The sequence below is a fragment of the Poecilia formosa genome, unplaced genomic scaffold (assembly GCF_000485575.1).
Source record: "Poecilia formosa unplaced genomic scaffold, Poecilia_formosa-5.1.2 Scaffold215, whole genome shotgun sequence".
Taxonomy (NCBI): domain Eukaryota; kingdom Metazoa; phylum Chordata; class Actinopteri; order Cyprinodontiformes; family Poeciliidae; genus Poecilia; species Poecilia formosa.
The window spans coordinates 753,118-806,713 of record NW_006800154.1 but is presented as its reverse complement, the minus strand read 5'-3'; the positions used below and the strand labels follow the sequence as shown (position 1 = coordinate 806,713).

General features: G+C 39.7%; 3 protein-coding genes across 4 annotated transcripts; 2 read left to right on the top strand and 1 right to left on the bottom strand.

The window, feature by feature from the left end:
• Nucleotides 1–2,079: 2,079 nt before the first annotated feature.
• On the bottom strand, nucleotides 2,080–25,206 carry pax3a (paired box 3a). The gene is made up of 9 exons (XM_007567977.2): nucleotides 24,054–25,206; nucleotides 23,317–23,552; nucleotides 22,611–22,740; nucleotides 22,357–22,500; nucleotides 12,109–12,308; nucleotides 10,120–10,285; nucleotides 9,792–10,012; nucleotides 4,201–4,464; nucleotides 2,080–3,265 (listed from the first exon to the last, which is right to left on the bottom strand). The coding sequence occupies exons 1-9, from the start codon at nucleotides 24,136–24,138 to the stop codon at nucleotides 3,248–3,250; spliced, it is 1,464 nt and encodes a 487-aa protein (XP_007568039.1). The 5' UTR covers nucleotides 24,139–25,206; the 3' UTR covers nucleotides 2,080–3,247.
• A 4,726-nt stretch (nucleotides 25,207–29,932) lies between these two features.
• On the top strand, nucleotides 29,933–33,405 carry rnf228 (ring finger protein 228). Of its 2 annotated transcripts, none has more exons than XR_001664186.1 (2): nucleotides 29,933–32,956; nucleotides 33,101–33,405. XR_001664186.1 is itself a non-coding variant. In XM_016679555.1 (2 exons), the coding sequence occupies exon 2, from the start codon at nucleotides 32,001–32,003 to the stop codon at nucleotides 32,640–32,642; it is 642 nt and encodes a 213-aa protein (XP_016535041.1). In that variant the 5' UTR covers nucleotides 29,933–30,754; nucleotides 30,972–32,000; the 3' UTR covers nucleotides 32,643–33,405. The 2 variants fall into 2 exon arrangements, 1 of the variants encoding a protein (XP_016535041.1); XM_016679555.1 differs by having other exon boundaries at nucleotides 29,933–30,754; nucleotides 30,972–33,405.
• A 3,658-nt stretch (nucleotides 33,406–37,063) lies between these two features.
• acsl3b (acyl-CoA synthetase long chain family member 3b) lies at nucleotides 37,064–49,507 on the top strand. The gene is made up of 15 exons (XM_007567976.2): nucleotides 37,064–37,294; nucleotides 40,461–40,939; nucleotides 42,552–42,729; nucleotides 42,813–42,922; nucleotides 43,033–43,171; nucleotides 44,268–44,412; nucleotides 44,607–44,730; nucleotides 44,869–44,940; nucleotides 45,037–45,176; nucleotides 45,502–45,674; nucleotides 45,773–45,847; nucleotides 45,930–46,121; nucleotides 46,207–46,321; nucleotides 46,406–46,563; nucleotides 46,988–49,507. Exons 2-15 carry the CDS (start codon nucleotides 40,589–40,591, stop codon nucleotides 47,143–47,145), a joined length of 2,130 nt encoding a protein of 709 aa, XP_007568038.1. The 5' UTR covers nucleotides 37,064–37,294; nucleotides 40,461–40,588; the 3' UTR covers nucleotides 47,146–49,507.
• Nucleotides 49,508–53,596: the final 4,089 nt, after the last annotated feature.

Sequence of the window (53,596 nt, the reverse complement as noted above, 5' to 3'; positions counted from 1 at the left end):
CAAACAAAAAAAAAAACTAAAAGCTAACCACACAAACAAAAAAAAAACATAACAAACACCCAAACATCTAAACACACATTTATGCTCGTTTTAGGGCTGTATCATAAATGACACAGACAGCTGCACACCTGATTCCTGAAACTCAGAGGGAAAGCGAGAGAAAAAACAGCGGGGAATGATAAAAATGCGCTGGCAATTTGTTTAACCTTCTGGGGACTCTGCCCACTGGGTGAGCAGTGTTTTTCATCTCTGTTTGGCGGTCGGAGCCCAAAGCCGTCTGAGCTCTGTGCAGCCATGTCAGTGACTGATGTCCCAGTGTGTCTGAGGCCTGTCGGCCTTATATAATTTACAGCCGCTCTGCTTTAGTCATTACGGGGTGTGAAGGAGCCACCGGGGAGCGGGAATTTGTTCGAAAGGAGTGTTTATGAAAGAGGATATATTTATGATTTAGTGCTGGAGAGTGTGAGTGAGACAGAAAATCACACAAGACCAAAGTCCCTCCAAGGCACATAGAACCAATATGACGGGAAATCTAACAGGGGTCCCTCTGAGTATAGCTTAGATTGTCTTGTTTAATTTAATTAAAATGCAACAGATGATACAATTCTTAAAATTACATGTGGCTAACCTGAGGCAAATTCGGGCAAAAATCAAACAAATTCTAGACATTTTACCATGCAAAACTATAGGTGTATAAAATATCTTAAAGCTGTTAAATTATTTTTTGACAGATTTTATTTGCTGTAATGCCAACACTTATTTTTTTTTTTTTCTTTTTTGTTTAATATTTTTGAGTAGATTTTTTTAATAGACAAAAGAACTGTCAATACTTTTAAAAATACAATAAAAAGCTATATTAAATGTTCTAAGCACTTGTTATGAAGTATCTTGCATGTGTGAGTAAAAATAAATAAATAAATAAATAAATAAATAAATAAATAAATAAATAAATAAATAAATAGGTGCCCATTTGATAAAAATCTAATGTTTGCAGTTGGGAATATTAAATACTTGACGAAGAACATAAATAAACTTCTATCGCATAATATATTTTCTTGGTGTATTAATTGTGCTATTAATTGGTTAGTTCCAGTGAAATTATGTTTATCTGTAATCTATGTCAACCCATTAATGATGAATACAGAACATTTCCAAACTGAAGTAAAACAAACACATCAAACATAAAATATGTTTTTACCAAAGATGTATCTACATAATGTTATTTGACAAATGTTTTTTTTAAATAACAATACACAAAAAAATCTCACATTATAGATAAAATATATTTTTGGTTCATCCACATTTCTTAAGCTGTACATTTCCACTATTTTTCAGATTATTTCATTTATTTATTTATTTATTTATTTATTTTAATAAACAGACCGGTTTAGTGACTTAACAGAATAACATGAAAAATACTTTCAAGTCTTTTTCAGTTCTAATATCTCACACAGCTTGTACAATTTAACTGAGAAATTATAAGTTTGAGAAATTATAAGTTACGTAAAATTAAAAATAAAAATGCTGCACTTACCCGCACTGCACAAATGTTCAAACCTTCCATTTTTGCATTCAGTCCTCTCTGGTGTACAACAAAATGTAATTATTGGGAATATAAATCATCTAAAATACGGTTCAGCTGCTGGAGTAGAACTTTCCATTTGTCTATTTGCAATCTTTAGGCTACAGCCATCAAAATGTACAAAAGTGAGAAGAGCACAAACAAAATCACAGTTTTGTTTCTTTGTTATCATTTTTATGGATGTGTTTGTTTTCTAAGTGAATACTGGGACGCATGTCACATTATTTCTGAAAAAAATATTTTACAAAGGTGATTTATTCAAACCATATTTAAAAATTAAATTTATGGTGTAACGTTCACTTCTTGTGCTCTGTGAAATCCTGGTGTTTTATCGGGAACATCAACTTTTCAGTTCTTTTGTTTAATAAAGCTTTTATAGTATAGTTTTGTTGACAATTAGACAACACTATAAAAATACATTTTACAGAACTGCAGGTTTCTAATTTTAGAAACTATCTGTACATTTTTTTTTAAGTCCGACAAACAAATGAAAATGTTCCAAATGTAAAACTTCTGTATTTTGCACGTTGTTTATTATAAATAGAAATAGTGCTATGCTTTACACAAAACTTCTTACAACAACAACAACAACAAAAAATAAATCACACAATTGTAAATTAAAAAAAAAAAATCATACAAAAGAAAGGGAATAATGAACTGTATGTAAGACTTAAGCACAGTGGAGCAGTTGTAGGAGAATTACTGTAAAAACAAAACAAAAAAACAATAATAAATAAGGAGGGCACCTACAAATCGACAAGATCCTGAAAACAACTATAACATGCAAAGCGACAACAAAAATCAACAGTCAAGATGAAAGTTGTACTCACTGGTAGAGTCTCTTAATATACTTTTTGGCAAAAGACTGTATGACTACATTGACTTCTATCCATATATTGATAAGTTCCCCTGACTTGATAAATGCACTCACCCAAAATTTTATACCACCAAAAAAAAAAAAGAGAGATAGCTAATCGAGGATATAACTGGAGATCCTCGATCTGTGTTCATTTACAGCACATGAGGTATGAATGTATTGCACTTTCTTTGGGTTGCACCAACACCACTTGGCTTCAGTTCGTGCGTTCTTGCTGGATTTCCAAGCGCAGCCGCGTGTTCATGTCGAACTACATATGCATGAGTCTCGTCAATATACAGTAAGACTTTGTCATGAAGACATTCTGAGAGAAGTATTACAGCTGAGCACACTATCACCAACCTGTCTAACCTTCGAGCACAAAAAAAACCACAGAGGCACCTGGGGCTGGAAAAGTCCACATTACACCTCCGCCTTGCCGTAGGATCCAAATACAAAGTCCTGAACATTCAGTTCATACACAAAGCCCCACTTCCCTATTTTTTTCAGAAAAAAATAGAAAAAAACAATTTTCTTGGTCCTTTCAGCTTGGCATGGTGGGCGTGAGGTTGCCCACAGTCTTTAATCATTACAGTGAAACTTGTTCGTTTCCATCGCTGCTGCACAACCATCCAAAGTGTCTCTGCTTCTTGCTGAAGTCAAACCAAATAAACCCTATAACCTCCCACGCTGCTGGTCTCGCTGTCCCTAGAGCTGGAGAAGTTGGCAAAGACAGGGGGTGGCGGCTCTCTCCGGGTAGGAATGCCAGCGTATCCATGTGAGCTTCCTGCATAGGCCGTGTCGGGGCTTCATATAATGAAAGGCACCTATTAAGAACAGACAGAAACAGAAGAAAAAAGCTTTTCACCAATACATTTCCCATGTAATCAAAAAGTTTAAATGTATTTTACAGCAGGTGAGAATGAAACTTTTTCTCTGGTAAAAAAGACCAGAAATCAATCCAGAAGATAGAGAGGTTGACCAAATTTCAGCCTGGATCTCTGGCACTGCTTTTACTGATCAATAACAATTCCAAATCTGACCTCCGTAGGGACACATGGTTCTAATCCTCAGCTGCCAGGGGCTGTAATCGCCCCCCTGCTAAAGAGCCCTCTCACCGTGCCTTCATACACACATACCTGTGCTCACGTACAGACGTGTACACACTTCACGAGAACAACCCCTGTATGCCCCCCACCCTGCCCAAAACATGTGGTTTTCTCCCAGGTCCCTGACTAAATTAATGACATCAAGATGTTGGCACTGACGGGCCGGTCAACATGTGGTGGTGTACCTCACATCAGGCCTCTAACACACACAATCCACCCCTCCCTCCTGTCAAACATACTTTGGGAATGTGGCTTTTTTTATTTGGGCAGCTATCCTTGTTACACAGAGGTCATTACATGGCTAGGTGAGCTGCTCTGTGGATTTGATGGGCAAGCTCATCACACAGGGTCACGAAAGAACAGTTAGTAAAAACGAGTGTACCGAGACAGCGACTGGGCCACCGTAATGATGATAATATAAACTGAAGTAACCCGGCCACTAGCGATCCCCCAAACCCCAATGTAATTCCAGTGCAGCACATGGAGATTTGAGACGCTCCCTAATCAGAGGGGGTCTTTGCAATTAACTGCGAGTCCGAAAATCCTGGCTAAATCAACAGCCAACAGATGGCATTGCAGAACGATGTGTCCTCGCAATAACAACCAGCGTGAATGAAATTGTTTCTTCAATAAAAACAAAGGTGCACCACTACCTTGCTCTGTCCGTACTGTCCGTACTGGTAGCTGGGGTGGTGGTCGACGGCGTAGGCCGGGGAGGTGTAAGAAGGTGGGCAGTAAGACTGGGTACTTGGCAGGGTGGGCATGCTGCTCAGGCTCGGAAGGGCCTCCAAGCGCTGAGAGCCGTGGCAGCTAGCAGCCATGGCCCCGTTAGGCTCGAGGCCTCCTGTGAGAGGGGAGAGGGCAAAGTCACTCTGGGACTGATGCGGCACTCCACTCGGGTTCAGCAAGCCCATCACCTGCAAGGAGACACAGAGAGATCGAATCGTTAGAACGCATGTCGATTTAACTGAAAGCCACATGGCTGAGGTTTTCTAGTGTTCACCATTACGTATAAACAATGCTGACAATTTATGTTCAGTTTCCACTCTTGAAAACTTTCCTATCTTGGTGTTTTTTCTTCACTGTTAGCATTAGCAGCTCTGTTCAGACATGTTCTCTGTATTCTTTCCTTTTTATGATGTAAAGCACTTTGAACTGCCTCGTTGCTGAAATGTGTATAAACTTGATTGACTTGACTAAAACTAACACCAGTTGCACCTTTTTTTCCTCACTGATGTTCCGTCATGAAGTACACAAAAGAACAGTTGCATACAGTGCCTTGCAAAAAAACTATTCAAACCCATTGAACTTTTCAACATTATGTCACATTACAACCCCAAACCTCACTGTATTTTATGTGACACATCAGCACAAATCATTTGTTTCCAGTACAAGTCCAGGTTTTCTACGAAGCACTCAGAAATGTTGTGTGCCACGAAGACCAAGAAACCAAGCAGAGAGGTCAGGTGTTAGATTGTTCGGAAGTTAGTTTATAAAACATCACAAGTACTGAACACCAATTTGTGACAAAAGAAAAAAGTGTCACGCAACTGCAAAACTAGTCAAACATAGCCATCCGCCTAAACTGACAGCTTTCGAGTACTAGTTAAGAGACTGCAGAGCTCCCAGGGCAACTATTTGTTATGCACTCTGTAATTCTTCCTTTCATGAAAAGTAGCAAAGAGGACCACGTCATTTAAATAAACCCATAAAGCCATAAAAAGTCAAGCTTAAACATTGCTACACATCATTAATATCTGTTCAAGTTAGATGTCACTAAAATTAAACTTTTAGCTAAAAAAAAATGCTGAAGTTTGTAAGTTTGCACACCAACCTGAATACATCAACAGTTACACATGGTGGTGGCAGCATCATGCGGTGGGAATACTTTCTTTCAACTGATCTGATAAAGCTGGACTTTAGCAGCTCCAGAGAACCTGAGACTTGGGGTAAAGGTTCACCTTCCAGCAGCACAATGGCATTAAATTTACAACCTGAGCTATAATGGAAAGAGTTAGATTAAAGCATCTAAAATATTAAAATAGGCTAGTTAGTCCAAACCTAAATCTAACTGAGAATCTGTGGCAAGACTTGAGAAGTGCTGTTCACTCTGAATGAGCTTCAGCTACTTTGAAAATAATTAAATTATATTGACTCTGTGGGGTTGAATAGAAATGCCTGACATGTTGCGATTGTTTTTTTGTTTTGTTTTGTTTTTTTCTGATATATCTTTAAACCATTTGTCATTTTCCTCAATAAAATGCACTAAAATTTGTTGTTGTGACTTTATAAAATGGGAGCGAATACATATGTCGCCGTATATCATAAAATTTAAAGAAAATAAAAAAGATCCACTCTAAATTTCTCCCAAAGCCGCCATAAGAATTTAATAAACTGCATGAGTTGATATCTTTCAACCTGAACTTACAGGAAGCAAATCTCCTTTGTGCGCAAACATAAAAAAAATGCTTTTATCGCATTACTTTTTTTGCCTCTGTCTTCAAAATGACCTTGTCCTCATAAAGGAGACCAAAGGTTACATGAGAAGCAGAAGTAAGGTATGTTTTTATGTCGAAGCTACCTATATGTGGGGTCATGCCTAAACAGCGAGCCTGTGTATGTGCACATGCCTGTGGGGGATGTCGGGGTTTTTTTCTTTTTCTTTTTTTTTTTTTGTTCTGATGTCAGGTCTGCTGGGGTATCAGTGATCCATCGTGAACAGCTGCATAAGGGTTTGCGTGAGAAGCAAAGTTGTGAAAAAGTCCATCTTGGAGAAAACGCAGCAAAAGCCAAAACTAAAATCCAAGTGGCCTTTGCTGGACAGATGATAACGAATGAAGAGAAAACACGAGCTTCCCCAACTCACTTCCAGTTGATCAGAAAATGTACATGTCCACAGACAAAGGTTAACTTGTTCGGCTTTAATATATGTACTTCACAAGTAAAAAATAAAACATAGAACACAATTTATCTAATATGACAGAAATATTATACATTTTTTTTGGGCCTGCAGATTAATAATCAATCAATAACAAGGTTTCAAACTCATTTTCCAAACTTTAATACTTTTGTTTTTGGACTGCGTAATGTCAGTTGATGTCTAAGATGGTTTAAGGTACTAATTGTATCCTGTTGTGTGCATGCATGTGTCCAGAGTTTGAGCAACTGAAACAGCAGCATTTCCCCGATGGTCTGTCTGTTTCCAGGTTGTTCCGGGGATTAGGTCCCAGGGGGTGCAAATCCTGACTGTTTGCTTCCTTGGTGAGAAAGGATTGCTAAGGTATGCACCAGATCAGAGCTGCGACGCCAGAGATGGAGAAAGCCTTCACTCTGTCTGTTTGCTCAGTGTGCAGAGCTAACTGCTCAGATGAGAATATCTCCGATCTAAAGCAAACCGTCTCTAAAGCAGGACTGCGCGGTGCTGTGACCATATCTGGAGTTAGCGGAATCCTCTCATGTATACAGAATAATAGGCGGCTTTTAGAGACAAATCTGGAGTCCAGATAACACAAGAGATGTAATTTCTGCAAGGATTGGGCGTATAAATCCGTAAAGCTGAGGCGATCTCAGAAAAAAACGAAGTTGTAAACTTTTCTCCAAGTGCAAAGAGGTCCTTTGCTATCAATGTCAACGAACGTATTTCTCATTTCCTCTCTCTTATTAAGTTAAAATCTGAAAATTAATTAAATCATCATACCAAATAGAGAAAACTGATTTGCAATATACATTCAAACAGCTGCAATGAATACACGAATTAAAACAAATTAGCCAACAAAGTGATTCATTTGCATAAATTACACACTTTGTTACGAGTTGCTAGATTACTTCATTCCAATCAATTAGGACACTGGAACGCTACGTGATTGCATTCCCAGACTGAGAGAAACCTTAAAGGAGAGTGGTGCAATTTGACAGATGAGATTTCCATTCTATGCAAGCTGCCTGGAAAGGTTAATGCTGAAACCATGCGCAGAGACTGAGCACCTTTGGCCTTTTTGTTGGAGCTGATCTCACTCTTTGACCCTGCAAGTATTCGAACACCTACCAGCACAACCACTGACAGGAGAAAGCATCCACCTTGCAGACCAGCTCTGCTTCGACAAAATCATTATCTGAGGCGCAGTTTAAGAGTTCATTAAGACTGCCAGGTTACACGAATTTGCACCTGCGTTTTGCTTTGTGTCATTTTAACCCTCAGTTTTCATTAAAAACAGGTAATATTTTACCAGTTTATGCGGTTAGACAGTAAAGGGAAAAAGAAATATAACTGGAACTTACACACGAAAGCAGTTAATTATACGTTCAGCTTCAAAAGAGGCTTTCAGAGGCATCAATAACAAAAAGCAACAAACCTGCCTCCCTTTTTTTTTCATATTTTTTTTATCAGTGCATAACAGGAAATGGAGATCCTCTCTCATGGGAATTAGTACCCAACATGCAAAGCACAAGGGCTGGCCACCCTTTGTGCCAGCTAAAAGCTCGTTTTCCGCCTGTTAGTCCATCTCTTGGACTCACAGGGTGCCACTGATAGACACTGATGACTGTGTAATCAACCATAATTGTCTTTTCAGTTTTGATTTGTGTCATCGTCTGACATCCATGCATCCTTCCCCGTGTCTGCTGCCTTCCCGCCTCTCTGGTGATGGACGTTTGCCACATTTTAAATTCATCAAACTATTTGTCGAGATAAACAAAAAAATAAAAAAATTTTGAACAGCCACAGAGTTCCTCACCCTGACAAGGATCCATCATTGTCGTGACAGTGACACCTCCTGCATAGGTCACGCAGAGAAGTATGTGTTTGTGCGCTTTATTATTTTTACCATATGGTACACCTCATGAAGCCTTCCGTTTACTGACGTGCTAAATATGTGGCGACGTGTGAGAACTGCCAGATTGTGGAGAGCTTGCTCCACAGAAATATAAGTTTGCGAGCACACTTGTATTAGAGGAGGATCTATCGACTATTACATCTTCCAGGTAAGAGCTCTGCTATAAACAGAAAGCCACAAATCCCCACATCCCGTTATCCTTTCACGTCACACAACTAGGTCTGCTGAGATTGTGCGTTTTCAAAACATGCAGCTAGGATTTCGGAACCAAACGGACCTGAGTGACATGCATATTCAAGTTGAGGTCTGTGTCAAAGTCCTCATGCGAATGGTAAAAATTAATTTAAGGCTTTAAATACAGGAAACATTGTTGTGCACCATCATGAACAACGTGCACCAGGTTCAGTGTACAGTGATCCCTCGTTTTTCGCGTTTTTTGCATTTCCTTTAGTTTTTACAATTATTACACAGCATAATTAAATACTCTACATTGAAACCAAAGAACAAAACCTGTGTTCAGGTCAGCGGATGTGCGTGATCATCAATCAGGGCCTTCATTTGATCCGGAGTCATGTCATTACAGCGTCTCTTCCAACCTGCCCTGCGAGACTCACAGCTGTATCTACGGCAGAGCGATGGATCTCGTCAAGCGAGCTTCCGGTCGGGTTTTGCGCTGATTCCAGCCAGTTTTTTTTCCAGCAGGCATTCAAAGTTTCACTTTTCATCTCCTGAATGGCCAAGCTGTATTACTTATATTTAAATACCGGAACTTTATTGGCACACAAGTAGAGGAGAACCGCAGAGACTGTTTAGCCAATCAGGACGCAGAACACAATGCACTGTTAAAAAAAAAAAATAAAAAAAAACTGCACACACAAAAAAATCGCAAAGCAGCGAGACCGCGAAAGGTGAACCAAGTTATAGAGAGTGATCACTGTATCCTCTAAAACTTTTGCTTTGCATGGTTGTTACGTAATCTTGCATTATCCATTACTGTTGATAATGGTCACAGGTGCTAACCACCTCTTGATTCCACAGTCAGCGTCAACCTCCCACTCTATGTTGGATTTTCCCTTTATTGCAAGCCATAAAGATCGCCATAGCTCTTGTAACTAAAGAATGATCCAGAAGGGGCTTAAGACTTGACAGAGTTGCGGCATGTTCACAGACTCCAGCTCAGCATGAGACTCCAGCTGGAACATGGCAGACCAGAGGCCCCTTTAAAGGATCGTGAGAGGAGTTAAGAAGGATATTGTAGTGTCCCAACCCTTTGGTCAGGATCTACGATTCAAAGTCTCTACAGGTACAAGGCATTTAAATGCTGCCATGAGGCAAACAAACCATCAGACACGCCGCAAATTATTAAAATTATTATTATTATTTTTAACTGAATTACATTTGACATCACTGACCTGTGGAGAGATGGCGTTGCTGATGCTGGGATTGACAGCGTTGCCGTGTCCCGTCGGGGGCACAAAGCTGTCCGAGTACCCTGAGAAGTTGTGTCTTCCAGAGGAAAGGCAGTATCCTGAGCCGCCATCTTGGGAGGCTGCGGATGAGCTGAGCGCGCTCTGGTGCACTGAGGTGGGCGGCAGAGGCTGAGGTCGATGGACTGTACTTGGTTGTTCAGAGGCTGATGAGAATGAAACAGGAAGTCATTGTGCTGCTGGCGTTTTATTTATTCGCAGACTTGCAACACAGTTTAAGCATTAAGACGAGTGTGTGTTTGACTAGGCCCACCTTGGGCTATAGAGGTTGGAGGGTAAGGGCTGTCTGACAGCTGATAAGGCTGCAGGCCTGGCATGGCTGACGGAGGGAAACCACCTGGTATGAGGTGATTAAAAGCCATTAGCTGATTGGCTCCTGCTTGTTTCCTCCATCGAGCTCTTCTGTTGCTGAACCACACCTGACAGGAAAATACAATTGAACATGAAAGAAATTTTTTGTTTAGAAAATCGTCACCAACATGGTAAGTAGATTTTTTTTCTTTTAAGTTTAGTGCCTTTAAAAAATATTCTCCATGAACTTCCAGTCTTGCAACAGTCAGTTACTTTGTTGTAATTGATTTGCATTTTATACAACAGACAAAGCAAATAGCGCCGAGTTGGAAAGGAAAAGGAAAAAGGATATGTGGTTTCACAGACGTTTGTGTTCAGCCCCCTGTTGATCAGAACAAACCGAGAGCAACCAACGGCCTTTAGAAGGCATCTAATTATTATAATTGAATAAAAATTGAGCTGATCTGTAAAGAACTTAGTGGTTTGTTAGAGGACATTATTGAACAAACAACAGGAACGCAGCAGATGGGTCAGGAATTAAATTGTGGAGAAGTTTAAACCAGGGTTAGGTAATAAAATAATATTCTAAGCACTGATCCTGACATGACGCATTGTTTAACCAACCATCTAAAATTATAGTGACGGGTAAGGAAATCCTTAATCAGAGAAGCAACCAAGACCCCCACAGTAACTCTGTGAGAGCTCCATTTGTCAGATGAAAGGATCTGTTGACAGGGGAACTATATTTGTCATGCAGTCTACAAATCTGGCCTTTGTGGAAGAGGGCCAAGAAAAAAGTCTTCTGTGAATCGGTCTGCTTTGCCATAATGCATATATGGGACACAACACCCATGTGGAAGAAGGTGCTCTAGTCAGATGGTGCAAAAGTTAAACATTTTAGCCCAAAACTATCACTTCGCACACTATCCCCACTATGAAACATGTTGGTGGGAGCATCAGGCTGTGGGGAGACTTTCCTTAAGTAGAAACAGGGAAGCTGGTGAAGGTTTATTGGATCATGCATGAAATTACATGCATAAAAATAATATAAACCGGTTAGAGGCTGCAAAAAGCTTGAGGCTGCAGTGGAGGCTCATCGTCCAGGAGACAACAAATCCGAATATACAGCCAGAGCGACAACAGAACGATTAAGATCAAAGCATGAAACAATTGGCCAGTCAACGTTCAGTACTAAATTAGATGAGAAACTTAAAATCTGCTGTTGCATAGATACTTTCTGAGCTTTAGTTACTTTGCAAAGAAGAACAGCAAAATTATGTCTCTAGATGCTCAAATACGGTAGAACCAAGCAAAAGTATTCACGCAAAAGGTTGAATAAACATACATGCCACACTTTACCAATTTTTATTAGTAAAAAAATATTACATATGTATTTTAGTCTTTTATTTTAAAAAAATCACTTTTTTTTTTCAGTTGGAACAGTTAGAACTGTAACTTTACTTCATTCACTGAAAATGTATCTGTGCAAGGACTCTCTGTCCCTTTGCAGGGACCTACGCTGATAGCGATCTTCACATCTGTAGAGCGCAGTGAAACCACATCTTTGTGAGCTACTTAACGTCACAGAGTTCATACATTGCCAGAGGGCTGTCATGGCTATTAAAAGCTATATTGAGAGGCTATCTAAATCGAGAATCTATTTGCAGAATTTTTTTATTTTTTTTTTACATAGCCCCCTTTTGGCAAAATGTTGACAAAAATAGAAAGATGTCTTTGTGTATAAAGGCGGCTGTGGGTGTCTCCGTGTGGAGCGGCAGGGGGAGGCGCTGGGGTGGTCCAGGGGTTGTTTTGGGGATGGACCACATGGCTAATGGTTGTAAAGAATGCGTAGCAACATCCCAAAACAACTTAACACCCGCATGTCTCAGAGGGAGTGACAGATTGCCGCGCTGTCAAGATTTAGACTTGCATGCATGCTCGTGTTTCTAACCTGAACTCGAGCTTCTGTCAGTTTGGCCCTCTGAGCCAGCTCCTCTCGCGTGTAGATGTCTGGGTAGTGCGTACGTTCAAAGGCCCTCTCCAGTTCCTCCAGCTGCTCTGCTGTGAAGGTCGTCCGACTGCGGCGCTGCTTCCTCTTCAACGGCAGGCCCGGCTCGGAGTCCACGTCTGAAGCCTCGTCCGAGTGGCTCGCTGGGATAGAAAGAAAAAAAAAAAGACGTTTTCAATTAATTTATAATATCAACACACACACACACACACACAGGCTAAGCCGTTGCAGTTTAATAAAACACCTATAACCATGCTGCTGGCATCCTGGCCATTAAAGTTTTTTGTGATCCTGAACTGCTCAACGCAAAATATAAATTGTCTAATGACGATTATCTGTCAGTTTGCAATATATAACCATATGTTGCTGATTTAGCAACACAGAGTTATAAGACTAACTTTATGAATTCTAAACTTTCTTTTTATTCAACAGCAAGAGTTTGTTTTAGAGATCTTAAAATCAATGACAAATTTAAGACTGATATAGCATAGCATCAACAAATCTAGTTAGTTTTTCTCCGAGTTTAAAAACATATTTATTTTCCTTATTGACAGTTGAAAATACTATTTCACACTTGCAAAATATTCATTTTTTCCCCTGTTAAATTAATTTACAGAAGTAGTGTTGCTTAAATTTTAACATTTTTGTGTGTGTTTGATTTGCTTAAATAACATATTTGGGAGCATTTCCTATTGTGATGTAAATGAATGATGTATTCATATATTAAATGAAATAAATTCAAATCTCGTAAACTGGTTAAAAAATCTTAACTTAGGGAATATACAAAATTTCTTTCTTTCAATTGCAGATTGCTCACTTTATATAAAACAATTCATCCTTCAGAGCTGATGTTTCACAGATTTTCGGTTTTGAGTTGGACCGTGACTACTTCTACTGATGTAAATTTAATAGTTTCACGCAGCATACCAGCTGCTCCACAGCACGTCGCACAGAGCCACTCTAGGTTGTGTCCTCCTGATTTCTTAAACTCCTCAGTGGTTCCCCGGGGGATCAAAAGCAAAAGCCTGCTTGAACATGGATTAAAGAGGACAAGATCCCTCCGGGGCATCAATCGCCTGGGACACTGTGTCTCTTCTAGTCTTAGCCATGCTGTGTGTTAGGCTGATATTCAGCAGCACAGGAAAGGCAGCCCGTTGCAGGTGCTTCCTAATCTGCTCGCTCAGGTCAAGAGAAACTGACTGAGCTAACATGGGAGGTGCAGAAGAGGAGGAGCATTATTGAACTTTGGAAACGATATCAGAAATTGATGTTTCTGAATTTGTGTGGATTTTCACATTTATTAAAAAAAAAACAAACTACAAAGCCCTAAAAATGATCATGATCACCAGCAATCTTATCCTTCATTTTCTCCATCAAAAACATGAATCTGCTGACTCTGGATTGCTAGTTGTCACTCGGTGGATCCTGAGTTAAAATCCACTCCTAAATCAATGCCAGTGAGAAAATCATCATGAGGGATCCCGCCACATTTTTGACGCAATAAACTGTGACGAAATAAAATGCTCAAAAGCAAAAAGACAGGTGAGTGCAAGAGAAATACTGGTCTGTCTCAGACTCTTTCTTATTCATCTTAGGCTTTAATTAAAAAAGTGCCAAGTCAGACATTGAAGGGGGGCTGGGAGAGGGGGACAGTGATCTCCCCTTGGCTCTGGAGCCTCTGCAAGGAAGGCAGGAAGTCTTTGCACCGGTTGCCAGTGTGTGTCTGACCAGGCATTACACACAGATTTGGCCTCTGGGAATGCTGTTAGTCAAAGGCCTGCTGGCAAAAAAAAAAAAAAAAAAGAAAAAAAGAAAGAAATGATCCTGACTCTGAGACAAGCTCATTATTAGATCTAAACCAGATTGAGGTGCCAGGCTAACACATGCAAATTCAAGCAAGCTGCTTTATTTAGCCAATTTTATCATTTATAAAATATACTTCCTTGCTGTTTAGTGAAGGAAAGCTTAGAAAACTTTGAAGGCAACAGTTATCCATTTGCTCTCTCTGCTTACCATAGGGTTACCCCCACAGCCCTTTTTACCTTTTACCATTTCCTCTTTTTCCCTTCCTGTTTTTATTTGTCTTTGACTATTCCGTAATGGCAAATGACAGCGATCCTTTTGTCATCCTCTGCTTGCTCTTTTGTCTTTTTCTGTCTTCTTCTTCACCCACTTTTCTCCTTTATTTTTGGGGAGTGATGTGGCCAGGCCATTGTATCCCAGTGGGGAAAAGCCTGTGGCAGGGCTCTATTGGACCGATTACCACGCTCCATCTGTAGGAGCCATCAGGGACGCCCGGGCCCTTATTCAGGGGCCTGTCACCTGCACAGCAGGGGACCAGGGGGGAGGTGGGAAGAAGGGTAAGTTGGGGGCTGGAGTAGGGGAATGAGGAGTAGGAGGAGAAAAAAGGGGGCACAAAAGGGTCCAGAGAAGGGCCATTGGGGCTGTGGAGGGGCACAGCAGGGGAGCACCCCTATATTCCCTTCTTCCACGGCCCGAGGGGCACAAAGCTGGGGGATGGGAAGTCAAAGGGGTTGACATGGAGAGGAGAAGGAAAGCTGAAAGCACCTGAAGAAGATGCTGGGGTTGAGGGAGGAGGGTGCACAGCGAATGAGGGGTGGGGGGAGGCAGTGATTGTTAAAAAAAGAAAAAAAAAAGAAAATAGGACCTGTCTTTTTTCACCTCAGCCATTCACATCACTCGTCTCTTCCTGGATTCACCCACTGCTATACATCCGCATCTGAGACACTGTCAAACACTGTTCTAAGTCTGCCTGGGAATGATTTAAGCCAAGCTGATGCTGGAGCAGACTTGTTCCCACACATTCCACACAACAATGACAGGAGATAATACTGGCCATATAACGGGAAAGTATCAGCGTTGTTACTCGAATTCCTCAATCAAGTTCTGTGCAACAGATAAAGCAACAAGGGGCCTGTCCCTGTCTGCACCAGAGGAAATGTGTAAGATCCCACACAGCATAAGTGCCTTTGGACAGTTGGCTTTCTCCGGCACAGCAGCTAATACTTGGAATACAGTAACCCAAAGAACAGCACTATTTCCCTTTAATTGGTTGGTAATTAATCTCCATACATGGTTTAGCTCAAACCTCGTTTAGGACGTTATTTGTCGGAATGTTGCAACTTAAACTCTGGATTAACGCAAGGCCCAATTTTAAGCTGCACTATTTTTATCTTTACATGTTGCCACTTATTAATGTAAAAGAAGTAACATTCACTTCCATCGCAACCCAGATAACACAGAGTTGTTTATTTTATATCGCCTTATTACCCGAGACCAGTCGATACATTTTTGACCATATTTTAGGTATTAATTCATTGATGGCGCATAGCTTTTGTCAGCTTGCTCGGTCAGTGCAAAGCTGAGGGTTTTTGGACAGACTGTCAAAGGCGGAAAGTTGCAGAGCAACTTCAAGTTGTGGCAGCGACCTCTTCATGTCAGGGGGAAATAGTTTTATCACTCGTGCCCTCCTGTTTGGGTGTTATGGAAAAGGTCCTCTGTTAGTGTCAGTGAGGGGCTCTTTTCCGTGTGTGACACTTACATGTAGGAAAACTTTACTGAAAATCCAACAGCAGTGGAGAGTGTTGGTTATTTCAACAGCAAACTAAAAATCAACTTGCTTAGATGAATTTATAGTTGAAATTTAGTCATTTAGAATATATTGATATTTCATTATTTTACATGGGTTTTTTCTAATTTTACACTTTGTCCAATCTCTTTTGATTATATTGCATTTAAAATTATTTATACTTTTTCTGATTGTTTTGTTCATTCACTTACATTTGATAGTTCAGAATTTTTCATTATGTTTCTTCACTGCATGATAATGTTTCCTCAATATACCATCTTTCGTAATTGCTCTTAAATGTGTTCAGTTTTTTTTTTAGATTTTGTTTGTTTATTTAGTTTGACCATTTCTAGTGGGTTACACCTGTCTGCATGAAAAGTACTGCAAATATAGTTTGAGTGACTGGTTGAAATTTGTGATTAGTTGAATGTGTATCTTTTTCTTGAAATAAATAAAGCAAGAAAGACAAAGTTTGACTATGACAACTTATTAAAAAAAGGTCAGTTCCTCCATGTGTAGGCCTGCTCAGAAATTTAATAAGACATAAACATTAAGTTATGTTAATTAACCAGCAAAAAAGAAACATATTTAGGAAGTAGAACTGAGTTTAACAAGTGACTACAAAACGCTCCTTTCACTGTGAATAAAATTGTAAAGGTTTCTTTACTGTAAAAAAAAAAATGTTCCAAAAACAGACAAAAATGATGTGAATCTGGTGAACTTCCAGTTTTATTAGCTTCACCGGTAGGAGGAGTGCTTCTAAGATGCAAATAAAAAAATCCCCCCCCCAACCTCCCGCCTTGAAAAAAAAAAAAAAAACCCAGAGAGGATTCCTGCCATCAGGATAAAGGCTGACCTTGTTTACTGCTCAGGCTCATCTTGGCGGACATCCACCCGTCTCCCACCCTCTCCTACGCCTTAGGAGACATTAATATAAGTAGGCATGCAAAGCTACGCACAGCAACATCTTCGCTCATGTGTGCAGAGAAATTCCCATCCGTGGTTCAAAAATGTAAATAAAAGAAATGGAAAGTGTGACAAAGCATAAGAAACGAAGAATCACGTATGGAGAGAGAAACCAAACCATATGGGGCAGTTTATGGCCTTGTCTTAGTAGGGGCTGGCTGGCCCATCCTCCTGGGGCTTTTAATAGAGAAGGTAATTGAGCTGGTGACATGTGTTCGCGACGCAAAACAAAGGGCATAAGAGACAAATGAACTCGCTATTTGCCCAGGGAAGTAGATCTGGCCCTTTCAGGGCAGGGAGTGTGGTGCGAGTGGGCCACTGAATAAAATAGCTGCGTGCCGCGCGGAGCCAAAGCGAGCAGATGCACTGGGTGAGGTGTGGGGGGTGAGGAGGGGGAAAGAATGGTAAACTGACAGCTTATGGACTCAGCTGGGGTTAACAGTTTAAGAGAAAAAATGGGAGCGAGTGGGCTGCTCACTTGACTTGCTAAAGAGCCCCTAGGAACCTGCAGCTGCCTGGGAAAGGGGGGCAGGTGGGGGGGGGGGGGGGTTATAGAAATAAAAGGAGAGTGAGATGATGATGTGATGGACACAAAACAAAATTAAGCGAAAGAGCACAGGAGGTTGGCACTTAACGGACAAAGAAGGAGCTGGCGATATGAAGCTGAAGGATGTATCTCTGTCGAACACCACGGCAGTGACAAGAAGCCGCGAATGGCACTGAGTGGCTATTATTTGCGCCCAGTGTGTGACGGTTATTATTCCGTTCCACCGCGGTGCAGTTAGGTGACAGTTTCACGGTGGCATTTCCACCCTCCGTGTGGAGACAAAGCGACTTGCGAAGCCCACACTGGGCCGCGAGCTAAAAAGGCCCGTCCACTGCACGTTCCAGCTCGACGGAGACTAACTAGCAAAGACAACAACCAAACCAAAGCAGCTTGTTTCAAGAAAATACATTTTTGTTTAAAAGAAAAATAAAAAATCCAGGTGTTTTAAGGTACTCAAAGGGGCAGCGCAAGAGCCATCGCTTTGAAATCCTTACACAAGATTTTGAGCTCAGATCTTTTCTAAACGTTATCCTAACCTCCAGTTCCTGGGGCCTGATAGTTGTAACAGTCAACTGACCCTAAGTTGGCCCCTGACCTTTTCACACAACTACACAGCACTGCAGCAAAAGCAGCCTTGCGCTGGCTCTTCAGACTAACTTCAAGAGCATTCAGAGAAGAAAAAAAAACATACTTTCACTTTAAACACCATAAACTCAAGAGCATCTGTTTATTTTCTTGTTCTTTTTTTTTTTTTAATTATTCTCGAGTGGTGCAAACGCAGAGCTGCATCACACCAAACGTAGGGAAAAATGCCATCAATCAATCAGAAACAGGGTTCTGCTGGCACGTCCATAATGTGCGATGTCCAAGACGAAAGAGCTCCACAAAACCTGAGCCTGAACAAAGTTAAGTGATTGACAACACTGTCTGGCTTTACTCAATTAACCATCCCATTGTGCCCCTCTTTGCAAAGTCCCCATGCCCCCGACCCTTTTCTTCCTCACACCCCTTTATCCTCCCCATCACAGAGTTTTGCTTGGCTAATACTTGGAGGAAATAGAGAGCTCTTTTTTCTGTTGGGGCTCCTCTTCTTGACCTTCCATTGCTTGCTACTTCTCCTTTCAGTCACTTCGCAGTGTCTCTGGGGTTAGTTGGGGAGAATGCGAGGAGTACATCAGCGCCAAGGGGCCGGCTTGGGGCAGGACCCCAGCCCATTACTTCAAAGTTGGCCCGCATTCATTAATTGTCCTTTGAATTAATATTGGGGGGGATCACAATGTGGGTGCTAACAGAGAAAGAGGCTTTAATGAAGCATAGAGTCTGTATTCAGTTGCAGATCAGCCAGTGTGGATTTTTTCTTTCTTTCTGAAGAAAGAGAGTCTTGAGAATCATGCCAACGCAGAAGAAGAAAGTTCTGACTGCTTATATTTAGGAAGGCCGTCTCGTTGCCGTCCGTGCTTTTAGTATTTGTTCCCTTTCATGTTTTGTAACCTCACATAACCTTAAATATAATGTGGCATATAATTGTGAAGTGGAAAAAAGTTATGGTTTTTCAGTTTTCACCAAAGAAAAATACAAAAAGTGGAGAATGCGTTTGTATTCAGCTTCTTTACTTTGAAAAATCCAGTGTGACATGACATGACAAATAAAATATACCATCCCCCATGGTGACACACATGGTAGTGGCAGCATTATGCTGTGGATTGCTCTTCATCAACGGGGCAGAGAAGCTGTTCAGAGATGATAAGAAGACTGATGAAGCTAAACACACAAAAGTCCTTCAGAAAAATCTTCAATAGGGCGATAAAGACTCAAGACCGGAAAAGATGTTTGCTTTCAAGCATGACAACAACACCAAATTTGCAGCCAGAACTTTAAAGAATGTTTTTTTTCACCATATATTCGGGGTATTTTGCAAAGAAGATTTGCCAAAACAAATATCTAGATGGCAGAAAAATACCGTAAAACATGTCATAATCGGCTATAATTGCAGAAACAAGTGGTCTTACAAATCGATAATGCAAGTGAGCTGAATTTTCTCTGTTGTTGTGCATCTGTCTGGATTTCTGAACTACAGTTTGTTTTTCCCCAGCAGTCCAGCACAATCAACAAGCAATATAAACACTATTAATACAGGAAAAAGGACAATAAAGCCCTCATATAAATTTCTGCACTATCCAGCCCTCAGAGGAAAAAGGAGATGTGGCTGCAGCAGACATTCCTCTGGCTGCGTTTTGGGCCTTCACTCACATAAACTAAAAAAAAAAAAAAAAAAAAAGAAAAAGAAAATTCCACATATACCTCGATGATTACAGCTAAAGGATATTACCACACTATACTTTAAAAACAACTTTGTGTTATTTGAAGGCGTTTCATCTGGGTTTGTTTTCTTTTTTTCTTTTTTTTTTTTTACAGTGTTTAAGCCACAAACCTTTGAAGGTGGTATAGAAGTGGACATCTTTTGTTTTCATATTTCTTCTCTCCTGGTTTTTGAACCGAAAACGTACACACACAAGAGCTCCAAAACTAGACATACGCTGCGGCGCGGATATTAACTCTCCGGTCCTTCTCACTTTCAAATAATATCCCTCATCCTAAACCCATGCCAAGATCCCAGGGAGCCTATATAGACCCAGTTTATTTACACAAACAAAGTCCCACTCAGCTCCTGTGACAAAAGCAGCTAAATCTTTCATGTTTTGTCAGGACTTGATTCCTCCTGTCCCTCTGGCTACTTGCCTGCCCCGGCACAATGGAGGCAGGAGAATGGCAGCAGATTGTTGGAATGCACCTCAATGAGACCAATTATTACATGTTGACTGCGTTCACCATGGCACATTTGAAAGAACTGGGCTCATTCACTCTGGCTCTGCAGGACTCCCTTTTAAAGAAAAGTTATCCCTTTGACTGTTTGTATTTCTGAGCTTTCTTTCCCCCCCCCGCCCCTCCTCCCTCCTTCTTTCTGTCTTTCGCCCTCCCTCCCTCCCGTCCGTCCTGTCATAAAAGATCCTGCAAGAGTGGCTGCCTTTCATGACTTTGGTTACTTTAATTAGTTAAATGAGGCTAAAGGCTAATGTGCTAACACTAATAAATAGAGGATGCCATCAATTAAATCAAGAACACTAGCAGGAGGAACAGCGATTCTGACACTGATTCATAATTAGAGAATAAAACGAAAATGAATAAATTCCTCATGAAGCGTATAAACAGAAAATAAGTCCTTAAATTCTGAGAAGGAATATTTGTTAATTTATTGTGCAAACGTTAAAAAAAAAAAATAATTGTTCGCGTTACTGCAACAACAATGCTCCTGCAATTTGCTAAACTTTCTGATGCCACAGTGTCTTTGTCCCACAAACCTCAGCTCTCCTTTTCCCAGACAAATAAATCTAAATGAGTCAGCTTTGATCTTAGCACTTAATGGAAGGCCAACAATAGTAGTAGAGGAGAAAAGGGGCAGAGAGCAACAGGCCTCTCCCCACCACAACAATGGCCTCTGCAAACACCTACTTAATCAATATTTGGCCAGAAGACCCTCTCTCGGTCCCCAATCACCCCTTTCACATTCTAATGAAGTGCTATAAAAGAGAAAAAACAACTACTGCTTTCCACAAAGAGACACAACAATAAAATAGGGCTGATCTGGATTAGAGAAAGTGCTTGCATTTAGGATGATGCTGAGTAATTTTAGTTTTTTCTTTAAAAAAAAAAACAGATTAAATACACACAAAAAAAGTACACAACTAAGTTTTTTTTTTTTTTTACTGACATGTAAAGCTCAATGCTCATAGACTAAAATTTAGACATTCTAACTTTGATTACTCTATTTTCATTCAGAATAATCAACTCGAGTTTTTAACCAAGTCAGTGGGGTTTGTCCCGCCACGGCTACGGGCTATAGAAGGGGTGGGAAGTGTCCCCCGTACTAAATGTGGGCGCCCAGGGCCAAAAGGAAAAAGGGGCGGACTTCAGTCTGAGATGAAAGTGCAGAGAAATAAAAGGGTTTGGATTTAATCTAGTGACGAGAACAGTTTCCCTGTGCTCGCTTGTTGAAGAAAAATAAAAAAATAAAAAATACAAAGCTACGTAAAAACGACTAAGTCAGTCAATATGGTTGTGGTCTATACTCTGCATGTTCCACCTGCATAATTATGGTCAAACTAAGTTTTCTTTGATTGCTTTAAACAAATCTTCAGCAATGTCTTTAAAGTGGAAATGTGTGCAAAGTAACATCGTCTCAAGCGAAAGTTAATTAATTATTAACTATATTGGATGTTTTATGTCCGGGTTTCCTTCTTAACAAACCTGCTGAGTCTCCAACAGGTTATAAATCAACAGGTGTTTGTCTAAAGGCCTGGCTTTAAAAAAAAAAAAAAAAAAACCAACAGGTTATAAATCAACAGGTGTTTGTCTAAAGGCCTGTTTTTTTAAAAAAAAAAAAGCAAACTGTTAACAGTGACAGGAGGCTCAAAAGTGGCATTTCTTTATGCAATCATGGCGCACTGGCTCCCTGAATAATTCATCGCTCATTGCGAGTTCATAATGTCTCCTCTCACCCCCTTTTTGTCAGTGTATCTCTTTTTTCACCCTCTTTCTTTTCTCTCCTCATTATTTAAAAAAAAAAAAAAAAAAAAAAAAAAACTTTTTTTTTTTTTTTTTTTTTTTTTTTTTTTGTACGGCTTGCTGGAGTTTGGCTTTTGTGCGCGTCAAACTGAGGTGTGAGACTCAATGGACTCTCCGCGCTTTGTTCAGTGAAGTTCATCCTTAAGTGTCCGATTAAGTGAAAAAAAAACTTTCTCAGGCTTGGAAGCTAAACAAATGTTTGATTTTTTTTTTTTTTTTTTTTTAAAGCTCGTCTGAAAAGTTTTTTTCTTCTTCTTTTTGAGGCCAGTGTATGCGTAAACTGCTTCAAACTTTAAACGTTACACTTTTAAATAGTCTAAAAAGCTATAAACAGGAAGAAAATTATTATTATTATTATTATTATTATTATTATTATTATTATTATTATTATTGAAACCTGATTTCCACAGTCTTCTGTTTTGCTTTCAGTGGTTTGGATGATTACAGTGTAAAAAGTCGGACTCACATCTGTCTCCCAGGATGCCATCGATGCTGTGTTTAGTCCGGGGCTCGCTCTCCTCCAGCGTCCTCTTCACCATCTCATCGTCCTCCTCCTCGTCCTCACCAACTCCGCCAAACTTAGAGCGCATGACGCGGCTGATGGCGCTCACTGAGAAACAGAGACCAAACCAATACTGCTCAATAAATTCAAACAAAATGTCAGCTTTTTTTTTTTTTTCTTAAATGTATTTTGTGGTTAATAAAATATTAGGTCTATACCTGAGGGAACATTGTTCCTGTCGCAGATTCCGTCTTTCAGTAGTTTGTCCCTGATTTCCCAGCTGAACATGCCGGGATTCTCTCTCTTGTACTCCTCGATCTTCTTGTCCACTTCTGGGGAGGCACTTTGCTTCGTAGAGACAACCAGGACAAGTCATGTTAGTTAAATAAATAAAGTGCTACGGCTTGGCAGAAAACACAAAAGTCACAAAATGCAAGAAATTTACAGCAACAGTGTATAAATATCCACAGAACTTGACGCCCCATGAATATGTTTGTGGTTGTTAAAAATATAAAAAGGACAGCAGATGATCACGTTTACCTTGTCGTGTTCTAAGCAAATAACATAAAGCAGATATAAATATAAACTTTTTTTTAGCTTGACCTCTCGGTAGATCTATATTTTACTTTTACTTTGAGAGAGAACAAATCAAAAGTTTTAAACAGACTTTGTTGTTACGTATTTTGACAACACCAAAGATCAATCAGTTTTTTTACAACGCATGTTTGGAGGGGGAAAAAATATTAAAAAGAGGACATGAATAAAAACGAATTGCTAAACTTCTTTTTTGACCTTCATGGAAAAGCTGCAGCGACTGCGCTTAACTCCTGCTGGTAGTTTCTGAACATCTCAGAAAGTTGAGGAGTATGGAAACTAAATCCTTATAATGAACACGTTACAGCTGTACGATCATATGCGCCATACCTTTGGTTTGCTGCCTCCGATTGCTCCCGGCCTGATCGAGCCCGTCTCCTGGTACCGGCAGAGAATTTTGGAGACGCAACCGTGGGACACCCTCAGCTGCCGGGAGATGACGCACGGCCGGACTCCGTGGTGGGCCATCTCTACGATTTTGTGGCGGATGTGGTTGGGGAGTGGTCTGCCGTTTATGAAGACTCCTCCGAGCTGGTTGACGCGACCCTGTCCTAACGGAGTGGAAACTGGACAGGGAGCGCTTTTATTCAGCCGGGTACTGTCTGTTTCCAAATAACACATAATTTATAATCCAACATTGCAGGAGGTCATTTCAGAATTATCTATGTTAATATTTTAAAACTTGCAAGACTGCATACTTAAAATGTAAAAAAAAAAAACTTGACATCTACTTAGAAGATGTCAAAACTTAATTTCTGTCTTACTAAGGAAAGTCTACTTGCTTCACATAATTTTGAAAACAGACATACTTGAAATTAAATTAGTTGTAAATTGCGTAATAAATGTCGGTTAAATTTTGAAATCTTTACTTTTTCTCGAAAATGTGCCGCTGTTCATTTTTTTATTTTTTGGTTTACAAAATTCTTCTTTTTTTTATCCAACATAGTAATTTTTCAAGAGTAAATATTTCAACAAAATCGAGTTTAACAAAGTTTGCCTACGTTTCTGCTTTTTTCTTTCTTTCTTTTTTTTGTCATGTCCACCCGCAACTGGTGGTGGATTCTTACCTTCCAACGAGTATCCTCCACGCGGGTAGTTCTGGTGAGGAGTCGGTCTCATCATTCTCGGTAAACCTCCTGCCAGCGCCGTCATATTCCCTCCGATCTCTGTCACCTGGATAAGCTGTCTGCGATGCGCCTTTCTTTCTTTTTCTTTTTCTTTCTTAAATCCAGTAATTACCTTTTGTCAGTTTTGTTTCATTTACCCTTTGCCGTCGTCTGGATTCCTGAGTAACAGGTTGCCACAGTTGGGGAAGAAAAGTGAACCCGGGGACTCAAAGATGTTGCCTAATGTTATCCCAACGGGGAGAGTTTGGAATCGACACTCCGGGTTTTCGGACGGGTTCCTCGGAGGATAAGAAAGATGCTCTGAGAGGATGGATGATGGTCAAAGATTTTTATCTGTGGACACTATACCCTCTGACTCCCAGCTGGGCGCAATGATTGGTTCGGGACCCGGACATTAGGAAGTAGGAGGAGCTCTGTGATTGGACAGAAAGAGGCTGAAGTTGTGGTTGATTTGACCTCATGAGGTCAACTTGTGGGAGTCTTTGCTTTAAAGTTTTCACATACAGTAAATGTTTTCAATAAAGCAAGCATGTGTATATTAAGGTGGAGTATGCCCCATGCCTCCAACCCCATGCCTTGACACTTAACTCAGGTGGTGAGTGAAACATTCAGCTGACAAATGGGACACTCCATTCCAAAGCAGAAACATCACTAGTTCTGAACTCTGATATGCTAACATATGCACATTAGTGTCTTTCTACACATGTTAACCGGTTAGCAATCCTGCAGTAAACATTAGTCGTATGCTTGTTAAGGAACAAGAAAACTATAATCCCACAAGTGCCTTAGAGGGGGAGAAAAAGTACATCTACTTTACTCATTTTAAAATGTATATAGATTTCGCAACTGTTTTACCAGCATGCTGACACAAAACGTGCAACACGAAATTTTTGAGTTTTAAACAACGACACAGTTTTCAAAAACATCTCATATATCCTGATTATTAATAGAACTGCACTTACGTCTAAATGTTATGCGTTTCATTTTCCAAATACATGAAAAAGACATTAAAATGACAATCTTTCAAAATACTAGACATAAAACAACCATTAGTCTAACTTGTAGGATGTTTACGCCAAAATGTTAAAAACTTTGTAAATTAATTAATTTATTAATTTATGTATTTATTTGTTTATTTACACATTTTTGTGAGAAATACATGAATACACAAAACAAGACATTACACATTGTAATATACGGTATGCTGCGATATCTGCGTAATTTAAGTCAAGAAATATGACAGATTTTTTTTTTTAGAACGGAAGAACTGAAAAAGTTCTGAACAAAACACATCATTATGCATCAATCCATCAAAAGATAGATAGATAGATAGATAGATAGATAGATAGATAGATAGATAGATAGATAGATAGATAGATAGATAGATAGATAGATAGATAGACTACTTAATAAACCACTGTTCGCAGTGAGTTTCTATCAAACACCTACAACATGAGCATGTTCATAACAACACTGAAAAGTCCAACAACGACAATCAGACAATCATCTGTATTCGTTGTCCGAAGGGAACCACCTGATGAGCGCAAACTAAAGCGTCCACAATGGAGGTGATTGCAGAACTACAAGGTGCGGACACCGCTGAGTTTAAGCGTGGAGAAGAGGATCCGCTCTCCTCCACGAGTTCCACCTCAGCCCACGTCAGAAAAGCTCCGCGTGGTCTCTCGCAGCGGTAGCGCTGATTTAACAAAGGGCGCTGCAGCAAAGCCGCGGTTGGCCCACACGGCCGTGGAACACATCCGTGCAAAATGTCGCAACTGCTGACACACTGGACCACATGAGGGATCACTTGACTTTTCTGAAGCTCGTAGAGATGTGATAATTGCAATAATTAGGCGTGTTTAATAGACCGACGCTTCTTCTTCTTTTTTTTCTCGTTCTTTTGTCCCTCAAGGAAAAACTCTGTCCCGTTTTTTTTTTTGCATTCCCTTGCTCTGCGTCCCATGAATGGCTTGATCATTTTGTGTCCAGAATAAACAAACAAAACTTATATACTTTACAATACTCAATATGTAACACGCTTGCTACAATCAGAATTTTTCCTTTCGAACAGGCCAACAAACATCAAGGGAGGGATTTTATGAAGATGTAAAGTAAAATAAGTCAACATCACGCTCTTTTTGTGGCACAGAGGTTTTAAAGTGGTATTTTAATCCATATTCTCTCTCACTGCACTTTAACTCCCAAGACACTGGGCAGTAAAAAAATGATGGCGTGGACACAAAAAAAAAAGACGTGGAAACATTATACCTCTATAAAAGCAAGAATGGGGGCCATAGAGAGTTATCATAGTAAAGTTTGACTATCATGAAAAGGATATCGGATCTACCGTGCCAAATCAATTAGAGTGGGGAGCTGGGTCAGAAATGTGCAGCGCCGGTGGACAAGCTACGTCAGAAACAAGCCAAAAAAAGAAAAAAAAAATGTTTCTGAGGAGGAATAGCGTGTTGCAGTGTGTACAAGTAGCAACTCAGGGATCGAGAGGCTATATTTCTAAATCAATCAAATCAATAACGCACAGTATTTCTCCATGTCTCCATTAAATGAAATGTTACCTTTATTTCGAAAAGTTTGTATCTGTTGGCTATACTCCTAACTTTGCGTTTTCTCATCAGATTTACAAGACTGGATAACATCAGAAACTAAAAAAAAAAAAAAAAGAAAAAACCCAAAGCATTTTTGAAAAAAAAAAACTTTTATTTGAATGCATTTATTTAATACGGACTTTGAGAGAAATTCTTTATTAATATCAGTGACACAGTTACTGGTATACAGGCTGCTATTAGTTTTACATTGCCGCATTTTGGCAGAAGGATAGCTGGTCTTCTCCTGCTCTGCATGTTTCAGCAGACAAAGCGATTTGACCTTTCCTCTTTGTACAGCGTCTCTAGATCATCCAGTTCTGGGTTGTCTCTTATGATCTGTTATCTTAGGTCATCCCAAAGGTTTGGGATCTGGGAACCGAGATGGTCATGGAAAAATTGATTTTGTGTCAGTTGAACCATTACCATGTTGATTTGGCCATATGTTTTGGATCCTGCAGAACCAAATTGCAAGCACTCTAACAAGGTCCTGTTTTATGCTCTCTTCTCTTCAGCTCACCATACAGATTATTATTTTTGTGTTTTAAATTGATCGTTGATTTATTGGGTTGATATTGTGTCTGGTGAACAGTTTCCTTGTTGTTATGGCCACGTGTTTCTGATCATTAATGCATCGAATCACTGGATTATGACCAGTTAAAATTTTTTAGGGGAGTACACCAACATTTTATGAAGAAGTTGCCTGATATTTCATTATGCTATGAAATACGAAAGAGATCCAGCCCACAACATTATCCTCATCTGGCCAACGCAAAAACATTATAGTGAAGATCTTAGAAAAGTTTAACCAACTCCACATGTTTACATTTGTGATAGTAGGATAGACAAAGCTTATATCGGGTATTTCTCAAATAATCATTTGGTATGCTAATGTGAAGAGTTGATGATCCCAAGTTGTCACTATTTGTTGATGTTTTATTGAGCTTTAGAGTTGTTTTGACCTTGGATATCATCCTGATGATCTGTTTGAAATTGCAAGACAAGTGTGGGTCCTAAAAAATACTAAACTACATTTACCTCTGAAAGCCGTAACTTTCATTCATATTATAAATTTGTTTCATTTAGACATAGCTCTGAGTTTGTGAAACTGGCAGCTGATTGTAAAACAGCATGCACTTAACCTTTATTGGCCCTGTAAATGAAGAAGCCACTGCTGTGTAAGGAGGCCCTTAATAGTGCATCATCACTGAAGTTTCTGTTTTGAAATAATGACTATTGGTTCAGGATTTGGATAATGGACAATTATTGCAAGCTCTTGTTGTTTTTTTGTTTTTTTTGTTTGTTTGTTTGTCCTTTTTTTCTTTGCTTAGATTATTTTTTCTTTACATGTCTGATGATATGTCAAATATAATGTGTTATTGAAACTATAGTAGAAGCGTTGGATAAAGCAGTTTAATCTGCTGTACTTTACTATAATACCTTCTTTTCTTAAGTAGGACAGAACTGATCGTTTTTTGTAAGATTTAAATATTTGTCAATCAAGGAACAAATTGTATTATGATATGCTGGAATTATGAACCACACATTTTAAACTTAAAAGGTTATGCTAATTTAGCCTACAGTTTTACAGCATGGAAAATAAAAGGTTTGTGATTCATTTCTATTTCCAAAAATAAATAAATTCTGCTTAAGATTGTATTTACATTAATAAGCAGTGATGATCAAAATGGAGTTCAGGAATGACATAAATTAAATAAGGGCAGCTAATTTAATTGTATTCACATGCATGTTTTAAAGTGTAGCTGCTCAGAAAGAGCCTAATTGTACTCCACTCTCCAAGAGAGTATAATGGCGGAAAAATATACATTAGCTGAAGGATCAAGTCATCAATTAAGATAAACATCTCAGGAAGGTCACAGGTTTGAAATAGGGAAATCCGTTCTCATACAAATGTTCCATTTACAAGGCACTATCAAAAGACTTTTTTTTTTTTTCATGTGTTTGATCTTATCAAATATAACTGGCCCCAAAACCTATCAGTGGCAATTCAGACTGAGTGGAGTTATCATGACAAAAGGCTTGAGAAGGTGAACCCAGGTGAGGCAGAAGAACCAAAAACAGATAATCAGAGCATTTGTTAAAGGAACAGCCAAAGGGCATGCAGGCTTAAATTAACAGTCCAGCAAACGGCGACTGAAAACCGTCAAGCTAACAGTTCATGATCTCATGACGAACACGCAGTCACACCTCCTGTGAGATTCTTATCTAACTGGAATTACAGAGAATAACAGAGAAGTGGGTTTCTACCTCTTCACGCATAAAAAGCAAACTTGGCGCGTTTGTATTATAGACCCAAGACAAATTTAGTGACTTATGAGGCTTATCGTTTGCCTGCTGATAAAGTGAATGGCAACAGAACGCCGTGCTTATCAGATACAAGCGAAACTATCAAAAAGATCTACGGAAAACTGGAGAATGCTGTATCAGTTTGGACTTAGAATAGAAACAACGAAATCCAAAAATCTTTACAGGTTGCAAAAATTAAAAAAAAGTGCTATTTTAGACGCCATGATCTTTCCATAAAGGGAAATCTGAGTGAAGTTAACTATTTACAGTATTTTTGTGAAGTTTACAGATGCTTAAAAATCTTGGAACATTTACAGTGTTTATATCTGAATTTATGTATTTTTACACATATTTCCAATTTTATCTAACGGAACAACTTTAAATTATATACAGCCTTTTATTTCACAGAAAATAAGCATGTGTAAAATAAAAAGTTACATTAATCGTTGGACGTCGCAGAGCTCAAAAGAAACTTATATTTTCACCTGTTCCTGTAAAGCTGCTCTCATGAGATTAGCATTAAGGGCAAAACATCTGACTATAGAGAGCTGACTATGCAAAACCTATTTATGTTTTAATAGAGCTTAAAATATTTAAACTAGTTGACATTAACATGTCCTTATGACCGCCACATCTTGTGTCTTACCAGTCTTGTTCGAACATCATTAATTCCTTTCCCCTGAAAAAATCAACAGCTCCTAATTTCTGTTCAGTTTTAGATAAAACATAAAATCACCCAATCCCTCACACTGGAAACACAGAATTCATTACTTTACATGCACATATAAATTCGGCCACAAGAGGGCACTTTCTTTCTTTCTTTACATCTATCTATCTATCTATCTATCTATCTATCTATCTATCTATGTTTTTGTTTTATTGCAGCTTTTATCTTATTTTTTATTTTTATTTTTTATACTATCAATCTGAATTTGTATAGTTGAAAAGTGTAACAAATACTCACAGCATACATCCACTAATTCAATATAACATTATTAAAAAGTAATCTATCCTAAACCTTGAAAAAAAAATCTAACCTGGAAGTAATTCAGTAAATTACTTGCATGACACAGTGTAATTTGGTTTAAAATGAAATCTGGTCTGTGCTGGGAATTAATTTCTAGAATTATATTTCAAACTCTCTGCATTGCAAGATACTCTTTCTCATGGTTGTCAAAAAATTATTTTTTTTAAAGCTTATAGATATGGAATACAGAATTTTTTCCATTACATACTCTGTGCATTTAGGAAGGAGGGGGCTTATGCAATGCTACGCAGAAGAATGCACTCCTTGAACTTTATCTCCTTCATTTTGTTGGCATTTTATGTTGCAGAACAATACAAACCCATGAAGTTTTAAATAATGCTCTTAATTATCGTGTGTGTGTGTGTGTGTGTATGGTGTGCACATAAAGTCTGCCCCATAATCTCAAACATCTAAAGAAACTTCATTCAAACCAGTTGCTTTGAGAAATCCCCTAATCAGTTAATCAAGTTCACTTGTGCGTAATTTAAATTTGGTATAAAGACAGTTGTTCTGTGAAGGTCTCAAAGGTTTGTCAGAGAACATCAACAAATAAAGGACATAATGAAGACTAAGGAAAACATCAGTAAGGTCAGGGAAAAATGTTGAGACCATAATAGCTCAGTGACCAGCTTTTACAAACATTACACAGACAGTTTGTTTGAAGTGTGATTTTAATGGATTATAATGTTCTGACATGCCTTGCACAAGTATTCATATACTTCTGACATCTGAACAGTCTTTGCTGTGAGCTATCCATTGTAGCTATGGATGTATGCTTAAGGGTTGAGTGCTACTGGAAGGCGAACCTCTGTTCCTGTCTTAATAGGTTTTCTTCCAGGATTGCCCTGTATTTAGCAGCAACACTGACGCACTTCCCTCTTTGCCCTAAAGTAAATAATTTCCACCTAATGATGCTGTCGTCAGTATGGTTCTCCTTCAACTTCAGGTTTTGGTCTCACATTACTTTTTTTTTCTTTTTTACAGTACAGAACAAGCCATTATATAGGTAGATTTTACTACATGAGCCTGTAAGTGGAGTCTATCAATACTCTCCTTGTCTGTCCTGTCAGCTTAGGTGGACTCGCATGTCTCGGTTTGCATTTACACCATACTCCTTCCGTTTTCATGCAGTTAGTTCATTTTGTTCATTTATGTTCTCTAAGAAGGGCTTCACAAAACAGCTACATTTATGTAGATGTGAAATTATACACAAGTGGATTGTACACTTGCTATAGCTCTTCAGGCACTTGGATTTTACTTATGGGGTTTTCAGAATAATGTAATAAGAAATGGAAACGTGTAATCATTTTTGCTTTCTCTTCACAATAATGTGCTACTTTGTTCTTGGAACATGCATTCTTTCAAGTTTGCTGTTACAACGTGAGAAGCGTGAATGCTTTTGAAAGACCTTGCAGTCGATGTTGAAGATGTCACCGCCGTCGCCCTGCTCGGCGCTGTCCGATGACTGTGGTGCTGAAACTCAAAGCGACACGTCTGACGGCGCTTCTTACTGTTAGAGCAGGTGCCCAATTTTAATTACACGGTTTAATAGGGCGCATCGATCACATGATGCTCGTTGTGACGCCAACCAGGTGACAACGGATCAGAAAATCAATCTGAACACGTCTATTTACTCTCTCTCTCTCTCTCTCTCTCTCTCTCTCTCTCTCTTTTCTTTTCGTCTATTCAGGTAGTTGTTTCACGGTTAGATTTAGCATCCCTGTTCTCGGGTTTTGCTCCAGGGGGGCTGTTACACGAGTCTGTGAACCGGATGGAGCTGGACTGAAACCAGGTCAAACTCACACTTAGAGAAAATAAAAAAATAATAAAATAAATAAATAAATAAAAGTCACATGAAAAAAAAACGTTTTTAACTGATTTTGATGCCGAGTACATATTAATTATTAACATTTAGCTTGTGTGGTCAAATGAAGCTGTGCAATATGGGAGAACATGGCGGACAAAGTCCATGGACAAAGCGGCTCTGCTTTTGCTCAGTCTAACGAAGAAGAAGGAGAAGAATACGAGTGCAAAATCTGCTACAACCACTACGACTTGGACCGTCGCATTCCCAAAGAGTTGAGCTGCTCCCACACCTTCTGTCTGGAGTGCCTCGAAACTCTGCACTCACGAGAGGGTCGAGGATGGAGGATCGGCTGTCCCGTGTGTCGCCATCGGACTCCGGTTCGGGAATATCAGGTTCAAAACCTCCCGAACAACAGGGCGCTGTTCGAGGCTCTTCCCCTTAGAGAGCATCGGCGACAGAGCTCATCAGACACGGAAGAACAACAGACAGGTCCGTCCGGATCTTTCGCCACCGAGGAACGCTGTGAGACCTGCAAGAACGCAGCCTTTACCGCGGGCTGTGTGTGCGCCATCTTCTCCTTCCTCTCCATGGTGGTGCTTTTATTTCTGGGCCTCATTTTCGTGCACAACTTCAACCACATAGCGTCTCCCGTCGGCCCGGTTTGTCTGTTCGTCGCCAGCGTCCTGGCTCTGCTCTCTATAATACTCACTTGGCTGATGTGCATGCTGAAGTATGGAGCAGAAGCAGAAGCGAGCACTCTAAGTTCCCTCACCTCTAATGTAATGTGATCCTCAGAGTTTGAACTGGACTTTTGAAATGGGATATTCAGAGGTGTGAAATTCAAGGGCTTGACGCGCCTCCATAGTGAATTTTGAGAACAATTAGGACTGTCAATAAATGACTGTGTGCTTTGTGAAAATGGACTAATTGTGTCGGAAATGGTTGTTGCTCATTTGTTTGAGTTTCATTTACTGTGGTGAGGAGCGCCACATAACCAATTTATTTTCAAACCTCATGTTACCCTTTATGTCCTTTTTATTTTCAGTATCTTCAAACAGTCCATTTCATGCCAACACAGCATTTTTTTTGTCAGGGTGGCACTGTGTCAGAGACTAGAATAATGCTAAAATAAATAAATAAATAAATAAATAAATAAACAAAATAAAATCACTACATGTACAAAACAATACATATGTACTTCTTAGAAGGGCCCAATCTAGACTGAAATAACCAATAGTGATCACAGATTCCTGCTGAGAAACGTTTTCTAAGAAGAGTTAAAAATTTCAATCTCTTGTTGCCGTTCTCAAGTGCAAACGGCGGTTCCTGCCCAAGGCGACGTTCATGTCAGAAGAACTGATACTGCCAATGGCAAATTGTATCATTTGGCTCTGGACCAATTTGCTCTTTACCTAACTTTACATACCTATGCAGTGCTGTTTCATATTGTTTGGTGTACCTAAGATCCACTTACGGCTTTTTATTGTAATTATGTATTTCATGAACTTTTAAGATTAAAATAGAAACTCTTCAAAGTTCCAAGACAAACTATTTTATTTGATCGAGTTGTTACTGTACTCCCTTGCTAAAACCTGACATTCTATTCCACCCATTTAACATAGTTATAAAACGTCATTGTCAAGGCAGACCAAAACGTTGCACTGTTGGGTGTAACTTGAGTTATGGCAGGAATTAAACATTCTTCAAAAGAGCGCTCCATTGTGTTCCTAAAGAAAAGTTGTGTAATAAGTTATCAAAGCTGCCAAACAGTGAAATAACAACAGAGCACTTGAAAGAAGAAAAAATAGCAAAACTAAAAAGGTAAAAAGCAAAGAGGTGAAATGACCTGAGCCTTTTTTATTTATTTAAATAAGATTAATATAAAAGCATATCTTATTTAAAAAAAAGGTCTTGCATTGAAGCAAAAAAAAAAGACAATCCACGCTTCTAACAGCTTAAAAGACTTATTAATTAGAAAAGTTTAGATTGAGCTGAAATCTGCAAAATAAAAAACTTACATACCAAAGCATAACGTCACCAATCATTTGAAATCAACATTGAGATATTAAGAGATAATATCCTTAAGTTGTTTCCTGTATAACAACCTGTTTGTGTTTTATTAATCAAATCAATGCATTATTTGCTAAGGCACAATTATTTCAATCACCTATACCATGGACTCAGACCTGTTTACCTCATAACTACCTTTGTGTGATCACAGTGACTCCCTACGGTGGAGCAGGTCAGCAGGGGAACCCAGATCAGTAACCCTGAGGGGACATGAATCATTCAAAGAAAAATAAATAACTATGAGGCAGGGGGCCTAAATACATAGTTTTGTAATGTGACAAAACAATAGAAGTGCAGATGCCCTCCTGCAGGGTTCTAAATCATCTCATTACTTTTAAGTTTGTTTAAGGTTATTTGTTGGCAGTTAATTATTAGCTTAGTGCTTTTTGACATAATTTTACTTTTTTTTTTTAAATGTGGACGAAAAATAACAATGTGAATGAACTGACTGGGCTCAAAGACTTATGATCAAGCTGATGTCTCCATTGTGTTGATTCCGAGTCACACAGTGGGCATTTATATCCACCCAGTGTTGTCCTAAGTGGAGACAGTGGTCTTCGTAGTTAAAATCCATCCCTTTTAGGTCCCTCAAAAGAATTCCTTCTTTTGGTCAGTGAGTAATGCCGCTTAAATGCCACCATGACAAAAGCTTGAGAGAGGGGGAAAAAAAAGAAGAAAAAAAAGAAAGGATGGGTGGCAGACTTCTACTTGGAGCAATATAGGCAACGCTGTGTCTGGGGCAAAGGGGCTCATGTCATGGGGACTGTAGGGCTTAAAGTTAAAGATCACTTTGAAATCTGCATCCCCTACCATCAGACTCTCCTGGTATCTCCCCACCCTTCCTCCTCCCTGCAGCCATCATTTCAGCTCCCAAAAAAAATAAAAAGCTGTCTCCACAGAAAAGGGGATGAGTGGAGAGTAGATCCTCTTTGATGACAGAGAAGGATCCTTTTGTTCCCTAATCCCCACAAAACCCCCCTGGCACCCCTTTTTTCCTCTCTCTGTAAGTCCAATTGGACATTAAGTGGCTTCCGTCAGGGGTTCAAAACATATTTGTTTACCTTTTCTACAATAAATGACAAGAAGCTTTTACTTTTTACTTTCAGTGATTTAAATAATTTATTAAGCAGAACAATAAAAAAAAAAAACATGTGAAATGGCTCTCACACTTTTGGGAAAGTTTTTCAGTGAATAAATGAAACTTTCCTTGGATCTCTTGGAGTTGCAGGTGAGTCCCAGGGTTCTGACCATTATTTTCTGTGCACAAATGTCAAGAATCGAATGGAGACAGTTGTGGGATACACATCTTCCTGCAACTTGCCTTAAGTGTGTGCAAAGTGTGTCGATGTGTCATTACCAGATTGGACACACATATTTCACAGGGGAGATGAAAGTCTTCCATATACTTGTAACATCTGGACCCATCAGAACCTCAAAGACATTGCCCGAGGAAAGCGATTATCACCTCTCCGTACGCACTTTGACTCGTCATGTGATCACACACTTGTGTATGTATGCACGTGTGTTCAAGTGTGTGTGCCTATGGGGTGTGTATGTTGCGGATGGGGGGTTGTGGGGAAGAATGAGCGTGCAGTTGTCAAAATGTCCCTGCAAAGACATATGGTCTAAAAAGCATGCAAAACCTCCAGAGTCAAGTGACGTGAGCTCAATGTTTAAGGTTAAAAGTGTCAAACGAAGCTTATCTTGCAACTTCACTTTAATCTCGTCGCCCTAAACATGTCAAGGAAGATGTTCTGTCTGTTTTATGTATGGACACGGACATTTTCCTATGCCAAATTGAAACAAATGGCATGATAAATCACAGGAAGTATCAAATCTGGCTCCCTCTTGTGTGTGAAAAAATGTTTGCATGGAAAAAGGGGATTGAAAAATTAACAAACTGTCTGTTAAAATGACAACAAGTGAATTTCTAAATTCTTCCAAACAATTAGTTTTCAAGGGAAAAAAACTTACCTCAAGCTATAGTTTTAATGACAAATCATTATTAAAAGCACACCCACTGATTTTGTTGTGTTTCACTTTCTATATTGTTTGGCAAAACTGGGAACCAAACCCTGAAGAAGAACCCTAACGGAATACAATCTCTGCAGATGGTGTGCATGTTAGCCACCCTGTTTCCCAAGGCAGTCTTCTTTTTTTATAAAAGACTTTATATCTACTAACTGCAAATTAAACATATTTGGAAAAAAAATGCATCGTTTGCATACCGTTTATATATATATATGTTTGTTTGGGTTTTTTTTCTAAAAAAAAGTGTTTTAAGTCAGCAACTACTGTACTTAACGTAGGCCTGGACTGGGAACAATAAATGGACCAGACATTTTTGCCCACCACTATTTTTTTAATATAATATATTAATATATGAAAGCACATGACCAACAAGGGGACATATCTGCATGTTGTGTTGTTTCAAAAATTAAAATAAAGTGCAGTCGCCTACAAGGGAGAGCATAGCCACTGTAAATAAAAAAAAACCTAAACCGGTACTATGTTTCACTGCTGAGTTTCATCTTGGGAGAGATGGTCAGTCTCACATTCCCCATCTTGAAGTGAAAGTGGATGTGAAAGAAACACCACTAGACGTCTATTTTCAGTACTTTATGAAATATACTGTTCATAGAAATACACAGTTATGCCCATAGTAAGACAATAGATACATGTACTATAAATAGTTCTTTATCAAAGTGGCACCTTAAAATATAAAACACTGTTTTATTTCTTTGGTTACCAAATATAAATCCTCTATTTCAGTGATACTAATATTACATGGTGATAACAAGTAAATAGAGTAAAAATACTATAATGTCTTACTTTTTTCTTTATCTTTCTCTATATGAAATAGTTGAAAATATATTGCTCAGTGTTAACATTATATGGACATTTTTTATGCACACATGTTGATAGAATATCAAAATATGGATCAGCCTACCTGGTGAAAAACAGTTTGGAAACGTTAAAGAACCGGATCTCGTTCACGAACTACTCCAAATGATCCGAATTCGTGACAAGAACGGTGAATCCCAGCATTACGGAACTGCCAAGTAGTGACCGTGAGTAACCTCTGTTACGTTGCCGCTGCCCCAAGCACGCGCCACCTCCAAAACACCAATCACTATCGGAGAAACAGTATGACGTCAAACTAAAGCTTCCGGGCTGGTAGAGGTGGCCCGGTAATTCATAGATTTTGCTTCTTTATTACAATTTTATGACATGCTTGCTGTTGTTATTTATTGCCGGAAAATCTAATGTATATAGTTTATGCGAATATTTTTATCGGAGCTGTAGTTACGAGGATACATATAACGAAGACGGTCCCGGAGCGGCTCGGGCATAGCGGTTGAGAAAAGAGGTGAGAATGTGTTTCACGTTAAGCGCGTTGCAGATGTTGGGGAAGGACAGGACGATTGTTAGCCCCAGGTTGCTCAAAAGCTCAATGCCTCGCCTGGTTTATGAGATGATGAGTGTGTCTCGTTTTTTTTTTTACATCTTAGGTAAATATGTGTGAGTAAGCTGGTTTCAGTTCACCAGCAGCGGGCACTGCAGCCGCTCCAGCGTGTAGCAAGGCAGCTAATGAATAGCTTACCTCGCGAGGAGAGCGAGTGTCCGCTAACTGCTAATCTTAGCGAATTATAGCTAACCTTATGGACATTTTGAAAGACATATGCTAGCTAAAAGTAAAAAAAAAACGTGACTTGTAAAATACAGTGCCGCTTGTATGTATGTATGTATGTATGTATGTATGTATGTATGTATGTATGTATGTATGTATGTATAAAAGATAGCGACGTTTTAAAGGTAACGACACAGACATAAACAGTGGCAACGCAATGCCTACATTGCATTGCAGATAATAGATGTTAACTAGCAAGTTACAGAGTGAAAAGCTGTGATCATTTACCAGGAAAGTCAATAAACAAAAATAAAAATGTACGAACTTAAAATATAACCATTCGCTTATCGTCCTCTCATTTTGATGCGCTCACCTGTGCTGTCAAACGTGCTGCTTGAACCGTAAAGGTGCACTTGACATATTGAACGCCGTATTATAAGAAAATCTCAAATATATTGGTGAAATGACATGCAGGTGTGCACCGAAACACTGATGTTTGATAGTAAGGTTTCTGTAACCTAGCTGATTGTATTAGTAGTTGTGTGAGGTGGGCTCTTTTAACAAATTAATTTCCTACAAATTGCTGTAACAACCATCATCCTGTCAACCGTCCATGATAGGGCTGGAAAATCTGTACACACTTTGTGTATTAATTTGCATTACTGTATTATTTAGAAATCTTATACTCGTTAAAGATCCACTGATAAGGCTTTTCCTGGCTGGTGTTACATCATACATTATAGTAAACTTTAATATCTGACCTCCTGATTCAGATTTTTTTTTTTTTTTACCTAAGTACTATAACAACTGAAAGGCGAGAGGAAACATCTTCAGCAGTTGTCTTTGTTTTGTTTATTTCTGATAGATGTAAAAGCATTGAATTTGGAAGTGTACTTGCTGCTTATCTCAGTACAGAGCTGAACTGTCCAGATAACTGTCAGATAAAATGGCACACCTATATTTTTTCTGTGTAAACCAGAACATCATTTTTGGAGCATGTCCTAATTTACAGAATGTTCTGTTTTGCATCATTAAAAACCTAGCGGAGAAGTGAAATAAACCCATTGACTTACTAATGAAATGTTTCTTGTCATGCCATAGCCTGAAGCATCAAGAAAATAATCAAAGAAAGCAGAGCTGGACAAAAGTGTCCTCCTAATTTCACTATATTTCACTATACTGCACATAAGAACTGCTTATGTGCAATATTTGGTAGTCTTTTATGCTTAAACATGATATTGTTCTTTGACATCAAAATGCTAAAGCTCATTGTGATGATGGAAAAGTCGGAGAACAGTAAGGGACATTTTTGATCACAATTAATATCATCATTGCAATACTGATCGTTAATATTGGATTTTTATATTTTCACAATGGACTCATAAGTTACATTTATTTATTTAGATATGTGCAATCTCCCTGTGCTTCAGTGAATCTGTGCAGCACATTTGTTTTTCATTCCTCACGTAAAGTAAAATTCCAAAAAGGAAGTGTTGTGTCTAAAGCAGAATATCTGGTGAGTCACAGTAACCGTCCTTCTCCAAGGAACTGCCTTCATCTGAGAAAGAATGTTTTCTCTTTGTTGATGTAAAGCTAACATGGGAAAGGGTGTGTCTCCTTCCCCACCGACACCCTCAAAGTCAAACATACAACATGCCACACATGTACTGCTAAGTCGAACCAAATGCGTCTAAGATTTTACTGCCAGGGCTGCCGATGCACCTTCACACTGTTTGATTTTCCAAATCACAGTTGAGTTGTGTCAGTTGGCGTTGTTCTTTGAGATGCTGCAAAACAAGTGAAACACGTTTATCTTGAAAGACTTTTACTTGTTTATGGGGGGGGTGAAGAAAGATGTACAACACTCAGAAGTATTATGCGTTCTTTAAGAAACAGAGAACCAACTCTGTGGAAAGAAATAACGTTTTATAGATTTATTAATGGGGCACAGAGTTATACTATAGACACGTGCTTGGTTAAACCAAAGAGTTTTGCATTTGCAGTCTAACTCTGCATTGGCTGTGAGGTGCAGAGCGAATCACACAGGTGTGTGGCAACCAGTTTGGTTCTATCGTTCCAAAGGAATTTCAGCTGCAGATGGTGGTAGCGGCCCACATCTTCAGCCTGAAGTATTTCCTCATAGCACTGTGACTCTAGCGGACCGTCTGTCCTCCTGACCCAGGTTCCTCTCCCTGCAAGCTGCAGCATGAGTCACCGCAGCCTCTTCTACCACAATCAGGCCTCCCTAAGCATACACTTCAGATACCCGAGCTGTGTCTGGGGTGATCCAAAGAGTTTTGCCGTGTAGCCAAAGAACTTAGTGCAGTGTATGTTTCAGTGAATTATTCAAGACACTCGGAGAGGCTATTGTAAAGGGAGTCACGGCTTGTTCCAAGTGTCGTCTTCTAGATTGTCTGCTTTTTGTCTGTTTAACCTACAAAGTTGGGGGGGTTTTCCACAGAGTGTGAAAGCAGGAACTGACTCAAAGATCGGAATTGTTTCTATTTCACATTGTAGTTCCATTTTATTGCCATTTTCATCTGTAAAGCAAAGACAATAAATAAATTAAGTTCACCAGTTGAAATGACAGAAAGCTGTTTCTTATTTGACAAATTAGTTTATCCATTAAAATAGCTCAAATCTTGATTTTGGGAGTTTCAGCTTCACACTTTCTGCTGTAAGATGTTTCACTGTAAGCATTGCCAGACATTCGAGTGAAATAAAAAGTGCTGACTGAGACGCAGCCTAAGAATAGGCAGACTTGGTTTTCATTCAAGCAAGGATTTACTTACTAGGATGCAGTTACTCATATTTACTGCAATCCAATCTATGGAAAATGTGCTAGAGATTGATTTTTATCTCATAGAACACCTCTAAAATTTCACGTGTACCCTTTGCTTTGCAGGGTGCCTTGCTGCATGAAGTACCCACCAGCTGGACTGGCAGCACTTCAGAATACTTTGTACAGGCCAGCTCAGTTTGTCATTGGTCAGAAGGGATCGACTTGTCTCTAGGACCGACTTCATTACAAAAATGAAGTTGAAGGAGGATATAAACCCCCTGCTCCTGCAGGTTTTCCGCTCTGTCGTCTGGGTCTATTCCGTCATAACCTTCCTACCCTGGTACTTCTTTTCCGGGGCCGGAACCAATTTGGAGCGAGCGCGTCGGATTAAGGCCTGCTCTATCAGCGGACACCCAGCGGGACCTTACCGGGCCGTCAATAGCCGAGAAAAGCTGGTGGCATTGGTGCAGCCGGGAGTCGACACACTGGACAAAATGTTCGAGTTTGCAGCGAGGAGGTTTCCAAACAGGGACTGCCTGGGCACCAGGGAGGTGCTGAGTGAGGAGGATGAACTGCAGCCAAATGGAAAAGTGTTTAAAAAGGTGAGTGACGTACCTCCTGTTTTAAATTTGGCTAGTTAGGGAAGTTTTTATAATGTCTGGTAATTTATCAACAGAGAAATTTTCAGAATTATTTTTTCTAAACCTTTCACAACAACAACAACAACAACAAAAAAACAACAGTTTTTCAGTTTACAGCGAAAAACCCCTCTGGAAGCAGTGAGCATGGGGTTATAAACATAAATGTGAGAGCACATGTCATTGGAGTTTGGCAGCAATCAAAGAATGGCTGTAGTTTCAAAACATCATAAGGGAAGAAATATTAGCTTCAGCTGTGAACGAGCGGATTTTTAAGAGATTTTCAAAGATTTTAAAGTCAGAAGAGATCTAAAGTCTGGAGATGCTTTGGGTGACATAACAACAAACAGAGGTTTTGGTCTGCAGCACAACAATGATGCACTTAGTAATGACCCAACAAGACAAAGTCACCATTTGATTTTTATAAGCTGCTGAATACATGCAGTTAGTCACGTTGTTGATTTTCTACATTTCACATTGATTACATGTTGATTCAAACTTCTAAATAAAAATCTGTCCCAAGCTCTATTTAACATTTTAAAGCTCTTCCTGCACGTTTTAACATCCAGGCTTCATGCATCTGATCTGATCCATTTTTACTTTTGCCCATTTTATTACATTTACCTGCTTAGATAATTTTATACCGTAACGAATGCAATCTAAACCAAGCGAACTCTCACACATAATCCAAACAGTTAATTAATAAAATTCATGTTGCATGGAAATGTTTTAGTCTCCACAATTAGAGTTGAAAAAAAACTTTTATAGAAACTGGTTATTGCCCCTGTGGAGTTACAGTGAAAATGAAACGGGTCCTAGTTTTCTTTATTTCGACTTTAATAGCACATCCCACGTTCAGTGCTGAATATTGAACACATTTTTTAAACAAAAAAATGCTGAGTTTCACTTAATTTACATTAGTTGTGCTGGAGATGTCATGTTAAACATGCATTTTGTTCTTGAATGTGTTTGTTGTAAATGTCAAACCTGGATGTCAAAAAAACTAAAACGCCAAAAATATACCAATAACAGAAAAATATCTTTTTCATTACAAAAAATGTGTCCTATGTTTTAATTAAATAAATAATAGAATAATTATTGACATAATGTCATAAGTGGCTGGCTAAATGTTAGCTTTTGTATGTCAGAATGTGAGTAAAGCCAAAACGGCCAAAGCGCAAGTTCTGATATTGAAGCTTCATCTTAGTTGACAGCTGAATGACAAGAAATGCCCTGTAGATGGCGCTAACTGACAGCGTATAAGCATCGAGGTCTGATTTGCATCAGCATGCGTCAACCTCAAATGCTACTGCTTATATTTAAGCACATTATCTTTCTGGGGGTTGGTTTTCTTCTTGGTTTGTTTCTGGTGTCAAAATCATTCAATAATATATCTTTACTATACACTTAAACACCAGTTGTCGAAGTGATTGTTTTCATTCATTGTGCAACCTGCTCTCTCTAGTAATTTCTATAAAGTTTCAGACTGATGGCATGAACGTTCTGCAGGGCAGCTCTCAGTTTGTGTGTGCTGTGTAATCCTGGTTGCCGAATGTAACCTTCGTGTTTTCTGCAGGTGATTCTGGGCAACTATAACTGGCTCACGTATGAGGAAGCCTACAATGCAGCAAAGTGCTTTGGTAGTGGTCTGGCAGCTCTTAATCAGAAGCCTCACCATAACATCGCCGTTTTCTGTGAGACCAGAGCGGAGTGGGTCATAGCAGCGCAGGCCTGCTTCATGTACAATTTCCCACGTAAGTGACTCACAGGCAGACTGCAATATCTAGTGAGCCGTCAGTAAAAACTAACCAGACTTGAATGTAACTGACTTTCACAGTCGTGACACTGTACGCCACACTCGGGCCCAAAGCCATAGCTCACGGGCTGAACGAGACAGAGGTCACTCACATCATCACAAGCAAGGACTTACTTCAGAGCCGCCTTAAGGTACCTTTTTTTTTTTCCCCTCCCTCTGTTAAGTAAATATCATTAAGCAATGTAAATATATACACTTGCATAATTTGGTTTTTGATTCTAAATTGAGCTTTCCTTCCCAGGCCATTTTGTGCGACGTGCCGCGGCTCCAGTACATCATCGTCGTGGACATTAAACCCACCAGCTGGTCAGACATTCCCAGAGGCATCACAGTCTACAACATGGAGGGTGTGAAGGAGCTGGGATCCAAGCCCGTTCAGAGTGAGCGTCTAGTGCTGATTGAAATGTTTTTAGTTTTATCCAGGACACGGAAGTACACAGATGCTGGCTTAATGCAAAGCCAGCTCGCTGATATGCAAGTAGAATGATGTGCCGGTGCATAAAAGAGTCATCAAATCACTTCTTACCAAACGCCGCCCTGATCACGGTGGGGTAATGGGATAACAGCCATAACGGCGCTCTGGAATCACTTCAGCTACGTTTGAGAGAGAAACAATTGGTATTTAGATGATTGAGGTAGTTTAAAATAATGAGAACAAACTGGAACAAAATCAAAGAGCTGTCCAAGCATGAATCAGTTTAGTTGGAGCGTTTAGGTTTTATTTGACTGTGTAACTTTTGCCTATTATGACACAGTGTAACTAAACATGGGACAGATTTGAGATTCTCATAATATGATAACCTTGAGTAAGAATAGAAGGTCACAGTTTTTACAAATGTTTTTACGAATTTTGATAATGCCTTCAAAAGTATGTGAAGAACAATATTAGGTTTTGACTCTTTCCAGCTGTATTCAACCCTGAGGATAGTTCATATTTGTTTTAGGTAATATGTTGGTTCATGTTTGCTTTCTCTTTTTTCGTCGTCTTTCAGGCTGTTGCGATCACTAAGAAGAATGCAGTCTTTGCTTTTAAAAATTGTGTTTAAGTTTTATTGGACGTGCTGTCGGTTCTCGATTGTGTATTTGAAAAGGGAGAACGTCTCTTTTTTTTTTTCCCCCACCTGCAGCAGAACGGGTGGTGGCTAATTTGAATTGGATACATTTTTTACCAACTTGCTTGAAGGTCTTAAAAAAGTACTAAGTGTTAAATTGAAATGATTTTCCACCTGCAACAATGTACTTTTATGAATGCACATTTGATAACATTTGGTTTCTATTCTCAACAGTTACTTGTGTGAGTCAAAAATATGATATTATTCTGAAGCATCAGTCCAGAAAACCTCAAAACCATTTGGTTTCGAAGATGTTGTAAATAAAAACAACTGTGTAATATTCTTCAGATTGTTTTAATTTGAAAGAATTTTAATTTGCCTTATATTTCCTCTCCAACCATCCCTTTCTGCTCCGCACTTGTAGTGGACCGCAGACAGCCGGAGCCCTCGGACATCGCTGTCATCATGTACACCAGTGGTTCCACTGGCATCCCCAAGGGTGTGATGATCTCCCATGGCAACCTCATCGCCGGCATCGCAGGCATGGCCGAGCGGATCCCTAATCTCAAGTATGAGGTTCTCAGTTTGACCGGCTTGCTTTTGACACTTCCTCTCTGATTTTTCTAGCGGTTAAATTCTTCAGAACGTCTTTCTCTTCATAACTGTGACTTTCCAAGCATTTTTAGAGATGCTTATTTTTGTGATGCTCTCTTCTCCTGTATATGTAAATAGATGACAATGCTTGTTTTTGTTGTCTTGGCAGTGAGACTGATACCTACATTGGGTACCTACCACTGGCCCACGTTTTAGAGCTCAGCGCAGAGCTGGTTTGCATCTCCCACGGCTGTCGCATCGGATATTCCTCTCCTCAGACTCTCGCCGACCAGGTCAGTGTGCAAATGGACAAACAGCTCTTCGAGCCAGTCTGTCTTATAATCTAAAGCGCAGTGAGCTCTGAGGTTGTGACAGGTGACAGACTGCGATCTGTACGATAACAGTTCACCAGAGTTGTTTCATTTTCATAGTCCTCCAAGATCAAGAAGGGCAGCAAAGGGGATACCAGCGTGCTGAAACCGACTCTCATGGCATCTGTGCCAGTAAGTCCCGTTAACCTGTCACATAGCTTACCGAAACAGACGAAATGCTGTGTGTTCAGTCACATCTGAGCTGTCGTCTGATCTCTCCGCGTGCAGGAGATCATGGATCGAATTTACAAAAATGTCATGACCAAAGTGGACGAGATGAGCAAATTTCAGAAGACGCTCTTTGTGTTGGCTTACAACTACAAGATGGAGCAGCTCTCCAAGGGCTACAGTACGCCTCTCTGTGACAGGTAATCCACATTGCACACACAAAGCTGCTCACTGACTTGACATTTGATTCGCCTTTCACACTCGAGCATTCATTAATCTCTAGATCTTTCTGTCTAATCGCAACTTAAAGGAACTTCTTCCTCCACTAATCCTCAGTAAAGCAAAACTGTAGCTAGAGATATTAAAACTTAATGTGTTGTGAAGTATTTTACAAATGTAAAAATGCCACTTTGTGACGCATAAAATTCCAATAAAATAAATTGAACTTCGTTTTAGTGATGTGACAAAATGTTCCTCATCACCTCGCTGATCTCTTTTTTTTTTTTTTTTTCTCCTGCCCTGTAGAATAGTTTTTAACAGAGTGCGGTCTCTGTTGGGAGGCAACACTCGGGTGCTGCTTTCTGGTGGGGCTCCGCTCTCTGCGGCAACACAGCGCTTCATGAACGTCTGCATGTGCTGCCCGGTGGGACAGGGCTACGGCCTGACAGAGACGTGTGGGGCTGGCACCATCAGTGAGAGTAAGGACATCGGAAAATAGCGAGTGAGGGTTTTCTCGATGTACTTATGAATTTTAGATTAAATTGGACTTGTTTTTGTTTTGTTTGTTTTTTTCCAGTGTGGGATTACAGTACTGGACGGGTTGGCGCGCCGCTGGTTTGCTCAGAGATCACTCTGAAGGACTGGGAAGAGGGTAAGGAAACTCGTAGCAAGGCAACATGTCCAGAGGTCATGTTGGGAAAAAAACATCACTGACAAGATTGGTGGTTGTTTAGGTGGCTACCACAGCACTGACAAGCCCAACCCAAGGGGGGAAATTTTGATTGGAGGTCCAAATGTAACAATGGGTTACTACAAAAGCGAAGGCAGGAACCATGAAGACTTCTTCGTGGATGCGAAGGGCCAGAGATGGTTCTGTACGGGAGACATAGGAGAATTCCATCCTGACGGATGCCTGAAGATTATCGGTAAACACGCAAACTGCTCTGTTTGTTCACACATTTAAAAAAAAGCTAAGCCTCTCATGAGCTCTTTGTTTTTGTTTCTCTGCAGACCGTAAGAAAGACTTGGTGAAACTCCAGGCAGGCGAATACGTCTCTCTTGGAAAAGTAGAGGCGGTTTTGAAGAACTGCCCGCTCATAGACAATATCTGTGCCTACGCCAACAGGTATCATCCCGCACCTGCTTCCCTCTTAGGCATTGTCCCTGCTCTGTAAGGATGTTCTATGATGTTTTTTGTTGTTGTTTTCAGTGAAGAGTCATATGTGATCAGCTTTGTGGTTCCCAACCACAAACACCTCATGTCATTGGCGGAGCAGGTTCAAATAAAGGGCACGTGGGAAGAGCTCTGCAACAATCCCAAGATGGAGAAGGAGGTTCTCCGCGTCATTACTGAGGCGGCCGTCTCAGGTAGTTAGGAAAAGGCTTGAAACTATGGGATTTAATATGGGAAGAAAGAAAAATGTGGGGAAAACCATCATTTCTGGATTTTATCTCGTTTTCTGTCGGCATTGATTTTATGATTGATCATATTTGTGTTATATGATTGTGTACAGCTCTATAAATAAATTTGGGATGGTAGTGTGTAATCAAAGTCTATATTTTTCTTACTAATCCACCAATGTATCTGTAAACAGAGTTACAGAAACAGATTCTTTGAAAATATCAGTCTGGAGAAATTTCAACTTGGAAAATGTGTAGAAACCACAATTAACAGCTAATGATAACTCGTGTCTGCTAGGCCACAACTTTTAAATGTGTTATGATAGCTTTGAACTTCTGGCCATTAAGGTATTTGTCAGGCTGATCTGTGATTCTGCTCTCTTCCAATTAGACAAACTGGAGAAGTTCGAGATTCCCAAGAAAATCCGCCTGAGTTCCGAGCCGTGGACGCCGGAGACCGGCTTGGTCACCGACGCGTTCAAGTTGAAACGCAAGGAGCTCAAAACACACTACCAAGAGGACATTGAGAGGATGTACGGTGGGAAATAAAAGAGTAGACGCACTCCAAATGACCGTCTCACGAGGACTTACATGGACGACACTCACACAAACACAGACACGCGGACCTGTTCGCCTCCTCTTCAGCTTCTCTGTCACCATCTACGATCAAACGAGGCACAAAAAGTCTAGAGTCAGGCTCACATCTTTAGGTCGAGAGCAAGAGGCCGATCCCACCAGACGCACTAACAACTCCACTCTCCGCCGATCCAAAAAAAAATACCCATCGAGTTGCCACGGCGACCACATGAAGTCAGACCTTTGCATGACTCAAAGTATAAAGAATGTCATGCTGGACGCTTGCACATCCGTGTCTGTCTCGCTTCTCTTCTCCCCGCCACGCGTTCTGGAACATTCCACCTCTGCAGCTCGGTTTGCCAACACGCGGCGCAGATATCCGGCAGGGACGTGCGATCCCTCTTAAGACTCTGAGGAACATTCAGGTTGGAATATTTGCAGGGATCATTGTTGTCATAATTTTTTTTTTTTTTTCTTTTGTGTGTTTTGCAATGTTTCTTCTATGTTTGGTTTGTCTGCATTGGAGTCCATGTGTGCGGTGAGTAACTGTTGCGAAGCCATGAGAGATTTTACATTACGACATTGGAAAATACGTTTTCTTGTTGCTTGTATTATTCAGATGGGTTTACTGTGTTTATATGGTTATGTTGTATTTTCTACCTGTTCATGCGCCATTGTATGTTTTCATTCCATTTTTAAGGTCATTTTCTCCTTTTATTTTTTTGTCAGGAATCCCAAAGTTTTCTCATTTGAGTGCATGTTTACTCACTTGTCTCTTTTATCCCTGCTCCCATCTAATGCAGCATCAATGGGGAAAGGTGTCCTTTGAGACAATGCATGGGTTGGGATTTGCTCCAAAATGACCTGCGTCATCTGCCCTGAATTCCTCCGGTCATAATTAATGCACCAATACGGATATACTCCAAGGGAACTTAGCTTACTGTAGAATGGTTTGAAGTAGATTTAGTCTTTTTTTTTTTTTTTTTGTTTTTGGGCTCAGTTGTATGTTAACCTTATTAACCATAGGTCTTACTGTTACTTCTCTCAGTTTTTAAATAGAATAATGGGATACAAAAATGAATGTGCAATATTTATACTCAATGTTAATGTAAGAAGGAAGAAAATGCACAGCCGACAGATTTTTTTTTTTTTTTTTTGTGGCGTATTCGACACTAAGCTTCGTTTAGGGTGAAGGCTTTGTAGAGGATGGTAGAGAGACACTGATAGGGGAGTTTAGATGTAGCCTGTGCTGGAAAATATTCATTAAAACTGCATGATGGAAGGTGCACGACTGTACCAAAAAATAAAATAAAAAATCGCACTCCATTCAGGCCACTGAAAAAGAAATGCTTTATGAACACACTCCATGTTAGAGTACATAGGGAAAACTCAAACTGAGATTTCTGTATATTTAGACTGGTTTGTGTGTATAATAACTGTATGTGTAATGTACATAAAAAAAAAGGATTCTGTAACCTCCCATTTATTTGAATCCATGTAATATAGAGCTCCAACGGTAGGCTGTCAGATAGACGGTGGTGTTTAATTAATTACATATTACAAGTGACTTTCTTCCTTCAGTATTATGTGTTTATAGACTGAAGATGAGAATGTTTGCTCAGTGCTGTAATGTAAGGAGGACAGTTTTTTTCTGAATGCAACCTCTGCTTTCTGGTACTTAAAGAATCCCTGCGTTGACAAAGGTACAGTCAGGCAGTCTAGCTCCATCCCTTTTAGCTCGAAAAGGTTTAGATTGTAAGAACCTCGCCTGTGTCTTCCCTTTTTTTGTTTTTTTAACATAAACACAAAATGCTCCTTCCTCCGCTCTCTGATGTTTCAATGAAGAGTCCTTTACTCTGCTTTTTTTTTCCTTTTGCCCGGCTAGAGGTGGCTTGTTGCCTTCTGACAAAAAACAAACATGAGATATCTTCAGGGGTTCTTTAGAATGTGAAGCGCTCCATGCTTATTGTTGATATCGCACACACTCCGTGTACCTGCCCTCAGCGGCGAGGCGGAGGCAGCAGATGGTGCAGAGACAAAATCTAATGTTTATTTTTCACTTGCTTTGTAAAAAAGGGTTTGGGGTTCTGGGGGGGCTCTGATATCTAAACTGCATTAAATACTACCAATAACTGTACACCTGTAAAGCCTCCTGTAAATGTATTTGATGATCTCTGTTATTGACCGGTTTTGAGGGTCTCCGTTTCCTCTTGTTTTGTTTTTTTTGGTTTGTTTTTGTGTGATGAAGCTGAGCTATTGCAAGTGTATCCTTTCTTATTTATTTGTGATTTGGCCTTGGCAATTATGTAATGGAAATAAAGAAGTTTGTATTGTCGGTCCTTCTGTTCTTGGCGTGTCGAGCGTCTCAGAGATAAGCAACTTGATTGGAATCACCCTGAAACTATAGTTTCTATGGTAACGAAGGCCAGTGTTCCTGTCTGAGTGAACGCGGTTGGTGGAAGGCGGCGCGGCGCCCCGACACACACAGAACACGCAGTTCTCGGAGTCGAAAATGTAGCGCTTGTAAAAATGAGATTTCTCTTTCTGTTTTCAGTGTTTTGATGACAGACCTGCGCTCCCTCCTCATCTGTTGAAGGAAGAAGATTGTTGTTGTTGTTGTTGCAAGAAAGCAGACTTTCACTTATCGATCCCATAATTACATCATTAAACTATCGATTAGCAAAGAAGCGTGCATGTTTCTCTTTCTTGGAACCAGACTAGATAATTAACAAATAAATTACAAATTTGTCTCAAAAAAAAGTTAACTTATTTGAGTAATTAATTCACTTCACACAAGATGTCAAAGATTCAGTACACATAAAGTCCCATATTTAAAAAGCTTATTTCTAGTAATCATGGCCTTAATTGTCACAATGATCAAAATCTGATGATTGGGTGTCTTTCTCCTCTTTCTCCATGCAATACTCCATGGATTCTCCGTGAGGTTTGGGTCTGCCCAGTTCGTGCACAATACTACCAGCTTTTGGTGTCTCTGGCAATGTGTGCCAAGTGCTGCTGGAAAACTGAAACATCTTCACCAAGATTGTGAGCAGAGGGAAGCATGAAGTGCTATAAAACGTTCCAGTGGATGACTGCACTGACTGACTTTGGACTTGAGAAACCCAGCGGACCAACAGGTAAGACTCCTCTGATGTCGTCTCTGGATCAGGAATGCAACAGCCGTAGCTCGTGTCTTAGCTACGTCTGTGTGCTGTGGCTCTTGAAACACTGACTCCAGTAATTAATTTGAACCCCCCACACCCCCCCCACACACACACACACACACCTACACCTTCTCCATTCTCTTGAAAAATCCTTTCTTCCTTTCTCTGAAGGCTGCAGTTATTTCCATTGCCTGTGCACTATTTTCTAGTAAAATGTTTTCCTTCCACTCCACTTTTCATTAACTTGTTTTAGTTAGCGCGCTCTGTGAACAACCAGCTTCTCCACCTGTTTTTTTTTTTTTTTTTTTGCTAACCCACAATGCTGGAGTATCAGTGACACCTACAACACTAAATAATAATGTTGTGTTTTATTGAGGTAGGCTTACTGCTATTTTTAATTTTAGTTTTCAACTGACGTGGTATATATTTTTATTTTTTTTTTTTTTCTTGGCTCCATCTTTCATTTGAAATAAAAGGCGGTCTACAAGACCACACAGTCAGGCAATCCTTCCCACTTTTCTCTGCCATTTCATCCCTCCATCCATTCCTCTGGGACGAGTGAGTGAGTCATAGGCATAACGCTCCCTTCATTAGTCCACTGATACTGATGCACACATGTAGAGAGAAGAAACGGCTCTGCCACAACAACAACAACAACAACACAGAGAAGCAGGAAGGTTGTCTTCCATATTGTTTGAATAAAGATTGTTGTTTCTATTTTTGTATTGTTTCCGTCTTCCTTTTTTTTTTCCACTGGCATGCTGTTCCATCTTTTTTTTTTCCCCTCATCCTGCTGCTGCTTCGCTTGGCTCCCTCTTCCTGTCTGCTTATGACTCAGAAGTGCGGAAAAAAAAAAAAAAAAAACTTTTATCTTTATGTTCTGCTCACACACACTCCTGGGTTAGCCAGAGACATATTGGCGTTTACCCAGGGATGAGCAGGGCTGACGCTGGACTGCTTCATAACTCTGGAGAGGTGGTGGGTGGTGCCTGGAGAAGAAGTGAGAATAATTGCATTTCAGGCTGAAAAATGGCGGTAACGCAAGGACAGAGCTGAGATGTGGAAAAAGAGGAAGAAGATGTTTGAGGAAGTACATATAGATTGTAACCTTTCAAACATAAACCCACTTTATTTCCCAATGGATCTGTAAAAAAACCTTGCATCCAAGGTTTTTAATTAGTCTTATTTTGTTTTATATCACGTGTGTGCTGTTTTATATCTCCTCCTGTTTTATCTTTTGTTTTATGTCTTATATTTTGTAAAGCACTTTGTGATTTCTGTCCTGTAACAGGTTCTATGTAAATAAAGTTTACTTACTATGTGAGCTGTGTAGGACTACATTTCCCACTACTTGGACATGCACAACATCAGCATTCATTGGGTTTTGAGGGCGTTATCTCTAACCCATCAGGCTGTGTTAGAACTTCAAAGCTGCGGCTGAACAAGACTTCTAGAAATAAATATTTTCTGGGAAGAGACAAGCTCACTTGAGCACAGAGCACTGCAACATCTACAAAACAAATCAAGAAAATCAGCACAAAGCCCTGAAAACAACTGTGTATACATCGGTGGTAGTAATTAAGCTAACACTAAAATCTGGAAAGATCCATGCAGGGTCACAAAGGTAGATGAATGGTATTATTTTGTCAACAATATGAGGAACAAATAGAGACATGTTGAACATGGTAACTTTAAGAAGTTAAAACGTAACTCTAGATGTTAGTGGATAATTTATTGCAGGAAGAAAAGTACATAGAGTATCTCACTCAGACTCAGGATCTACTTATGAAGAAGAAAACTTTAATGTAAATAAAACAGATAAAATGTAAAATAGAAGGCATGACAATAACCAATTGAACACTTGTGGCACTGGTATAATGGCGCCCTGGGCAGTGAGCCATGCTATCACTACTAGCAATAAAAAAAATAAAAAAAAAAAGATGCGAATGACTCTACTTCCACTTTTGTAGAAATAAGTTTTGGTGTTTTTTAACTCATATTTTTCACCAAGTTGTTTTTGCACACACAAAATAATGAGACAACATTTTCATGCTGTCACATTCTTTTCATGCAATAAGTTCTTGTTCATTAAAACTGGTGGGCGTTTCTTTTTTTTTTATTTACCAGCTCATCCTTTCTGCTTTGATTGTGAATTCAGTTCCAGTTAACAGCTGAGATACTTCCAGCACTACACACCTGGATAATTTTCAGCATTGAATTAGCTGGAGAAAACATTTGTGTCCCGTTCCTTTCTTCGTGTTTATTTCCCGTTAATTCATAATTAAGATGAGATGTGTAAAACTCAGTCAAAGAGACTTTTTATGTGTTGCTGTTGATACATTGATTATTTCTTCAAGACTTGAGGCATTTCAGAGCTAAATGAAGAAAGTTACTTCACACATTTTGAATCACCTACAGTGATGACTTTGATGCTCGTTTTCGGTTGACAGTGTTTTTGACTTTCAGCCCTCCTGCTGATTCTGTTTTTTTGGTGTCTGTGTCGGTAATGTGTCAGTCCGACCTTTGTCAGCGCCATGCCAGGCACTGGGCTCTGCTTCACTCAGCATGGATGTATCATGATGCAAAGGCCAAATTAGAGATGGTAAAAGGAGCGAGAGCTGGTAATGAGCTGAGAGTTCTGGGGAGGGTAGGCGAGGGGGAAGCGGGGAGGCTGAGGGTGGCAAGGCACAGAGAGATAGGCAACTGATACGTCGGGACGATGACTCACCGATGCTGGGTATTTATAGCATCAGTCAGGAGGAGAGGAGGGAGGAAGGGAAGGGAAGGGAGGGGAGGGTAGGAGTAGGAGTAGGGATGGAGGAGCGAGGGGTCACTATGTTTTTTGGAGGCAGCTTCACAACAAAGAGCGGTTTAAAGAGAAACCAAAGAGATAAAAGTGACAGAGAGATAAAAGTGACAGAGAAAAGGAAGAGGTGAGAGGGACAAAACAGAAGAGAAGATGAAGGGGGGGGGCAAAAAAGGAAATAAGGGAAAGGGAGCGGTGTAAGGGTTGGTGACCGCGACTGATGGAGAGATGAGAGGATTAACTGTGATTAAAAAGTGGGTAGAAGAGGGGGAGGAGGGAAGGGGGGGGACAAAAATAGAAAGCCTTTTCAAAATTCACACATTAACTCAAATCATGTTTTGGCTCAGTGCAGCGACAACATCCTGTCAGTGTGCTGTGGCAAGGACAGGATGTTGGCTTTTAGCTGAATAATAATAATAATAATAATAATAATAATAATAATAATAATAATAAT

Coding starts and splice junctions, on each gene's coding strand:
- rnf228 (XM_016679555.1), top strand. CDS start 32,001: ATGGCGGACAAAGTCCATGGACAAAGCGGCTCTGCTTTTGCTCAGTCT.
- acsl3b (XM_007567976.2), top strand. CDS start 40,589: ATGAAGTTGAAGGAGGATATAAACCCCCTGCTCCTGCAGGTTTTCCGC. Junction 44,413..44,606: donor GAGCGGATCCCTAATCTCAA/GTATGAGGTTCT, acceptor TTGTCTTGGCAG/TGAGACTGATACCTACATTG. Junction 46,322..46,405: donor ATCTGTGCCTACGCCAACAG/GTATCATCCCGC, acceptor TGTTGTTTTCAG/TGAAGAGTCATATGTGATCA.
- pax3a (XM_007567977.2), bottom strand. CDS start 24,138: ATGACGGCGCTGGCAGGAGGTTTACCGAGAATGATGAGACCGACTCCT. Junction 22,741..23,316: donor TCGGAGGCAGCAAACCAAAG/GTATGGCGCATA, acceptor GTCTCTACGAAG/CAAAGTGCCTCCCCAGAAGT. Junction 4,465..9,791: donor GCAACGCCATCTCTCCACAG/GTCAGTGATGTC, acceptor GTCTCCTTGCAG/GTGATGGGCTTGCTGAACCC.